Source organism: Cupressus sempervirens, chromosome 3 (assembly GCF_028749045.1).
Source record: "Cupressus sempervirens isolate cs-2001-9-10 chromosome 3, ASM2874904v1, whole genome shotgun sequence".
Classification (NCBI taxonomy): Eukaryota; Viridiplantae; Streptophyta; class Pinopsida; order Cupressales; family Cupressaceae; genus Cupressus; species Cupressus sempervirens.
This window is the reverse complement of record NC_143120.1, coordinates 471,537,425-471,609,513: the sequence shown is the minus strand read 5'-3', so window position 1 is coordinate 471,609,513 and position 72,089 is coordinate 471,537,425. Positions and strand designations below refer to the sequence as shown.

General features: G+C 33.5%; 1 protein-coding gene and 1 pseudogene across 2 annotated transcripts; one reads left to right on the top strand and one right to left on the bottom strand.

Annotated features, from left to right (window-relative positions):
• Positions 1-20,506: 20,506 nt before the first annotated feature.
• Positions 20,507-42,552, top strand: LOC149567184 (uncharacterized). 2 transcript variants are annotated; one of them, XM_089820366.1, is made up of 3 exons: positions 20,507-20,681; positions 21,012-21,392; positions 42,022-42,552. In XM_089820366.1, the coding sequence occupies exons 2-3, from the start codon at positions 21,028-21,030 to the stop codon at positions 42,254-42,256; spliced, it is 600 nt and encodes a 199-aa protein (XP_089676492.1). In that variant the 5' UTR covers positions 20,507-20,681; positions 21,012-21,027; the 3' UTR covers positions 42,257-42,552. The 2 variants fall into 2 exon arrangements, with proteins under 2 accessions (XP_089676492.1, XP_089676491.1); XM_089820365.1 differs by having other exon boundaries at positions 21,001-21,392.
• Positions 42,553-44,659: 2,107 nt separating this feature from the next.
• LOC149567183 (disease resistance protein UNI-like) lies at positions 44,660-48,277 on the bottom strand (annotated as a pseudogene).
• Between the last annotated feature and the right edge of the window lie 23,812 nt (positions 48,278-72,089).

Here is a 72,089-nt window from a genome sequence, read left to right as displayed (position 1 = left end):
TGTAGTAAGGCAGGAAACTAAAGTTTTCATATGTCTTCCTTTCAATTAGTTTCCCTTGAAAACAATGTAAGAAAATTTTTAAGCTATGGTTTTTCTCATTTTATTTAATTAGTTGATTTTTCATTCTGTTATTTCTACTTCTCATTGATTAGAACTATTTTTTCTAGTGGTATTTTATTTTTATCAATAAACAAATTTAATGAAAATTATATGAATAACATGTGGCATTCAGAAAATTGTTTGTGTGCATTGTCTATGCTTCCACGTTTAACATACATGCAAGGGCAGTATAATTGTACATTGTTTATGCTTCCATGTTTAGCCTACGTGTAAGGACACAATGTTTACAATAGTAAGTGCATTATGGTTTTCTTCCATGAAAAATACTTTTATTCATAGTTCATAAGACTCATTTGTTCTGTATTGATTTATAGTTTGAGAAGAAGTGAGTGGATGCAGAGTTAAAACTAGTTGGAGAGTATAGGCAAGAGAGAGTTGTAGTACATTTAATTTATATTCAGTTGTAATGTCCCTTTCAGAAATATATCTTTTTTTTCACTTTTCTATTTGAATACTTCATATTCATAAATTGATCATGGAATTCCTTGATGTGTTTCAATTGAATTTAAATTTGTTTAACTCTTTGAAGAACTTTGATTTTGTGGAATGCTTTGTAGATCCATTCCAATTTAATTTAAGTTTAAATTTGTTTTATTATTTGATTCAGCACTAAGTTTAGCTACTTAGAAAAAATGCATTTCAAATAAATTTGATTCTTTGCTTGATAAATTTAAATTCTTTTGATTCTTTGCTCGGTTGAGCTGTCAGAAGTATTAACTTGATTATTACTGCAAGTGTAACTCTATAGAGTCTCTAGTTGTGTTGATTAGATAGTTGTACCCTCCCTCTTTTATTAGTATCGATTCAATTAGAAAAATCTACATCATTCCTCACCAACATCAACTAGACGGACTCACTTTAGCCTGATAATAAAAGCTCTTTCTACTTTCAATAGCAATATAGGACCCTATTCAAAACATCAGATCAATAGTTTTATCTCCTGATGATACCCAAATTCATAATTTTCATAGAATGTGTATCATGTTTCTTATTTCTATGGGTGGAAAAACTAACTCTCTCTTGACCACTAGAGAAGTGTCTTGCTTATTAGTAAAGTGAAATGGATAGCCTTGAATTCTTTATATTACATATGGGTGTTCTTCTTGAGGAAATCTATGTTGATATAATATCCGAAGTGAAACACAAGTGAAGGGTTTAAAGGCATAACTAGAGATGTGTCAAGTATTTGATATGGCCTATAATTTCATTAAGTACATCCTTTTTGTACTGAAACATATGTTAATGTTGAGACATCTTTCTTCTTTGGTCACATATTTTATTCTTATTTCCTGAGGACTTTGGAACATATTTGAGAGAGTTATACATGGAAAGTATATATAAAAAACCACATCACACCAAGAGGTAATGAAAGCAATGATATCCCCTAGAACAATCTTGTAATAGCCCCAAATTTGTAGATATTATTGGGTTTTTGATTTAGAATAGTAGACAAGACTAGCGAATGGATTATTTTCTAGATAAATTTTTAGCATGATGCTTAATGTATGCTTCTCCATATGTGATCTTTGTCTCTCCATCTTTTTATTCTGTAACATATGATTTTTATTCTCCATATCATTAATTACATCCTTTTTGTACTGAAACATATGTTAATGTTGAGACATCTTTCTTCTTTGGTCACATATTTTATTCTTATTTCCTGAGGACTTTGGAACATATTTGAGAGAGTTATACATGGAAAGTATATATAAAAAACCACATCACACCAAGAGGTAATGAAAGCAATGATATCCCCTAGAACAATCTTGTAATAGCCCCAAATTTGTAGATATTATTGGGTTTTTGATTTAGAATAGTAGACAAGACTAGCGAATGGATTATTTTCTAGATAAATTTTTAGCATGATGCTTAATGTATGCTTCTCCATATGTGATCCTGATGATACCCAAATTCATAATTTTCATAGAATGTGTATCATGTTTCTTATTTCTATGGGTGGAAAAACTAACTCTCTCTTGACCACTAGAGAAGTGTCTTGCTTATTAGTAAAGTGAAATGGGTAGCCTTGAATTCTTTATATTACATATGGGTGTTCTTCTTGAGGAAATCTATGTTGATATAATATCCGAAGTGAAACACAAGTGAAGGGTTTAAAGGCATAACTAGAGATGTGTCAAGTATTTGATATGGCCTATAATTTCATTAAGTACATCCTTTTTGTACTGAAACATATGTTAATGTTGAGACATCTTTCTTCTTTGGTCACATATTTTATTCTTATTTCCTGAGGACTTTGGAACATATTTGAGAGAGTTATACATGGAAAGTATATATAAAAAACCACATCACACCAAGAGGTAATGAAAGCAATGATATCCCCTAGAAAAATCTTGTAATAGCCCCAAATTTGTAGATATTATTGGGTTTTTGATTTAGAATAGTAGACAAGACTAGCGAATGGATTATTTTCTAGATAAATTTTTAGCATGATGCTTAATGTATGCTTCTCCATATGTGATCCTGATGATACCCAAATTCATAATTTTCATAGAATGTGTATCATGTTTCTTATTTCTATGGGTGGAAAAACTAACTCTCTCTTGACCACTAGAGAAGTGTCTTGCTTATTAGTAAAGTGAAATGGGTAGCCTTGAATTCTTTATATTACATATGGGTGTTCTTCTTGAGGAAATCTATGTTGATATAATATCCGAAGTGAAACACAAGTGAAGGGTTTAAAGGCATAACTAGAGATGTGTCAAGTATTTGATATGGCCTATAATTTCATTAAGTACATCCTTTTTGTACTGAAACATATGTTAATGTTGAGACATCTTTCTTCTTTGGTCACATATTTTATTCTTATTTCCTGAGGACTTTGGAACATATTTGAGAGAGTTATACATGGAAAGTATATATAAAAAACCACATCACACCAAGAGGTAATGAAAGCAATGATATCCCCTAGAACAATCTTGTAATAGCCCCAAATTTGTAGATATTATTGGGTTTTTGATTTAGAATAGTAGACAAGACTAGCGAATGGATTATTTTCTAGATAAATTTTTAGCATGATGCTTAATGTATGCTTCTCCATATGTGATCCTGATGATACCCAAATTCATAATTTTCATAGAATGTGTATCATGTTTCTTATTTCTATGGGTGGAAAAACTAACTCTCTCTTGACCACTAGAGAAGTGTCTTGCTTATTAGTAAAGTGAAATGGGTAGCCTTGAATTCTTTATATTACATATGGGTGTTCTTCTTGAGGAAATCTATGTTGATATAATATCCGAAGTGAAACACAAGTGAAGGGTTTAAAGGCATAACTAGAGATGTGTCAAGTATTTGATATGGCCTATAATTTCATTAAGTACATCCTTTTTGTACTGAAACATATGTTAATGTTGAGACATCTTTCTTCTTTGGTCACATATTTTATTCTTATTTCCTGAGGACTTTGGAACATATTTGAGAGAGTTATACATGGAAAGTATATATAAAAAACCACATCACACCAAGAGGTAATGAAAGCAATGATATCCCCTAGAACAATCTTGTAATAGCCCCAAATTTGTAGATATTATTGGGTTTTTGATTTAGAATAGTAGACAAGACTAGCGAATGGATTATTTTCTAGATAAATTTTTAGCATGATGCTTAATGTATGCTTCTCCATATGTGATCTTTGTCCCTCCATCTTTTTATTCTGTAACATATGATTTTTATTCTCCATATCATTAAGTACATCCTTTTTGTACTGAAACATATGTTAATGTTGAGACATCTTTCTTCTTTGGTCACATATTTTATTCTTATTTCCTGAGGACTTTGGAACATATTTGAGAGAGTTATACATGGAAAGTATATATAAAAAACCACATCACACCAAGAGGTAATGAAAGCAATGATATCCCCTAGAAAAATCTTGTAATAGCCCCAAATTTGTAGATATTATTGGGTTTTTGATTTAGAATAGTAGACAAGACTAGTGAATGGATTATTTTCTAGATAAATTTTTAGCATGATGCTTAATGTATGCTTCTCCATATGTGATCCTGATGATACCCAAATTCATAATTTTCATAGAATGTGTATCATGTTTCTTATTTCTATGGGTGGAAAAACTAACTCTCTCTTGACCACTAGAGAAGTGTCTTGCTTATTAGTAAAGTGAAATGGGTAGCCTTGAATTCTTTATATTACATATGGGTGTTCTTCTTGAGGAAATCTATGTTGATATAATATCCGAAGTGAAACACAAGTGAAGGGTTTAAAGGCATAACTAGAGATGTGTCAAGTATTTGATATGGCCTATAATTTCATTAAGTACATCCTTTTTGTACTGAAACATATGTTAATGTTGAGACATCTTTCTTCTTTGGTCACATATTTTATTCTTATTTCCTGAGGACTTTGGAACATATTTGAGAGAGTTATACATGGAAAGTATATATAAAAAACCACATCACACCAAGAGGTAATGAAAGCAATGATATCCCCTAGAATAATCTTGTAATAGCCCCAAATTTGTAGATATTATTGGGTTTTTGATTTAGAATAGTAGACAAGACTAGCGAATGGATTATTTTCTAGATAAATTTTTAGCATGATGCTTAATGTATGCTTCTCCATATGTGATCTTTGTCCCTCCATCTTGATTTTGAAAATTTTCTTATCAAAATCCCTGAAGAAGTAATGGGTGATTTTTTCCTCCATGCCTTAGGAGTAATGAATTCTCATGAAATTGCTTATTGTTTGCATTGATAGTAGAATGCCAATGACATGATATTTATATCGCAAATAAAGTAAGTTAATTCTATTTTTATTCTACTCCTTCAATGTAATTCCTAGTGCAAACCCTCTTATTCCCTTTGTATGTTGAATGGTGGCTATGTATACCAAGGCATCAGATGGAGACCATTGCTTTGTCTTGAAATGGGATAAATATGTTTGATCATTCATCTTTTCTTCCTTGGCACTAGTTTATCTCATTTTTAGACTTGGATACATGGGTGGGAAATATACCCCACAACGATCACTACAAATGATTTTAGTATACTTCTCCCTCACTGTCTGTGTTGGCCCATATATCCTTATATGTTGCTTGTATTTTCCTTTCTTGTTGGCATCCATTGTTGTGGCTCAAATTTGTGTGACTTTACTAGATAGAATCACATTCAAAATGCTTATTATTATTATTCTTCCAATTCATCCTTTTAGTTTGTTGATTCACCTTCTAATGGATCAATGTGTTGCTTCATATTTTTAGCTTGTTGATTCACCTTCATATGTGTCAATGTGTTGCTTCATATTTTTAGTTTATGCAATCAAATTCCTAGGTCAAAATTTTTATCATTCCTTCCATGGTCTTTTTGAAACTAGCATTTCACAAGCAAGTTTTTTTTAATATTCTTTCTTCTATCTTGATTTTCCATCTTTCATTGTCTTTGAGGCGTACTAGTACGAGGTAGGGACTCAGGCTCTCTTAGAGCTCTTGTTTTTAGAACATTTATGTTTTCTTGTCAATATTTTGCATGAAATCTAAATATCTTATGTGTCCTTATCAAAACATAATCAAGATTCAAAGTGTCACGATTTCTAACATTGGCGAAACATACAATTTAGGCTTCAAATGCTATTAAAAATTTAAAGTGGGGTCCTCATTACATCTTTGGGATAAAATAAGCTATATATTTTAGAAATATATGCCTATTAATGTCAAATGTGGTATCCAACAAGTTGTATATTTTATTAAGTATTCATGCCTCAATGATTATATTTTCCTTAATTTATTGTATACATTCCTTCACAATTTCTCCTTGTCAATTGAAATGTATTACATTAGTACAAATTGCTAGATAAATTGCTAAAAATATTTGAGTGGCTTTAATGAAGTAAATGCAATAGATTCAAATATAAGAATGGGTTATTGAGATGTTTGTAATTAGTGTTTCTTCAAATTTTTAGGATTGGAAAACAACTTTGAATATACAGAATATATTACGAAAATTATGAAATAAAAGATTATGAAAATTATTTGAACAAATTAAAAAAGATGAAATTTTAAAAAGTGAATATAGTATGCTTACAATTACAATGCCACATTTATCATTTTAAAGTTTGTATTAATCTTTATATATATTAATATTCCAACAAGTGCCATGTAAAATGCAAATTAATAGAAATAGTTATTGAATAGTATAATAGTTAATAGATATAGTAAATGAAAGATTAAAACATTGACTTATAATAAATTTATTATTTTGTTAATTATGTATTATAAAATATCTTATAAAATAACATGGTAATTTTTTTTGATATTTTAGTATAAGTGAAATCTATATTTTCATTTCATTTTTAAAATGAAAGTTGTATTTTATGAAATGAATTTTTTGAACATGTATTGAAAGTTTAAAAAATCAGATTTGAAATAGCAATGTACATTGAAAAAAGTAGAAGTATAAATTAACTGTATAGTAATAATTTATAAATAATTTCACTTAAGGATAGAAATATTAAATAGTAATAAGACATATTAACTATCCAAAAATACTTCACATATTTATAAGTGAAATTGGGCCTCACTCACATTTCATCTTAGCTTGTGAATTGATTTCACCTGAGAGATAGGTAGCAGTAGTAGTCTAGTCTAGGTTATGGAATCGGCTCCTTCGGCCCATAGATGATATGAGTCATGTTGTAGTTAGTCGGGCTTTAGGAGAGGGTACTTTTAGTTATGAATACTCATGGAGGACCAACAACGACATTGTAGGGCTTTGGGTAGGTTGTTTGGCTAGGTTGGAGTAGAAAAATGGGATATCATCAGGCTTACCCATAACATTTTCGACCCATGTTGGTTAGTTGGGCTGGAAATTGCAATTGCAAATATTGATGCTAGGCTTTGTATCCCTCTCCCAGAGGCTTACATGGAATTTGAAGTGGATAGCCCTGAGATTGGCAAAGTCTAAGGCGCCATGCCTGGTAATTAGGGACAATGTTTAGTTCTTCAGTGAATGGTTGCAAATGGAGTTGAGTATCAACTTTCTATTAAGATGGAGGGGAATCGTTGAAGACCCAGGCAGGGACTGGTTTACCAACTACCTGAGGGCATATGATGCTTACATTCATCTGGATGTAGACCTTAACAACCTGGAGGACGTAGAATTTTGCTTGCCGAATTATGACAAGACCAGTAGGGGAAGATTGACATTCGAGTTTTCCTAGGATCTAAGGCCACCTCTCTACATGAAGCTATGAAATTCATTATGGTTTTTAAGAAAACATGATAAATATATGTAAGTTGGGTCATTTTGTATGAAACAACGACCCAAAATTTTGGCTATTAGCGCTATGTCATAAGTATGGGTACCCTTGTAGATAGCCTTTTCACCTTTACTTTCGGTCATAATTAGTATACAAGACACATTTTAAGATAGTGTCCCTTTCAATATTAATTAGTGATACTGTATATATCAATCTATATATTAATGAAAATCATTTTATAGCTATAATTTAGCCACATTATCTGGTTTTGGTTTCAGTTTTGGATCTTGATATCACTTCGGCTCTACTGGTTAAGCTCCTAGATTAATTATGGTTTATCCCAATTCTTTATATTTTATGGGTTTTGTATATTCATGCACTAAATTTTGAGCATTTACTTAAATCAGTGAATAGAGTATGAGTATCAATTTTGTCCCACCCTCCATTTTGGCTCTCTTATCACTCTTGCATTACGGCTTGGGTACTCTTATTTAACTTTTGCCCCTGATCTTGGTTTGCTCCCCATGGATTCAGTTTTAAAATTATTTATTTTCACACTAATAACTATAATCTTTAAAGTTATCACCAATATTATACATGTTAAGCTATAAGGATTCCTAAACCCAAACTCTTAGTTTAATCATTAATTTTCACAATCTGTAATTATAATTTATCTAATTTCAACGTGATCAATAATTATAATGAAATTTGGTAATTAATTAATTATTCAATTCCTTAAAATTTCCTATTTTTAGACATTATATGGAACGGGCTCCTCTCGGTCTCGTGTAGAGGTTTTGAGGATTTTGTTTATCTTTAACCCCTAACATGTTGTTGGATGTGGTGGCTTGTACATAGAAATTTGATAGTCATTCTCTCCAATTTTTTGGAGCTTCTCCGGAAAGATAAAGATATCGTCCTTTGACACCATAATGATGTAATAACTGGGGTATGCCCCTTTTACTGATGTATAATATAGGACTTCGGTCCCAGGCAAGACTGGAGCTTTTCTTTCCCCGTTCTTTCCTACCAGTGCCTGTTAGAATGGGGGACTACTTGTATTTCTAGTTTTAATTTAATAAAATTAATCATGGCTATGACCGTTTATCGATAAAAAAAAAGGCGAAAAATATAGTGAAAAAAAATCAATACGGAGAAGCATCCTAAAAAAGGGGTCCTATAAGACCAAATTAAATAAAACAATCATGTTGAGAGAAATAGTTATAATAATAAATTATATTAATGAATTCATATATAAACTTAAAAAATATATCATTAATAAAAAAATAGTTTATTATGATTGGTTGATAGATTATAAACTAATTTAGTAAAAGTGTACTAGCCTAGGACAAGTACAATAATGGAAACAAATTCTATAAAAGTAGAAAATCTAATAAAAGGGAAACTTCAAATTTTGAAAAAAATAATAATGATATAATATTTTAAATATTTTAGTATTTCAATAATAGAACAAAATCTATACAAATAGAAAATCTAACAAAAAGAAAACTTCAAATTTTGAAAGATTTTTAATAGAGATATTTTTTTAAAATAGAGTATATATCTTTTCTAAATTTTATTTTTTTGCTTGATAAACGACCAAAGTCTTTATACTATATTAGATGCTTTAAAAAGAGTTTCAATGTTCTTCATTCTAACAGGCACTGGTAGGAAAGAACAGAGTGAGAAAACTTCCAATCTTTCCTGAGACTGAGGTCCTATATTATACATTTTTAAAAGGGTCATTCCCCAATATCTTATTATATAATGATATCTTAAAGTGTCCAATAATTACAATAAATATTGCTAGAATTAATCTCCTTGCAAAATTTTGTTTGTCTTCTACATTCAAACTTAGATGCTAACAACAACTTCTTATAGCTTTAGCTATTTTCCTTTTACTTGCTTGCAAATCAAAAAAACATTTCTTTCCACAAGTATTAGTAATGTTATACCAACCAAAGTATATGAAACAATTAACAGGATTTGAAGATACCTTTTCTAAAACATATTTATCATTTCCCTTTCCTTGTCTATATGTAGTTTATTATGCATTAGGTTTTGATTATCAATTTTTTAATATTCAAGTCCTTTTACTCTTTATACATGCTTATGAGATTCAAATTTGTAAGATAGATTTATCCAAACATATTAACCTGTCCTTTATTGAGATGGATTAGAAGTGGTATACCTTAGCCTTTAAATTTTTTGTTGCCTTTTCATGTTTCTTACTATAATTGATAGATTTGTTCCTTTATTTGTTTCTTTCACATTTTTATCTTATCGATTTGCAATGAATGATGTGAAATTTTTTAGAAAAAAACTGAGATTAGTATTGATATTTTGATATAATTGGTACATTAAACTACATCTCATATACATAGCCTAAGAAGACGTTGCATATATTGCAAAACTGCTCCAAAATTATTACTATCAGCTATAATTATATTCTTAAAGTAGATAATCTTAGGTTACATCCATAATAATCGCCCAGGGCACACTTAAACCTAAAATACTAATAGATCAGCAAGAAGAAGAAAAAGAGGCACCAATAGATAACCAAAACCCTCAGCTTAACCAAGGAGGAGACACAAAACCCTAAACTGGAGGTATCAAAAATACATATATGCAGAGTATAAGGCATAAGAAACATGAAGATAAAACCTTTATCTAATAGTTGATATCATAACATTTGACAACCAAAACAAAACCAATATGCAGGGATCACTAATAAACAACAAACCCTATTTCCAGTATACCATGATTATTTTCGCAATGTCCTTAGGGTTCTCGATTTGAAAGTTTGGTGGGAATTCAAAAGTACTTTTCTTCCTACTAGACTTCTCCATATTCGGGATATAGAAGTCCAATGCTTCTAGATTCTTGAACTCCACTCTCGGTTGTATATACGAGTTGAAAATGCAGAGATAATTCTTAATCCAAACCTTGTTATGATCTTCTAATATCCCTCTCCACCTAAGCAGAAAATGAATACTTGCTTCTATTTTCGGCCAAACTTGAATAAATAAAAAATTCTCTCTGATAACTAGAGAGGGGTGCCTAGGGACAATGGCCAACTCAAATCTCCTAGGCGGATGCGCCATGTAAAGCTCTGGGAGAGGGATCCTAAGTTTCTCATCTATACTCATAATAGCTTCTTCAAGACCTATACACCAAACTGGATTGAAAATATTGTAATATATTCTGATCATTGCCAACTTCTCTATTTTGGCTCTAGCCAGACAACCTATGAATGAACCTACAATCTCATTGTTGGCCCTCCATGGGGAAATCATAATTAAAGATGCCTTCACCTAAAACATGACTCACGACAATCCTCGTCATGTCATCAATCAGATTTATCAGTCTATTTCATCTTTCTGGTTTTACATTTCCTCTAAATGCCATGGTCCTCACCTCCAAGGCATAAAATAAACTAACATTGGTATCCATCCTAAACTTGGAGTTAAATCAAGCTGAAATAGCATGGGGGTAAAAATCATCCAATACCAAGAAGATTATAAGAGACCTAACAATCTCAGACGAAGGGTCTGGAAGAACCTTGAATACCTATCATCATATGTTGATGCCACCTTCATGCAATTGAATTATATTGGTATATGATGTTGCCTAGTATCATGAAATGATGGAAAAAATAGGGAGCAATTATGAAGATACATAATTAAAAAATAAAAATTATGCACAATCAACCTAGATATCTATCAGATCTAGGACTAAAGACCCTAATATTATGCTTAAATGCATTCCCATATGTTGGGTGAGAACCTTTCATATTAAAAGTCCTTTTTTCTTAATTTTCTTGATTTAAGTTAAATCCCCTCTTTTTAAAAATTATTATTTTAAGATTATATTTTTAAGCCTGATGATGTTTTGAAAAGACCTTTTGACTTTATCTACCACTTCCCCTTTGGTTGCTAAGAGGATTCGATGCTCTATTTATATATGTTGGTATACATGAATATCTATATTTTAAGTATTTATATGCTTAGATATGAATGTATGCATCTATATTTACTAGTTACATTACTATATTGTTTTGGCTAATACGAATTGCAATTACATTATCTAGTTTTGTTTAAAACTACTATTTATTTCCAATTAGATTACTTACAGTTAAATATTAAGAAATTTTTACCATCAGCTCCCTTATTTGCTAATTAATCTGCTTCTTTATTTCCTGCTCAAAAAATATGCATAATTTGATCATCTTCAAGATGGTCCATGAGATTTAACACTTCTTCTAATTTGGAATTTAGCACCCAATTAGGTGTATCCCTTTTTCTGATAGCATTTGGAACAATCTACGAATCTCCTTCAATAATAAGTTTTGAAATACTTAGATCTAGGTAGATTTGGATACCTTCTTGAAGGGCTTCTAATTTTGCAAGGTTATTAGTGGTTGCTTCTATAGATTTAGCCCTTTTAGCTATCCATGTGCCAGAGTCATTTTTAATGATGCACCCAATCCTAGCTCTATCGGGATTGCCTCTCGATGCTCCATCAAAATTTAATTTGGTCCATCCTATCGGGGGTGGAATCCATCTACATTTTCTCCTTGCCTCTTTGTTCATTTTTTATACATAAGTAGAGGATTAATTAGGTTTTTCCAACTTTTTTTTCATAAGACCATCCCATTCTGAAAATGCTCCTTCCTCTTTTGAAATTTTTCTGAGGTAAGAGTTTAATGTTTCAACTATACATGCTTCGATTTTATTAGTAATCTCACTAGTTGTTATCTCTTGATCATGAAATATTCTTCTATTCCTTTCTTTCCATACTTCCTAGACAAGGATAGATGGACAAATATTCCATAGATTACCATAGATACAACTACTACTATTGGTGAGCTAACCCTTAAGTACATTGGTTAGAGTTTCAAGCAATGGTGCAGTCCAACCCATTATATGTCGAAGCCGTTCCCAACATTTTTGTGTATATGAACACTTATATAATAGATGATCAATGTCTTCATTGTCATTCTTACATATCACACATCTAGAAGGTCCCTCAATGCTTAATTTTCTTAGTTTGTCAGTAGTTAGAATCTTGTCTTGAAAGGCAATCCACAAAAAGAGACCTGCCTTTGGTAGATAGGAAGAATCCCAACATAGTTTAAGGGGAGTATACACTTCTTCCCATCTTTGAGACTAAGTAATTGCTTTATATCCATTTTTCAGATTATACCTTCCATTTTTTGATGCTACCCATATGAGTTTGTCATTTCTCCTTAATTGTTTTATTTTCCTCTTATTAATGATGTTTTCATAAACCTTTTTAAGTGTTAGTTCTAAGTCAATTTTATCTAAATTTTCCATTCACAGCTTATACTCCCATTCATATCTTTTTTGATTTTATAATTGTTGACTTTACATCCCCAAACTTTAACAAATTGTTCTTTAAGACCAGCTTGAATACTCATTTTGTCTATCGAGGGATGCCCATCCCAAGAGTCTTCCCAGGAGAGAGCTTCCTCCCCATTACCAACATCCCACGTGAGATATTTACTAATCAGAGATCTACTTTTTACTATAAAATTCCAGCTCTCAGATCCTTTAGGAAGGCTCCTCATTCTAAACAAGGAGTAAGGATCAACTGCATTTAGGTATTTATTATACAGAATTTTTGCCCATTTTTTATTTCTTTCTGTGAATAATCTCCATGTCAATTTGGCTCCTAATGCTTCATTTTGCTAGCTTAAATTTTTGAGACCAATACCTCTTAGTTCCTTTGGTTTACATAATTTCTCCCATTTTATGAGTGCCAATTTTTTATGCTCTTCAGTGTCATTCCAGAAGAAGTTTCTGAGTTTTTCCTCAATCTTCTTATTCAAACTTTTAGACAAAGGTAAGCAAGAAAGATGGTAGGTTGGAAGGGCCACTAAAACTACTTTGATCTTTATAATTTTACCCATTTTTGTGAGCCATTTATCTTTCCACCCTCCTATCTTCTTATCCATTCTATCCAGTATATTATACCATCCCTTATTTATTTTGCTACCTTCTTCTAACTCTATTCCCAAGTATTTGCATGGGAAGGTTCCTTTCTTATATCCCAAAATATTACAAATCTAGATTTCTATTTTGTGTTTGGTATTTATGAAAAAAAATTCTAATTTTTCTGCATTCACTTTTTGCCTTGAGCTTCCATATACTGTTGAATGATAAATTTGAAGTTTCGGGCCTCTTTTATTGTACTTTCTCCTAGTAGAATGGTATCATTTGCATATTGTTGATGGATTATATTAGGTACATTTTTAGTTACCGAAATACCACTAATTTTACCGTCTGATTGAGCTTTGGTAATTGCTCTACCAAAGGTTTCTACCATGATGATGTAAAGGAATGGGGATAGGGTATCTCCTTGTCTAATACCTCTTGAGGTATCAAAGAAGCCTTCAGGAGTTCCATTAATAAGCACTCAAATTTTACTTGTTGAAATGCATTGGTATATGAGGTTAATCCATTGGTGAGAGAATCCAAAGGCTTCTAGTGTTTTGCATAGGAATCTCCAATCAACCATGTCATATGCTTTCTGAATATCAAATTTCATAAATATGCTTGCCATTTTATTCTTATTGGATGTGTGTAGTACTTCTTGAATAATGAGTATCCCATCTAGAATTGATCGTCCTAGTACATAACTTGTTTGTTCTTCTGATATTATCTTATGTAGGATTGGTTTCATTCTATTTGCTAGAATTTTGGATATGATTTTGTACGTGGTGTTGCAAAGGGTTATAGGTCTAAAATCCCCCAAAGTTTCAGGATCATCTTTTTTGGGTATTAAGGTGAGAAAGGTGTTATTAATTCTGGATAGTAATGAACCACCATTTCTCGATGCTTCAATAGCTTTCCATAAATCAATTCCAATAATATCCCAACATATTTGGTAGAAGAAAACCTGAAATCTGTCTAGACTTGGAGAACTATCAGGATTCATGTTGAATATTATCTTTTGGAGAGACCACTTTGGTATGTTTTCAAGTATTTTTGCTTGAGCTAGCTTGTTCAAACTATCAAAATTATTTAGTAGCTTATAGAAATGTTCTACAAATGTCTTTGCTAAATTCTTTAGATTTTCAATGATGGAGCTTGACTCTTCTTTAATTTTAATAATTTTGCTTTTAGCTCTGTTGTACATAGTGCTGTTATGGAAATGTTTTGTATTCTGGTCCCCTTCTTCTAGCCATCTTTCCCTAGATTTTTTCCTCCAGAATACTTCTTCCTTTTCAAGAATGTTTTTCTGCTTCACTAGTAGTTCTTTTTCTAAAACAAATGTCTTGTTATTCGTACCTTTTTTAGTTACTTTTGTGATTAATTGTTTTATTCTTTCTTCTATGTTTGTTTTTTCTTTAAATATATTGTTAAATTGTTCTTTATTCCACTGAAGTATATTTTCTTTATGTTGGTCTCAGATTGGTTTTGATATTTGAGTGACAACACACTTAACCAAATTCTCAAGTTAATGCCACGTATAATACAGAAGCTGAGCTACAGTGTATGCCAAGCTAGAGAATTCAAGAGGTGCCAAGTGAACTTTAGGTGCCGAGCAATCTTTAGGTGTTGAGTAAAGTTCAAGTGCTGAGCAAATTATAGGTGCCGAGTCACTATAGATGTAAAGTGAAACAAAATTACTATAGGAGCCAAGTGAGCCAATTTTTTCTATATGTGCTGAGCATCAGCACCTAGTATGTGTCGAGTAACATAGGAATCAGTATATGAGTCTGTACCTTCACAAACTCATATGTAAACCATCTCTGGAGCTGACATAGGATGAATCTTGAAGGATCTTGAAGATAAGAATGAATCTTTCACATTACCTATGCAATCAACATGTGACCAATAAGAAAAATGGAGAAGGTATGCAACCAATAAGAAAAGTGCAAGGAATGAGCAAGAAATGAAGATTTAATATTGATCGTAGATTCAAACCTAATCCTAAGTCTTCAAAATCTTTAAAAGGAGGACAAAAACCCCATTGAATGTGTGGATGAGAGAAGTGTATGGGTGAACTATAGTGAAATTCAGAGGGGAGTTTAAAAGAATTAGTATAGAACAAAGCAGCATTGCAGAATTTAGTTATTGAAGAACAAAGTATCAGAACCACACAGAGTGACATATCAGACCAAGCAAGGATCAGATCAGCAAGAGTGAAACAAGGATCTGGAATCAACAATTGAAGATTGCAAAGCTAACAGGTCAAAGGCTTTCTAATACTCTCTAGAAATTGTATTAGATATGGAAATCCTATGGACTTGGGTTGGCCTAGTAGCCATTTGTAAATCCTTTAACAAGGTGGCATTCCAAGTGAATGTACAAAAGTCCTTTAACTAGGCCTACTTTTAGCAGGGTAGTGAAATCCTTTAACCAAGTCACTTTTGACAGAGTGTAAAGTTTTTAACAAGACATGCCTTTCACAGGGTAGACAATTGGAGTGGTCAAACATTGTAACCTTGAACAGCTACACATTGTTGCAGTAATATTTTGTGGGTGTCATCCCCACCCCAATTTTATCTTCTCATTTTGGAGGGTTTCTAGGTTACCAAATTTGTGTGTTGTCTATTTTCATGCATGTCTTTACTTTCATGTTTATTAAATAAATTAAATGCATATGAATGGTTTTAGTTAAAGAAATTTGTGAAGGTTAAAGTTAGTTACTTTTGATTCACCCCCCCACCCCCCCCTTTAGAAGTAAATCATCCCATTTGTTAATTCCAACATTTTAATCATTTTCATTTTAGATACACATATATACATTTTGGAGCCTTTAAAATTGCCTTGATTCCACCATTTTCTTATGAGTTCCATAAATTCTTTATCTACAAACCATATTTTTTTTGCATTTAAAAGAATTTCTGACAAGTTTAGTAGGTTCACTAAATTCAATTCTAATAGGAAAGTGATAAGATCCTGCTATAGGAAGTATTGATGCTTGTAATTCTAAATCTAATTCACTTAATTCGCCTTTAAAAAAGAATCTATCCAATTTCTCAGCTATAAATGCAAAGTCTTTCCTTCTATTATTCCATGCGAATTTACCATTGTTAATAGGAATATCAATAAGGTTATTAATAGCTATCCATTTTAAAAATTCCAGTGATGCTTGAGAACTATGCTGAATGCCTCCAAATTTGTCATCTAGATTTATGATAGCATTAAAATCTCCACCTATAAGAATGTGTTCGTTCCTATGGTTTTTTTATAAATACACTTATTTCTTCCCATAGTAATTTTTTTATCTATGTTCTATATTGGACCATATATGTTTATTAATATTAGCTGTAAGTTAGTCTTAATGCTTTTAATTCGGCTACTCATCCAAGAGGTATTAGATTGAATTAAATTTAGACTTACCTTCTTGGGGTTCCAAATCATTCCAAATCACCTTGAAGCTCCTCTCGATTCGTGCAAGTTAATGTTCCAATTACCTAGTTTCTTTTCTAATTTAAGTCCTTCTTCCTTATTCAGTTTTGTTTCTTGTATCATTATAATTTCATAATCAAATTGTTTTATGTTTTAGTAATTGTTTCTTGCTAGGTGCATTTAAGTCCCTAGCATTCTAGGTAGTGATCTTCATACTGCCTTGGGAAGGATCTTTCCCTTCCATGTGTTAAGTAACTAATTAATTTTTTGTAGTTCTTTTGCCTACCCATCTGCTTCTCTGAGTTCTTTAAGTGACTTCCTCCCTCTTTTTGCTTTTACTCTGCCATAATTGGGGGAATTTATCCCTTCTTGATTCATCCAGATACCTAGTTGCTCCATATTCTTCTGTGCATTTAAAGCACTTTCAGATTGCTTGCTCTCTTTCTTTCATTTTTCTTCATTTTCTAATTCTTTCTTTATTAATTCTGCAAATTTTATTTGATTATCTTTGTGTATATTATCTACTAAAGTTGGACTGTCCCATGTACTATCCAACTCCATACCATCTCCTTGATCTATTATTGTTTCAGTTTCAACTTTTTGTAAATCTTTATGACTCTTATCTTCATCTTCAATGAGTAGCATATCTCTTCTCAAATCTTCAAATGTGTAATTATTTTCGCCTATTTTTAATACTTGTTGTATTAAATCCTCTTTTTGTGATTCATTGTTGTTATCAATATTGTTAAAATTAAAAACTTGGATCAATTCATCAATTAATTGTTCAAGCTTCTCTTTCTCTGTCTCATCTAAAAATATCATTTACATCTCTTCATTCTTTTTCATATCATTATTCAGGAAGTCTTGTAAGTCTTGTATTATAGTTCCTTTTGTCTTACTTTGATCCTTTTCCTTTGTATTGTGTTCACTCATCTTATAGAACGGTGATTCCTGAATTGTGCTTGGTGTTTGCCAAAATTTGGTGCAAAGTTTTATTGTCTCTTTTTTATTGTCTATGTTCTCTTTGACCTACTCTACCGCTTTTTGCTAAGGAGTTTCGACTATTTCTTTTAGGCACTTAGCATTTTTTTCTTTCTGGAGACTTTTTAGAGAAAATAAGTTTGTTTTATGTTTCTTCAAGAATCTTATTATTATTTTCCAAGATCTTTTCTTCCTTGAACCTCAATTCCTTTCTTGATATTTTCCTTTTCCAACTTGTATGCCTAATTATCTTCACTTTTTTATTTTTCCTCTTTTCCTTGCTTAATTTTTTGCTCCTGTTGGTTGTCCTTAACTTTTTTATTCTAGATATATAATCTTTTGTTATTTTTACTTTACTCTTGTTTATTTCTTTATGGTTTTGATCTTCATATAAAGGATCAACATTCATTTGCAGACTAGTGCTTTTACACTCTTCCATGTCTATCAATTGAATGCTTTCTTTATTTTTTGCTAGAGTTAAAATCTTTTCCTTTCTAAGCTTTGAGCATCTTCTCCTTTTGACTCTTGTGGTATTTCCAATTCTTTCTTCTAATCTTCCTTGTGACTTGGTATGCAACTATTTTCTTTCCCTGTCGTTGCAGTTGTAGTAATTGTAATTTCTAATCTGATTTTACCATCTTCTATTTCTGTGTCTCCTTTCCTTGTTGTAATCTCACTAGGATCCAAACATGGAATCTCATTTGTGATCTTCTCCCATTTTTCTTTTTTATTTATAATGTTCATCATAGGGAAAATATCTATAAGATCCTATGTAGGTTGAAAAGTTTTAAATGATATCTTTTTCTCATTATCTAATTTGATTATTTCTAATATTTTACCTTCAAATCTATAATATTTTAATTTGTATATAGAGTTATCTGAGATTAACTTAATCACATTGTGTTCTAGATTTTTATTCTTATCATTAACCGAAAATTTAATTGAATTGCAATATTTGTAAGAAGCCTCTATTCCTATCAAATTACCAATTGATTGTCCAATTTTCCTAAGAATCTCTAAATGCATTAGTTCAGGAGGTAATGATTGAATGGACATCTAGGTTGGAATGGAGAAGTTTAACTGATCTTCCTTACAATTTGGCATCCATTCAATAAATTTAACAACATAACCTTTATAAAAGCAATCAAAGACAAAGAGGAAATCTTTTTTCACATATTCATTACTACAATGTGTATATATCAATCTATCGGAATAGTGAGATATACTTACCTGATTTTTGGAGAATTCCTTTAACTAGCTAATGAGATTGGTCATTTCTTGTTTTGACCCATTCTAGTACGCAAATACACCAACATTCTAGCATTCCTGCCATCGTTCTTCGCTGACCTAATTGCTAATAATCAAGATCTATTTTTTAGATTTATCGTTATGTGTTTGCGAATTCATGAGGGTTTGAACGGGGTAGCGACAAGGAGATTTGGGGGATCCATTCCTGCGATGTGGTGTAATATATGTAGGATTGAGAGATGGTTCGGGTTTAGGATGATCTATCTTCCGAAGATTGGCTCCGTGGATCCTAACATTAGGGTTAGTAAGAAATCCTTTCTATTGTGAATACATAAACAAACTATTGTGCGCTACACATTTGGTATGACTAAAAAAGAAAATTGTTTGTCTAAGCTAACAGTGGCGATAATGACATTAGGGCACCAACCTTTCGAAGTCACTTTGTTGCCTAATTTGGAGAAATCTCCTATACTTATTTGCGGGGTTACCAGCATTTGATTTGCCTTATAATGCTTCGATGATTAGTTTGTAATGGCCTGATTCTCTTCCAATTTGGTACCATCTCTATTGACTTTTGCTACTGGCCGAAACCCTAATTTATCTAGAGATTTTGTTATTAACTTTTGAGTGGATGCGCTTATATTTTTATTACTGATATGATGTTTGTGCTTTGCCTGTTGATTAGTATTTTGCTTGAAATCATCATACCCATTAAGGGCCGCAAATGAATTCGACATTTTAACCTAAAATTGAAGCTTTACCGGAGGAGAAGCATTCAAATGAGAAGGGTCGATGTCTTGGATCCCAAACTTATCTGCTTCTTTGCTAATTCTTCGTATTGATGTTCTTGGCTGCTGCCCGGGTAGGTGATTAAATGCCTGATGTATCTGTATTGGTATGGACACTATAAGTGTTGATCGCTGAGAGTGATTGCTCCTCTGTTTATTTTTATTCGCGCATTTAGCATATTTTGTGAGCTCTGCCTTGCCTTCCATTTTTTTCGGAAGGGATTAAGAAATTGCTTTCGGCTATAACTATCAATTTTTTTTTGACATATCTTTTTATAAAATTGTTTACTAGAATATAAGTATTTTTATAGAATCTATTTTCAGATATTCAAAATAGAAAAATTAGGAAAAATAGAAAATTAGTTTTCTATAGATTTATGTTATTTTTTAATAAATTATAAATTTATGTTATAGAAAATATTTTTATATTAAAAATATATCCTCACATAGAAATCTGAAGTCTTTTTATTAAAATATCTAGTGGCTAAGAGCTTTTAAGGTTTATGCTCTCATATGGACAAGTAACCACAACTAAAACCTGGATTATAAAGTGAAGATTTTGAAAAACCAAAAAAAATCACTAATATCTTATGACTCACTTTTATTTAAGCGCTTAACTAAGTTCTTAGTTGATTATGGTAAAATGATTTTCTGGATGAAAAATCCTTTGGAAAAATAAAAACGATCACAATCCTATGGAAGTCGGTCTGGACATATCAAAGTAAATATATGTGTCGAATTAGGATGAGGCCGTGTATGACAATGATAAACGAGGAGGAACGCAAGTTTAATTTGGTCTGATACATTGCTAAAGATATATATAATCATTTGCCTCCACCTGTATTGGGTTTGTGCTACATTTTATTTTCCTCCGCTCCACTTCATCAAATTCACACAGCTAGGGGCAGTTTTTTTAATCAGAGCAGTTCAGGTGAGTTATGTATGGTTTTCTGTGTTGCACGGCTACGAAATTGAAGTTGGAATTTTTTGAGGCTAAATCGAAGTTCTCGTTGAAAAACGACAATTTCTGTAAACATTGATCCCCACACTAGGATCTTATGTCTGGATTGTACGATTTCCCCTCTTGAAAACCGAAGGATTCAAATTTCTGATCCCTGTGTTGAATGACCAATTTCTTATGGTACTTTGAATTATGTCAACATTTGAAGATTTGGGGGCATTAGCTGCAGTTGAATTGTGCAGGTATTCGATTTGTGATTCTACAATACCTAATTGGTGTGGTGTGTTAGGGTTTTTGTAGGGACAAGAGGAGAGAAATGGCATTAGTTCGGAGAGGCGCGGGGTTATCAATGATTGCAGGTTCTAGACTACTACACACGGGGAGAACCGCAGGTATGGCAGAAGCACAGAGCTCTTCTTCTTTGTCGGCGGTTACACAGAAGCCGGCAGCCGCAGAATACGTAATATCGAAGATTGATGCGTTGGTGAACTGGGCTCGGAAGGGATCGCTGTGGCCTATGACGTTCGGCCTTGCGTGCTGTGCAGTGGAGATGATGCACACGGGTGCTGCACGCTATGATTTGGACAGGTTCGGTATCATTTTCAGGCCCAGTCCTAGACAGTCCGACTGTATGATTGTTGCTGGCACCCTCACTAACAAGATGGCTCCTGCCCTTCGCAAGTATGCTCTCACCCCATACTTTCATGTTAAGATACATTCTTATTTGTACTAAATAGTGTTTATATTATGATAAAACAAACTTTGCCCCAAAACTTGTCAGATCAAATTTTAACTCTCAGAGTCAGCGACTAGGCTAAAATAAGGCAGAACTCAGGAAATTGCAAAATTACTTAAATTCATGAACCCGGTAAAGAGTTTACAATCTTTGATTCACATTAACCAGAAGAATAGGTGGGCAAAATAGAATCACTCATAATACCTAGGAAAAGCAAAGAATCAAGCAACCTATAAGAAACAGTGGTCCATACCTCACACTCTACAGTTGCAACAATTCCTTTATTTCTCGATCTGCAAAAGCTTCTTTAGGCATGATAAGTTTTGCCCACCTTCATTAAGTGATTGAGTGTAGATTAGAATGCATGATTATAAATGTGTCATTTTCATTCAGAACTGTTCTTAAGGCATTCCTTTCTGTCATGCCCCACCAAAGATAGGAGGTTGCCACTTAATTCACAACTTTGGCAATTAAAATAGAGACGCGGCTATCCTCTCTACAAATTGCACCATTGACTAAATTTCAAAAAAATGAAAACACAATGATTTTTTTTTGAAATTTTCAGCATTCAATCTTCATGATCTGTATATTTTGTGATTGAAAACAACAAAATTTTTGAGAAGATTTCGCTGTGTTTTTGTGAATCTGAAAAAGAATCATGTTTGACTTTTTTTTGTCTTTGGTGCATTTTGTCTGGACATTAGCCAGCACCTTAAAATAGCACCCATGTAATAAATGGATAAAAGGAGCGGTATTAGAGAATTAAAGTTATCAAGGGGTAGCATTTGAATAAGAAGGTTTATGTCTCCCTCAAATATGGGAAGTTCTCTCCCAAAAATAAGATATAAAAGGGGGATCGTTTCTTTGAGGAGAGGACATCAATTAATTATTCAATTTTGGGGATAAATATTATGACTTCTTATCAATGAACCACAGTCAAAGAGGGTGAAAAGCTTCGAAGGTAAATTAATAATTTTAAGCAGAAAACCCCTTAAATTCTCTTAAATTCAAGGATGAAAACCCTTAATCGCCCTTGCTCACTTAGGGATGAAAACTACTGGTTCAGTTCATACAGACCTGAAAGTACTTGCAAAGTAGGGTACAAGAGGAGATCATTGCAGTTTGAAGGAGAGGTATAACTGAAAACCATGATATGATCTGTTTTCAGAATTATGTCATAAATTATTAATTTGTATAGTATAATAGATTCATAATTTTAGACAATTGAGTAAGGTTTATTGTTTTAGGGCAAAAATTAGAAATTTCCTAGAAAGGGAATATTCAATTGATATCAAAGCAGCAGTCCTGCCAGCCTGTCAATCTAAAAAGATATTTAATGTAGTTGAGCCAAAGAGATCAGCAGGTCTTGGAAAGAGAAAGGAAAAAAGTAGAGGCAACATTACAGGAAACTAGCAACCAAATTAAAGCTAGAGGAAAGAATAAAATCGGTGATTGGTTGGTATATAAATAGAATGGAGTTAAGGCTTATATATGGCGACAAGAACAGACGACACTAATGCTTCTCCAAACACTTGAAAATATGAGTAATACAATCAGTTATCTTAGGGCTGCAAACCCATGGAAGAGTTGTTAATCTGAACCATTTTATAAATAGCAATAAAACTCCATTTGGATCACCACCTAAAATAACACAGCCCACCTTCCTGCCTAGAGATGAGCAATAGCGAGGAGGACGAGAAACAGGGCATTAGAACCAAGGAGTTAGTGTAGATGAAGAGAAAATCAAAGCAATAGTAGATTGGCCTCAACTGAAGACTGTAAGAGCTGCAAATTGAAGGAAATGGAAAAAATATTTATTCTATTTATGAACAATTGCTAGAAGAAGAAGAACCAGGGCATAAGAACCAAGGAGTTAGTGTAGATGAAAAGGAAATCAAAGCAATAGTAGATTGGCCTCAACTGAAGGTAAGAGCTGCAAGTTGAAGTAAGTGGAAAACATTGATTCTATTTATGATAGAGATGCTAGCTATTTTGCATGCACTAGCCAAGGCTAGAGAATTCTGAATTCCTAGTTTGTTGACAGTTTATTGTTAAGACTGTAACAGTATGAGTTTCTTCTTGAAAACAAGAGGTATTTAAAATGAGAGACAACAAGAGTGGGTTAGCAAGTTCCAAGACTATGATTTTAACATTGGGTAGATGAAAGCAAAGAATAAAATGGTGCCGTTGCTTTCTCACAAAAACCTCACTTTTGCTTTATGATGAGTATTTTTGCTGATTGACAAAATTTTGTACTTGCTAAATATGCCAAGGTTGCATTCAGTAATGATATATTGAAAAGCAAACTACGTGTTAATTATAAGGTTGTGTGTGGAGAAGCTCATTCTTTACAAAGATTGAATATATCTCATTCTTGGATCCAAAATAATGAAAGATTTTTAAGTGCATGCTCCGTTGGCGAGTCATCAAGTATATTATATAGCATACAAAAAATTGAGGGATAGGTTCTCTTCAAAAGGCCTGAAAGGAGATGTTTTCCAGCATATTGGGGAATGTAGGAGTTGTTAAAGAAACAAGACAGAGAAACATTTCTAAGCGGGTGCTTTATAACCCTTACTAATATCGCATAAGGAATGGGAGAATCACATAATGAATGAGAGCGTATTTTAGTGGACTTCATGGTGGTGCTTTCAAAAGCACAAGGAAAAAACTCTATATTTATCCTAGTAGATAGTCTAAGTAAAGCTCATTTTGATGTCTCAAGCAACTGATCTTTTCTTTGGAGAAATCTTTAAACTACATTGACTACCTAGAAAAATTATAATTGACAAAGTAAGCCCCTTAGTATATTTTGCTAAACTCTTTTAGTGGTATGGAACAAATTTAAACCCAAACACTAGCTACCACGCACAAATGGTTGGGCAAATTGAAAATGTAAATAAATAGCTTGAAGGGTATTTGTGGAACCATGTCACAGGGCAACAAACAACATGGGTGAAATGGTCACATCTTGGAGAATATTGTTACAATCCTATGCAACGCATGTCAATAGGAATGACTCCTTTCATGGCACTATATGTAAAATCAAGGTTACCCCAACACTGGGACGAGGACAATAGGGAATTGGGGGACAAGTTTTTTGGACAACAATTACTATGCCAAATTTGGAGATGGCTAGTGGAAGACAAAGGGGATGACTATCTAAAAATAGAAATAAATAAAATATATAGGGAATTTTAAAATATTCATATGAAAACAAGGGTGTACATGTACTTATACATTATACAACCTTAAAATATAAGAACTACCATAATTCTTATGACAAATGGGGATGGCTATATATATATATATAGGGAAATTTTAAAATATACACTTAAGTTTGCAAATATACATGTCATTCATATGAAACTAAGCACAAAGCATGTCATTTGAACAACATAGAACCTTAACATACAACATTTGAATGCCATCTAGGAAATAATAACCGATTTCAGTACTCAATTGTCAATATACATATCAATATGTGAACAAAAATATTTATATATAAATTTAGCAGTGAACAATATCATAAAAAACTGAAAATCTAAATATGCCCAAATGCTATAACGCTGCCATAAAGTATCAATGTATCATCATCATGTTCAAGTTCAACATAGAACTAAGAAAACAAAACATAGAAAAATGAAGCAGACTGCTGATCCTATTCTGCCTTTGTCGCCATGGCATCAAAATTAGAGTCCTCCTCACTATTATCCTCCCCAAGAAGCATGGTCGCATCTAATGGAACCCCAACGAATCTTGGTGCCATGCCATCCTCATCTATTTGGGCCACATCCTCAGGCTCAACATCTCACTGCAAAGCTGGTGTCTACCTATACTTTGGAGTCTACCGATCTGCAAGTTGAAGAGCATGATGCACTCTCACTAGCTTCTTTGCTCTTTTAGAGTTAAGTTTATTCCTCTTGATAGAGTCAATAAATGAATATGTGGATCAATTCCTCTTTGTAGCTGAGGAACTAGCAACTTGTGCAAGGAGGTGAGTGACAAGTGTTTTTAACTTAGGTGTATCTCTCCCATGCCATGTCCACCATCCAATAAGATCTCTCTGTACCAAAACCACTCTATCCAACCTTGCTTGTGGCTTACCCAAGTTTGGGCCACGAAGGTCCCTTCCACATGGGAGGTCCCTTCCACCCAACTGTGCATACCATTTGAGATTTAGAGCAAAGGCTGCCATACGAAGCAGGGTATTCATCATGTTCCACTTCCGCATAACAATAGGCCTAATATGCTCCTCATAAAACCCCAATGTAGGATCCTTTGCTGCAACAATTCTCTTCATCTTCCTCAACATGCTATCAAGTCTCATATACCTCTCCCAAACTAGGAGCATTAGTATCAGCATATCTAATGACATCTACAATGGGTGCTATGACAAAGCAAATATATCTGCAAGATACAAACAAAAATTAAAATTAGAATTAGAATTTTAAATTTTTTAAGACTTCAATATGAAAATTAGCAAGCAAAAGACTAACATTAAATTTAAAAATCAGCAACTTACCTCATTGTGGAACACCAACTCTCATCAAGGATCCTTTGCTTCATCGCTTTTCCTTTAGAGGACTTAGAATTGGACCATCGTCCCCACTCTAGATTTGTCACATCAATTGAAGGGCCTCATATAGTGTTGTCCTCAATTTTGACATCACAAAATTGAGGCAACCCTACGCAATTTTCTCATGGATTCATAGGTGCATACTCTTTGTTCTAATGCATTGATGAGACTTCATGAAAATGATTCATTATCCCCGAGTTGTTCTTTGTGTAGTTTTAGTTTTGTCTTCTTTTGAAAGTTTTCCGTCGAGATTATCCCCAATTGTTCGTTAGTAAGAGTTTTTCTTTTTTGACTGCAAACACTCGATGTTTGGCAAACTTTTGTGTTTTTTCTTTTATTTTCATTGTTTTGTTTTTTTTGCCTTAGGTGAATAGCCCTTGGAATTCTGCTTGATTTGAGTTAACTTAGGTCAAAATTGAAGTTGTCTAGCTCAAGTTATAAGGGAAAAGTGAGGTTTTTCAAGTCAATTGCATAGTTTTATTAAAAACCCCATAAAGGTGGACTTTTTATTGGCAATTGCACGATATAAAGTTATATTTGATATTTATATTTTGTGGTCCATTTAATTTTTTTAGCTCATTCTAAGTTGATTTGACCATTTTTTTAATTTTTTGGATAGGTAATGGGCTGAAGCCTTAATTATTGTGTTAAACTCGGGTGGATTTGAACCCAACACCTCTTTGTTGAGAGGCTCACAAATTACGATTGTGTTATAGGCTCTTGCACGATTTGACCATAGTTTTTAATAATTAATGAAAATAGCATTTTTTAAGACTATTTTTCATGTTACTTTATCAAAAACTATAGTTAACTATTAAATATAATTACATGAGATCACTTAAGTGCATAAGTGGACTTTTTATTTCATTTTGCATATATCCACATGCAAATTACTTCATGAAAATCCATTTACCATAAAATCTAAGTCCCCACATCATTAAAAGTGTGCTTTTTAAATGTCATTACATATGTGATTGTATTTAAAGACCATTTTAAAAATAATTAAATGCATGTGTTTTAAATCACCATTCAAAGTGGGTTTTAGTCATCACTTAGCTCTAAGCACACATTTTAGATAAGCAAATACATGTTGGATAAGCAACAAAGTAAGAAATCAACAAGAAGTTCTCATAGAGTTTGCAGAAGGCATTAGTCTACAATTTGAGTTGGATGACTTCAACATCCATGTGTTTGACACATTTGCAAATTGGAAGTTTTCATTGAAGAATCTGCATAATCAAGTGGAGGATACAACAAGCACACTCAGTAAAGTTATCACAATTTTACAACACACTGGAGAACGAAATGCTCTGGTTGTATGAGAGTCCCTACGAAAGTTTGGAGAGTTGCATGAGAGTCCCTAAGAAAGTTTGGAGAGTTGGTTGATTCCATGTGAAAACTCCAAATCATATTTTGCATGCTTTAAGTAGATTAGTGATAGGAAGTCTACATGTAAAGAGCATCATTGTTATAAGTATAGGATAACATGTACTTGTGCAATCAGCTCATGTTGCAATTACATTAGGTATGTAACTTTGAATGAAGTCAAAATAATTAGTTAGGATAAGTATTAGTGGTTGAGGTTGTTCCACTTTTTCCTCCACCTTTCTCTCTTCGTTTTTCCCATATAAAGAAAAGAGTTCATTATAAATGATCATCTTTTGCTTCATTGGAGAAGGTTGGGCTTGTAATTGGAAGGCTTTGTATTTCTTGTTGCAAACCTCTGAAGTAAATAAAGAAGCAAGTTTTTCTCAAACTTTGTGTTGAGATAATTGGAATTGATCATCGTTTCTTATGTTACTTTGATTCATTTGTCTTTATTACTGCTCTCTTTAAAGGCATTTGAATGTATGATGTTGTTTTTGAAAGACTTTGAGCTTACAAGATTAATCTAGTTTGTTAGTGGCAACAAGTACTAAGATTTGAAGACTTCGAGCTTGATTCCTTAGTATATTATTTCATATTTGGATTGTTGGACAAAGACTTTGAGCTTTGTTAGCTATTTGCCCTTTTTCAAGAAGGTTGCTTGTAGGAGACTTTGGGTTATTGCTATCAACCACACAAGTATAATTGTTGTGTAAAGGTCGTTCTTACGTTGATACTTAAGCCATCAGTATTACTGTAGCAATAGATTCATTTTGTTTAATTACTAGTAGTAGGTGGTAATAGAAAATCATTTCTGAAAAAAGAGAAATTGATTTAGTGAACCATCCCTTTGTCCATTCCAGTTACGCTTTTGTTCTACCATCTACGGTAAGAAGGGAGCCTCCCCTATTGCTGAGAGGAGAGATTTATCTCACTACGCTGTTGCCTAAAAGTTCTCATTTTGTAAGTTGTGGTCACAGTGGCTTACAAAATTTTTAGCCAACATACACCTCAATCATCCTCTCCATCAAGATGAAATATGTGCAATACCTATAAAGACAATTATAAATTAAAATAAAGTTAAACATTAATGATTAAAAACATCACATGTAAGTTTGTAACAATTATAAATAAAAATAAACTTAAAACAAACTAAAAGTAAACTATAATTAAAATTGACATACCTTGTCTCATTTGGTTTGAGGAACTCATTCTTAGAGAAGGACCTAAATAGAGAAAGTGAAGTGTGGTGGTTGTATATAAACATTTGCACTTCTCTAGCTTCTAACACTGCTTGTTTCACCCATTCGATCTTCCCTATGTTCTTCAATGCATTGTTCAAGGCATGAGCACAACAAGGGGTCCAAAAAATGTGCCTATAAGCACCCTCTATCATCAAGCCATTTGATTTGCACATAGGTGCATACTCTGTAATAACCTATACTACACTAGCCGACCCAACCTCCTCTATAGCATCTCTCAAGGTGAACTGGAAATCTGCATCCTTATTCTTTCCTGAGCAATCTATGGCTTTCAAAAAATAAGAGCCAACAAGGGATGTGATGATATTGATGAGTGGCCGATGTCTAACATCGGTCCACCCATCCATCACAATAGCGTAGCCCATCCTAACCCAAGTGCGTTTTATATCCTCAAACAACAAAGCAACTCTTGAGTACTCTTCATCGAGGATAGTGGTTTGGAGCTTATGCTCACTAAGGGGTACAAATAAGGGATTCATATTTAATATATCCTTCACCATTTGTTTAAAATAAGTGGAACGAGCTGCAAGATATGGGATACCATTAGCAACAGAGAATCTACCAATGGATGCCTCACACTTTTCCTTTGCTTGTGCATTAAATATACTTTCCACCGAGTCCTTCTCACCACACTCATCTTTCTCTTCCTTCTAGACTTAGGAGGGCTTTCACTAGTACCAATGGTGGATGGCACATGCCCAGATGATTGCGTTGGAATAGATGGTGATGTCACTATCAAATTTTGCCCCTCCATTTCAGCCTCTAATTGCAATCTTTGGCATTCTAAGCTCTGTTCATGAGTCGAGTTAGGACAAACTTTGACTCCATGGTATGCAACACCTAGAAAGTGTAACTTCAGCCTTGTATAGCTGCCCCTAAAATCATCAAGACAAACATGGCAATCCCACACCCTAGTCCCTCCAAAATTCTTTTGATCTTTTGGCCTAGATGTGACATATTGGAGAAGAGGTTTCAAGAAGGGCATTAAAACAAATCAAATTTAGGACTAGCTCTTTTCCTAGTCCCACTACTAGCAACGTCACCCCCAACCACATTTTCTTTCTTGTCTACACTACTTCTAGTACTCTCACTGCTGCTCATTGTGCTTTGTTCTGATATTTAAATATGCAATGGAAATATGAGCTGAAACAATAATTTTTTAAAAAGAAAATAAGACTTTTTAAGTTGCAAATCTATTTAGAAAATGGAAAAATGGAAGCATAAAGAGTTTCATACTTGGTGCACAAAATGGAAGGAGCTTGGAAGCAAAAAAAAATCACCTCCTTTTCTTGCAAAATGAAAACCCCAGCCAACTACAACACACTACAACTTCACTAGAAAAACCAAGGAAATGACAAAATAATCAAAATGTGGGTCTCTCTTAACCTTCTAGGGCATTTGGAGGGGTGAGGCCCAACTGGGCGACCAAATAGGAGACATTATTTTTATGTTTTTTTGTTGACTTATTTATTTTTTTGCATGAAACAAATAGGGGACGGCTCATTGTCCTTGGTACGGTCGGGGGACGTCTAGACATCCCCTTTCCGTACTTGGGATGGCTAGCCGCCCCCCTATTTTTTCTTGGGAGTCCTCGTGTACTGGAAACATCCCTTGGTTTTCATGGATATTTGGGGACGGTGGGGGGATGTCCCATACTCATCCCTTTGTCCTAGGGACATCATCGTCTCTGAAACCCAAGGTTTTTTGCCGGGGACGCATCTTCGAGGTATGTAGTGAAATAGTGATTGAATTAATTTACAAGGAAATGAAAACTTTTCAAATAGGTCAAAGTCCCTCCTTTCAGGTGAAGCTAGTGGAAGCCTATCACCCAAACTTTAGCTTGCTGAGGTTGATCTTCAGGACCCTTGATGGGAGAAGAGAGCTAAAAGGACCCAACATCTCTATTGAATGGGAGACAATCATTGTCCACATCAATTAGTCGATAAGCTTTATGATCACCATTGTAGATTGTAAGCATCAACTTGTGGGTTTTGAAATGTAGTTTGGTCCTTTTTTGCATTGACATAAAACATATGTTATCAAACTCTAAACCTTGAGATGGTGATCTTTGGTTTCCTCCCATACCAAGCCTCGAGCTCCCTCTGGGGTCATCTTCTTGATGACTTGTATTGGAGATCGTTTAAAGCAAGTGCACTATAGTGTACCTACCTTGGCCCAAAATTCCTTTGGAACATTTGTGTTTTCCAGCTTATGAAAGGACATTTATGTAATAGTATAGCTCCTCCACTCAACAACACCATTCTGTTAAGGGTGTAGAGTGTGGTTAGTCGATGCTTGATATTGTGTTCAGCATATAAGTTGATGAATTGGACATTCTGACTCTTTTTCAAGTAATGTTTTAAACTTCTGGAATTTATTAAACACATTTTATTCTGCCTTTAGGAAATAACACCCACATTTTCCTATGAAATCATCAACAAACAGAAGAAATTACTTGGCACGAGAGACTGATGTAGTGTTTGTTCATTGATCCACAAACATCTGCACGAACTAGTTGAAAGACCTTGGTTGCTCTCCAAACAATGCTGTTTCCTTGTTTGGCCAGCTCCACACACACCGTGTATCCATTACTAAATCTCAGTTAAGCCTTCAACCAAATTCTCCCAAGCCAATTGAGAGTGATTGGTTGAGAGATTCCTATATTACTGATGCTAAAGAGCATTGATGGATGGGTTGTTTGTAGCCATTGCATGCTTATGAAACTCTCCAGTATCAACCAGCATATACATTTTAAAATCTTTGAGCCCAACTGCAATTGTCTTCTAGACTCTTAGTCTCCTTGTCAAAATAAACTCGGTGCGGGTAACGTATCATACATTGCTGACATCTATATACTCTTCATGAACACCAAAGATCACTGATTTTGAGCAAGCTCTGTACTTTGTGAACCAATCTCTCATGTATGATCTGCTGATCTTTTGGCCATAAATGCATAAAAGTTGGACATCTTTTGTTTAGTATGCTCTACAATTTGGGCCTTTTTTTGAGAACCTCCCTGGTTGGACTTCTAATCACTTCTTGCAGTGCTTTTTTATGTGACCAAACTTACCACTATAATGACATGATATTCTTCTTGGAGTTCTCAGATTTGCCTTGTCCTTTCTGCTTAGAGGACTTGCCTTTGCTGTTGTCTTTGGTGGTAAATGCCTCTTTCAAGCTAGCTGTCTCATTGCTGCTCCAAAACTGCTTCTTCAACTTGTCTTAGTGCAAACGTATGTTATATAGTCATCAAACTTCAGGTCAACGTTGGTGGATGTAATGTTGAGAGTTTTGACGAAGTGCTCATAAGATAGTGGTAAGCTTTTAACATGATAACCACCACATCCTCTTCTTTCATCTTTTGACAGATGGTCTCCAGTTGATCACAAATGCCTAAAGTAAATCAAACTTGTGATCAGACTGTTATGATAATGGCTATTTGCAGATTTGAGGAATACTAATTTATATTTATTTGCTTGTAGGTGATAATTAAATCAGGCTGGATCTGAATTACAATTATATTGAAACTGAATATCAAATCTTATTACATATGTTTTATCTCTCATCTGAAATCGCCCATCTGAAGAGAGAATGCATTTATCAATTATCGATACATGTCTCTTGCTTTCGGTTTATATTTATGTTGTTTCTAATGGACACATCATGAGCGGGCATGTCCACTTGCGTCTTCTCATTAGGAGACATGAAGGCACTTAGTTAATTCTCTAACCCACCCGATACTAATCGGGGGTGATTAAGTAATAAACAAAATCCATATAGAAGTCCTTCAATCGGCATATATTATGGAGGATCATTTGCTCGATCCAACGTATAATATATATTGATAATATATCTGATCAACACTTGATTGATATAGTGCAATAGACCATTTGCACTTGATCACCAAGAGATGCAATAATCTGGAAGACAGATATCAGTATAATTAACTTATATATGTGGTTTTGATTAAGTGCAGGTATACTCCCAAGGTATATGAAAATTCTGATTTAGCACAGAAATTATGTCAAAGTGTATGTATGCATGTATGTCAGTTCACACAGTGAACTGACATACATGCGTACATGCACTGTGATCTGTTATCCTTGTATCTGACTGAAGCTATATATATCAAAATCTTCAATCCTGCTAAGATATCTTGTTGTCCATCATAATTGAGAACGTCATATTCTTAAGGAAGAATGTTCTGCCCTTGTCTGACGTTTCGTGCAGTTTCTTTAGGTGTGTCCAGACTTTTACAGCAGTCTTGTTAGATGGTACTTCTGGGAGCATCTCATTGGTAACATATAATTTGAGCAACGTAATTACTTCATGATTGTGCTCATCAAACTTGTTAGGCCTTTACTGGTAGTTGTGGGACAAATAGATTTACCAAGAGGAAGCTGATCTAGGTGCCTATACTAAAAAATAGTGAACATCCATTGTGTCCAAGCATTATAATTCTTGCTGTTAAAATATCTGACACCCTTCCAACATGATGTTGGTCAAAGATGCCATCCCTTCCATTTTCCGAAGGCATGAAAAATGGAGACAAAGTTAAGCAATGAGCTTCAATTTTTAATTGAATAAATTGGCAAGAAGTCTGAGTTTTCTATCAAAAAGTATTCAAACCCTAGGCAATCAGCTGGCATAAATCCCTAGATGTAAATCAAAACATGAGAACTCTTGATTTCTCAAAAGTCATAACATTTTGATGAAAATTGCAATAAACCCCTTCATGCAGGACTTGTAAATCCTCACACATAGTAAAAGAATCCCTAGGAAAATTTGTACTGATAACACGTGTCCACAACATCTTGACATAGAAGTGCAGGCCAGAAAACCCTTGACACAGAGAACCAGAGGCCAAAAAATCCTAGGCACATAGAAATGGAGTCCAAAAAACTAGAAGACAACCTCCAGTGACAACTTTTATCAAAAAATCAATCGAAAACTGAGGTCAGACAAAAGAACGAGTGTGTGGGTGGATGGACATTTAGGAGAAAAAATTGCTGTGCAATTTTGTAGAAGAAATGCAGAAAATGACCTTGGACTGGTCACAACCCAATTCTACAGAGAAATCTGAGTGCCATAGCACATGATTTTGAAGATGATGTTGTGATTTTTCTTAAAAAGTGCAGAGCTCAAACAGCAGATCACGATTTATTCCCATGATGATGCTTGGAGCCCTTCAATAGAGCCCTTTACTTTATGCAGAAAAATCGATCAAAAAAATTCTTCAGAAACCAACGCCCTTGATTTTAAAAAAAAAATCCCAAAATTTTGTTTCAAAAAATTGATCAAAAACTTCTAAAAATTTCTACAAAGTTTTAGGTAAATGTTCAACAAATTTTATTTTCAAAATAATTTGCCAAAAAATTAACCTATGTGCTGATATCATGAAATGGGAATTGAATTAATTTACAAGGAGATGAAATCTCCTTAAAAAGAGAGAATTACAAAATCTTTTCATAATGGAGATGATCAAGAACTCAAACAAAGAAAGGAAACTTACTAAGAAGAAGCTAAACACCTAATATGACTATTTCAAGCCAAATATAACATTACTACTTTAATAATATGGTTATGAAACTATATTATTTGGAGATTGGTTTCTCTTACGGATAGCATAGTCTGTTGAGCACGAGATTTGGTGTAGCAAAGTGTGGATATTATAAATACTCCTACAGAAAACTTACAAGATGCACAATATCAGTAAACTATGTATGTTGATCTTTTATAAATCTGAAAGAAATTTGAAGTTGGGGACTTGGTTTTTCTATAGTTACAACCTTATAAACAATCCTCCAAGGGAAGTGGTGTAGAGAAATTCAAGTCATGATTCTATAGAACTTATAAGATTAAAAGAAGGATCACTGAAGTTACTTATGAATTGGAGTTACCAACAATCAGTTGAATTCATAATATCTTTCATGTATCTCACATCATGAAGGTGCTAGGAGTAGGCCAACATATTCCATCATATCCAGAGTTACCCCCACTCGATGATGAGGGAAAATAAATTTTGGAACCTGAAGCCATCGTTGCATGAGAGAAAAGAAGTTAAGAAATAATGTATTTTGGAATATTTGTTTAACTGAATTTTTTTGTCTATGGAAGATTCCACTTGGGAAGGAGCAGATTTTTTTTATCATCCCATTGTAAAGTTGCTCGAGTATGAGCAATCTTGGGAAGGGTATTTGTCATGCCCCACCAAAGATAGCAGGTTGCTGCCTAAAATATAGTCTAGGCGATTAAATTAGTGTGCATGTTATAAATTAAAAATTGAGTGCTAGCATGCAAATAAAATAAAAAAGTTACTAAAGGCCAGTTTTTGAATAGTAGGAGGGCTGTGACTTCTTCAAATATGAAAAGACGTGACTTTCCCAATAATAAGATATAGAAGGGTGATAATTTCTTTGACAAGAGGACATCAATCAATCAACCAAATTTTGTCATAATAAATATTATGACTTTTTACCAGTGAATTACAGCCAAAGAGGATGAAAACTCTCGAAGGTGAATTAAGAGATTTAAGGATGAAACTTCTTAAATTCTCTTAGCAAGTTAAGGACAAAAGCCTTCAATTGCCATTGCTAAGTTAGGGATGAAAACTCCCGATTCAGGGAGTTCTGAAGCACTTTCAAAGTAAACATACAAGAGGAAATTATCAATAGCTTGAAGGAGAATTCTAATAGAAAATCACAATAGGATTTATTTTCAGAATAATATCATAAATTAATAACTGAATATTACAATAAATTCATAATTTTAGACAGCCAATATCATTTTGAGTATTTTGAGTAAGGATTGTTGTTTCAGGGCAATAATTAGAAATGTTCTATAAAGGGAGGTTACACTTTCAAAGAACATCGAGCTGGTTTCTATACTGCAATCTGATAAACTTTCAGACTTTGCATTCCCAGAGGCATAAAACCTGTAAAGCACTTTTCAAAATGGCCTTGAATGAGAAACCTTAATCATTTTTTATATTACTTTTCAAAGTAGCATACGATAAGGGCAATCAAACTCCAACAGATGCACAACATGAAATGACATCTGCATGGTTCTCAAAATGCCAAATGCGACAATCTTACTTTTGCAGGAATACAAATTGCATATAGAATTTTAGAATAAAATTGGTTATTAGCTTTAGCTCAAGGGAAGTTTGCTTGTTTAATAATTATTCATCAATTCCAGGTGGTGCAATTGGGTCCAGGTCCAGGTGGTGTGATTGGGTCCGGGTTCTCTCTAGCTGCAAACTTCGTTTCCAAAATTTAATAAATCATTTCTCTTATGCATTGTATTTATTTTCATTCAATGAGAAAGTATTTGCAGTTTTATGCTTTGGAATTTAGTTTCAGATCTACTTTTTTTTTTTTATGGGTAATGGGCTGAAGCCAAGATTAATTATTATTATTTGTTCAGATTAGTTATTGATATTTATTAAGTTCAAATAGTCTCAAACCCAAGACCTCCCAAATAAGAGGCTCACAACTTGCTGTTGTGCCATAGGCTGTTGCCTTTCAAATTTACTTTCTTGCAAGCATAGTGTTTTGTCAATTATTTCAAAAAACCAAAAAAAGCATATATTTATAAAATCAAAAAAACTTTTAAAATAAAAAAACCAAGTCAATTGCCAGGTTGAGGTTGAACCAGCGGGGTCATCACACAACCTCATACCATCTTGGAAGCTTTAGAACAATTTTGTTTGATATCAAGAAAACAATGCATCAAGCTTGTTATACATATGGAGAAATTTGTGTTGCTTGTGGTTTCCTTCTGACACACTTGAGTTAGCATAGTGGTGTAAAACTGGTTAAATCATATTAAACTAGCTTGTGGTATTTTTGGAAAACCTGGTCAAACCCAGAAAAAGTGTAATAACTTACAAGTTAAGATGTGTGAGATAGGTTTTTAAATAACTTGTAGATTATTCCCATTTTTCTGCAAATCCTATCTTCGTACTTATAAATCCTCGATCTTAGATTTTGTGTAATGTCCCGTTCTAAAATATTTCTTATTTTTGGCTTCTAAACAATAAGTCACATTCAATGATAATTTCATTATGTTCATAAATATTAATTTGTCTGAAATTGTAGTATTTATTATATTATTCCAATATGAAATATTTTGAAAAATACAACTTATCCTTTTTTTTGCTGTGATTGTTTCTTCAATTTGCAACTTTTTTCGTTTTATGGGTGCTTCTATTTCCTGGTTGAGTTATATGTTTTTGTCCTTTAACTTGATTGGAGAAGCTAGGGGTTTTATTCCTTAAAATTTCTATATGAACCTTGGAGGGGCTTTGTCCTCCTTGGCTGTATGATTCATTTGGAATATGCCATAGCATTTCTTCACTATTGATACCATTCCTTCTAGATCTACCTTCTTTATATACCTTGTCTTGCTCAAGGGATGCAACTTTACATAGATTAGTTGACCATCCAAAAGTAATTTACTAAAGTTTGTTTTTCCTTAATAATTGCTTTGGAGTACTTCCTAAATATTATTTTTCAAGCAATTTCTTCTTATCACTTTTCTTTTTTCCTTCTTGATCAACTCTTGGCTTTATCATTTTCCTTTCTTACTTGTGATAGTTTAATTTATGTTTTTTCCGGTTTCTGTGATTCTTTCAGTTCTACATGATCCCTGTTAGCAGCTCTGCATTTCAAACTCATGGTTCTAGATGCAATCTTAACTTTGCATTAGTTCTTGTTATTGAGGAAGTTATATTAGATTTTGAATGCGATTTATGTGCATCCCAGGCCACCTTTTCTGCTTGTTTCTTTGACCTCAGGCATTATAGGTTGTGAACTTGTGAGGCATCTGTCACAGGAGTGAGTTCAGGTGTGAGGCACTGGTTCTTGTCATTGAGGAAGTTTCATAATCATGATTCTAATTCCCTAGTTTCTATGATTGTATTTCCAAACTTTGGTGGATGAACACGAGACACTACATATATACGTCAGTTAAGAGTGTTTAGCATTTTTTAATTTGGGAGACATTTTATTTTATTCTTAATTTTTAAGCTATATAGTTAATAATTTACACATCTAATTTGCTATGTCTGAGCAAATCAATGTTGGTAATACACCAGGAGCCTTCCACCACATTTAAACAATGAAAAATTGATCAACAACTACAACAATACAAATGCCTTAAATGAACTAAGGTATGTGAGCACATTTTTGGGTAAAGCATCAGACTGACTTGGAGCTATGAACAACGAGATCTAGTGCCTACTACAAGCACTAATAAATCAAGGAAAGATCAAGCCAAACTCTCTCTCTATGTGGTAGTGCAGAAGTCCTTGCATTAAAAAAAAACATTTAATGGTATTTGTGCATGGACTATTGTGCACTCACGCAGATAACAATGGAGAATTGATATCCCTTGTGGTGTTTTGACCACCATGGGGGTGAACTTTGAGTTGTGCATTAATTTAATAAGATTGATATGAAATTTGACTATCATCATGCTTTTGAGAGTCTTGAAGGTGGGGGGAAGATAACTTTCAAGACAGAAGGGGGATTAGATTAAGGGTTGGTTATGCATTTTGGTTTGAACAATTTATGGACTACATATACGCTTAGTGAATGACATTTTCAAATCATTCATTATAGAGTTGTCAACTTTGATCATATTTTCATTTTCAAGAAGACAATGTTGCACTCCTAAACACCTTGCATCAATCTACATTGCAAGCCAATTTAAACAATTGTATATTTAGATTGCATATATACAACTCTTGGACTATGATTGAGTGCTTAGACATATACATAGATCTGGGGAAGTTTAAAGTTATTAAGTCTGATCAACTTTCCACAGTTTCATTTCCTCATTAGTTTTATTGGACTTTCAAATATCAGCAAAAACATTTGTCCTTGATTTCTCACACATTCTAGACATTGAATTAAATCACATGTTTGAAGCTTAGTTACCAATTCGTGAACTAAATCCAATTCGGGCACGTGAATTGGATCCTATATATAATATATATATATAACTAAAAAGGAGAGTAATATACATCATTCTAAAACTAAATCATTTCAAAACACGAATCTATGATTCTAAATCATTTCATGGTATGAATTTATGGATCAAAGCCATTATGATTATAAGACAATAATAGGAAAAAAAATTCAACAAAAAAATCTGGACAAATCTGGGCACAAATCCGGTAACTAAGGTTTGAAGAGTATTTTTGGTGGACGCTTGCCCAACAACAAGCCTCTAAGGAGCTAAAGCCACTTCTTTGTGCAGTGGCAGTATTGGACATGCACAGTTGGCTGCACTTTTGAGTTTGAGATTAGTGCATATATAATGCACTTGGTGTACATGGAAAAGTGGCTGCATAACTCTCTTGAACATATAGTGATACAGTTCAACGCTACTTTGCCTAAGGAAAAAAATGTATTTTCCCATAGAAGTTAAACAATCATAACTCTAACCAAATTCCAGAGAATGAGTATCATTCACTGTGATATGTTGCACTCCATTTTTTTATATAAAAAAGCAAATTGGAGAATCCAAGTCTATAAAGTGGATGACATACTTGGCAACAATTGAAAATCATTGTTGAACACAAAGATGGACAAGTTGCTGTCTAGTCTTAATTGCTTTCTTGTTTAGATGTACATTTGACATGAGATATGACAGCTTCTCCTAGTTGGATTCGTAACTACTTAGTTGACCAAGATTGCATACAAGCCTTTACTACTTCCCATAGGGTCAATAGGTTATTGAACATGAATGAGCAATGCGAATAAAAGCTAAGGTGTTTTTGCACCACAGGGGTATTTGGCTAATGGTACATTTGGGACGTGCACTATTCCAAGACAAAATTTCATTTGGATTTATGTGCAATAATACCGAATGTGATCTCAAATTATATATTCCCTATTTCATTGCTAACCTAGCTAACAAGAAGCTTATGTTTATTTTTTATTTTCCAATTCCAACTCGGCAAATGGAAAATAAAAAATAAACATAAGCTTCTTGTTAGCTAGGTTAGCAACGAAATAGTATCTACCATCGAGGATAGAATTTTAAAGATGGCTAGCATAGTTGCGTGTAAGAAAGGCATTAGGCCACCAAGAAACTTATGTTTATATTCCCTATTTCATTGCTAACCTAGCCAACAAGAAGCTTATGTTTATTATAGTTTTTAATTCCAACTAGGTAATTGTAGTCTACCAACACCAATTTTTCAATCCATTTTGGTAATGACAAAGCACTAAAATAAGTGTCTATCATTAAGGATAGAATTTCAAAGATGGTTGCATGTAAGAAAAGAAAAGCATTATCATGCCAAATGTATTGCACCTCTTTTTTAATTGCATGTGCATGCACAATGGGTTTCTTTCATGTATTATGTCTAAACATGAGCCAAGGATTGTTAGCCATTTTGGTAAGTCTTGTGGGATTAGATACACAGTTGAATTGATATAAATTAGAAATTTACCAAGATAAAACTCTTCAATTGTACACTCCCCCATTTGTTGCACATGCACATTAGTGCACACCCACACTCTTGAGATGACAATTCACCATTCATGCAACACGCCTAGCATAGATTTTGTATGGTTTTATGTGGCATATTAGACATGGTTAAGGTTCTAGCTATCTACACCCCTCAACATTTCCTAGCACATTCCATTTGGTACAACGGCACGTAGAAAACTTTAATTCCTTTGCACTCCTTAACCTTTTGCTCCATTGTCAATGTTGTAGTGAAGTCTTATTGCCCTTGTTTCTAGTTATTACCAAGTTACTTTGTCATTATTGCTTTTTACCAAAGGTTTAACTCATTTAGAGTTGTCAAAGAGCTAACCACAAATGTTTTATCTTTTAAGGCTTCATACATGAAATGTAGATAAAATCATGGTAACGAGACTCGTCGCGAGTCGGGCGAGTTGTCCGAGTCAGCAAGTCAAGTTACTTGAGCCGGGTCAAAGTGACCCATGACCCTGGCTTGACGGGTCAACCGAGCTAACTCACCTGACTCGGCTGACTAGGCCGACTTGCCTAGGTGACTCGGCTGATTTTTAATTTTTTTGCCTTTGTAGTTACGTAATCGATGTATTTTATGATGTTATTGTGTCTTTAATCTTTATTCAATAATGGGTGCATGGAATTAATTTAAATCCAAAAAAATCTCTAAATTTCTAGTGTTTTATCACTTTGCCGAGTCACTGCCGAGTCATAGGCGAGTTCAAGCAGGGTCATGAGTCGAGTTACCCTTGCCGTGTCCGAGCTAGGTCCGAGTCTTGTTACTTTGGATAAATTAGAAAGAGAGTTAATGAGTCAAATTTTGGAATTCTTAGATGATTTTGTTTGGCTGCTTGTTTATATGTCATGGATTTTTATTTTAGAAACATTTGTTTCATCTTTGGAGAAAATGTTATTGGGTCTGATAATTTTTTCTCTCACTTGAAAAATGTTTCTAGATCTATTATATCTCTTATCATGAGGCCAAATTTATTGATGCCTAAGATGCCACCTGAAGTGTCAATCATGCTTTATCTCTATCATTGCTTGTTGAAGTTGAGGGATTTTTTTCAAAAAAAGGTAGGTTGCTTGAAAGGAGCCAAAATCAGTTAAATGCATTTTATTTTAGAAACATTTCTTTCATCTTTGGAGAATATGTTATTGTGTCTAAGAATTTCTTCTTTCACTTGATAAGTGTTTCTAGATCTACTTCATCTCTTATCGTAAGGCCAAATTTATTGATGCCTTAGATGCCACCTTTGTTGAATAACTTGGATCTTTTTTGCAAATGCACTAACGTGGCCAATGTGATTGATGTTTTTCAAATGCAGATTTGGATCTCATATAAATATGAGAAGAGGAGACATGTCTCTATAATTCATCATCTTTAGTTAACTATATGTATAACTCACCTTTAAGCATATATGTAATATTAATATATTAACCATATATATATATATATATTATTCTTATCAATAATATAAGACATAGAACAATGTTCATATAAATCATGATTACAAATACTCAATGTAATGAGTATATCACTTCGACTGATGCTATACTTCAACAACCTTAAGTGTCAATCACATTTTATCTGTCATTGCCTGTCGAAGTTGAGGGAATTTATATAAAAAAAAAGGTAGCTTGCTTGAAAGGAGCCAAAATCAGTTCAACGTATTTGCTCATGTTGATGCTCATTTGAGAAGAATGTTTGTAAATGGTTAGAATTACTAAAAAACAAATCGATATGTTAGAAAATATATATAGATCTTGCACACGACTGACAAACAGGTATACAATTGACCAACTTCATGACCTACAGAGCTCTTAATATCTTGTATCCGATTAGCTTTGCTGACTTTTTTTTTTCTGTTACAGGGTGTATGATCAAATGCCAGAACCACGCTGGGTTATTTCTATGGGTAGCTGTGCAAATGGCGGAGGTTATTATCACTATTCATATTCTGTTGTGCGTGGCTGTGATCGAATTGTTCCTATTGATATATATGTTCCAGGCTGCCCTCCTACTGCAGAGGCTTTGCTTTATGGTCTGCTTCAGTTGCAGAAGAAAATCCATCGGCGCAAGGATGTCCTTACGTGGTGGAATAAGTAAGATTCTGTTGAAGGGCAAATGGCACTGCTTCATTCCATAAAGACCATGCATAGATAAATGTTCACTGAGATATGTTGTAATAAGCATAAGATATGCTGACTGCTTAAGAAACTTCATTGATCTGTAGTCTAGGATATCTCAATTTTTCTTGTGATTGTGTTATGATTTGGTAGCTATAATTTTGTAACAATAAAGCTATATAGCATGAAGAGTTCTAAATTCTGGTTACTGCATGTCGATATTGATATTGTGAATTATTCATGCATATTCAAAAAATGTCGGTTTGCCTTTAATAACTCTGCATTATAAAGAAATCATCACTTATCTTAGACTTTACTCTTTAAGTTGTGAGGTCATAATGAGCTATATCTTATTTAAATAGAATGTTTACTTTTACCTTTGTATTTCTTGTCTGAATAGGTAGCAATTGGTGGCTTTGAATATCCTCTTCTAAAGTTATTGTTCTTTCAAAAAAAAATATCCCACCCTGTTGGTCACTCTGCAGTTATCAATTGTCCATTAGATTCAGTGTGAAATGAGGATACCATCATTGAGCTCTTGCATCTAAAATGGGCTTTAGTATCTTTCGAGCTATATTTAAATTTGTATCATTAATTTACAACAAACCACCTTGTTTGTCACTTAGCAATCATCAGTCCTCTTATCAGATTCAATGTGAAATTAGAATTCTTTATCGAGTCCTTGCATCTAAAATGGACCAGTATGTATTGAAATATTTTACATTGGTTTTCTGCTCCATTTTTGTTGGTGTGGTATACTGTAGAGAATTATGGCACGGACAATTTTAGACCTATATGAAATCAGCTACATCCTTCTAATCAGTGGGCAACGAGCGGTTCCTCCTCGCTTTTGAACTGGAGACAACTAACATGAGCATATGTCCTTTAGAAGCTGGTAAAATATTGCCCCGGAAAAGGGTATTCAGGATGATTTTTGTAAATTTGCAAGTTCAATTTAGAACTAATCTGAGCTTGTCATTTAGAAGTTAGCAGTTTACACTATTATTTTTGCCCCTGGTTACTGAACAGTGAATGACATGCATTGTGTCTTCAAATAAATCCCCGGAGCAGGTATGCCGACAATTTTGGATTCGTTCGATATTATACCATATTGTTTAGTTTTTATTGTATTATACTATTGTACCAAACTTTCCGATGAGGCTTGTGCCATCGTTGTGTTTTGATTATGTATTCTGGATGTTTAATATGACTATCAAGGTAATACCAATGAGGTTTCATATTGGAATCAGTTTGTCGACTATGCACTACGGGGTATATGTTTCATGTTTAAGTTGGATCTTTTATTAGTGTTTTAGCATTGTGCATTATTGTTGGTGATGCATCTTGAGCTTGGGTCATGTTAGTCATTGACAATTTACAAGTAGATGGTATACTTTGATATCATGTATTGATTATATGACTGTCAAGGTAATACTAATGAGGCTTCATATTTATCAGTTTCTTGCTATGCATCGTGGGGTGCATGTAATGTGTTCGTGAAAGTAAGATCATTTTAGTGTTTTAGGATTGTGTCTTATTTTGTTGATGATTGGATCAGGTTAGTCAGTGATGATTTACAATTAGATGAGATTATTTGATATCACGTGTCGATTGTGTTTTGCAAATGGATGATGTAATTAAATTATAATTTTATGTGCATGATTATTATAAGTTTTTGACCAATGCTTGGTGCGTGGAGAATATTGATATGGATAATTACTAGTCGTCTCGTCTTATTAATTTTGGAGCTCATGGAATTTTTATTTTGGATCCGATGGATTTTATAGACGAATTGATATTATTTATAAATTTGTTTGATGTTAATAATTTATTTAAAATATAGGAAAAATATTGTGAATTATAATGGGAGAGAAAATGAATTCACTGAATGAAATCTAAAGGTAGGTAACCTTTTTATAAGATGTGGCTCAAAATATTACAATGAAAGTGATCAACAATCATATAACAATATAATTTCTATAAAACTTTTATCTTACAATATTTTTTTTTGGCAAAACATTATATTTATATTACTAATAACTGGTTCAAAATAGTTCCTGGAGAAAAGAACCAGAAAAGAAAAATTCTGGTCATTGCCTGATACAAAAAAGATGCAGAAGAAGTACTGCATCCATAGAGAGTATCTAGCAACACTAATGAATCTTGTCCTAGAGATTCCCAAATCGAGAACATAGTGATTACAAAAGTCCAAAACTCATATGAATTACAACTTATATTACATAATATATAAATTTCTCTTGTGAAGTATATCATTATTTTTGAAGGATTTTTTTTATGCACAAAATCGTTTTAGCTACCAAAAACTGAAACATCTTGTTACAACATTCTCTGTAATAAAACTAAACTGTCTCTCTAAATAATATAATTCAAAACAATCGAAATAGATAAATATCATCCAAAAACTGTAACATCTCGTTACACCAATATTCACCAAAATAAAAATGTTTGTGCTTCAGAAAAATGTCCTTGTAGCGCTTTTCTAATACTTCTGTTTCTGTGGTAGATATTGATATTGTATCCACCTTGCTCTCTCTTTGCCTCGATAAAGTCTTTCTTATCTGCCATGACAAGTTGAACTTTTGAACAATCATAAACTCTCATCTTTTCTGCACTCTCTAAGTTCCAATAACACTGTGGTAACCTCTGCAATGCCTCACACTTCATTATCGTCAATATTTTAAGTGAAGGTAGTGCTCCTTCCAAGATTGGCAGCTGCTCTATTTTCTCCACCCCCACTATTGAAAGCACTTCTAGCTTAGGAAATCCTCCCACCTCGCCAATTTTCTCAGGGAACCTCTCTATGTTGGAGCACTCAACAATCTGTAGGTGCTTTAGATTCCCTAGTTTGTGCAGAGCAGGTAGTTGTTTTAACTTTTTACATTGGAACAACCTACTGAAGCACAAATTTTGAAATTTAAAAAATGAATCCTCTATATCGAGTAACTGAGGACATTCCAACCAGATTTTTCTTAATTTCGACACAGCAATCATGTCACGGGGTGGTGTTTTCATACCTTTAAGATACAGATATAGATACTCTATCTCCTTCATGCTTCCAAACATTCCTTCTCCAATTATTTCACCATTATTTTGAAGCCCCAACCTTTGGAGTTTGTTTAAGGTGCCCAATTTATGAATCGGAAGTCGATTTCTTCTGCAATTACTCCACCTTATATTTGAACAACCAGTTGCATTCAGGAACTCCAGAGATGTAAGGTGCAAGATCCCATTCAGGTTCTGTAAATGCTCACAGGAATCAAGGTTCAAATGTTTTAGGGAAGTCAACTTAGAAATACCGGAGGGGAGTTCTGTTATATGGGATCCTCCAAGATCTAATATTTGAAGGTTTTTGAGAGCAAAGATAGACTTGGGCAGTCTCTTGATTGGCACAGACCATAAACTGAGGCATACTAAATTTTTCATATGCCCCATGCTTTCAGGCAATGATTGTATAGCAGTCACTGACAAATCGAGGACCCTGAGAGCGGTCATACTCCCCATCACCTCTTTTGGAATTTTTGTTAGAAAAAGATTCTCAAGTAGTAAAAGGGAGCGGATGCTGGGCCCTCTCAAAGCCTTGGGAACACTCGTCAAACTGTTGTCCATCAATGAAATTCTGATGCGTCCAGAGCAGTGGGCTAATGGAAACTCTTCTAAACCTCCCCCTGCCCGAAAGAAGCATTTTTCTTCCTTCTCAGCGATTTGGTGTGCTAAATTGTGCAAAACAGCGTGCACCCTGAAAATGATCACTTTTCCATCATAATCCTTCTGGACTGGTTCAATAAGGCATCGGTCTGCTAACAAATTTACATACATCTCTCCAATTTTGGCAATCAGAGGAATGGGACTTGGCATTCCATTCCTCTTCTATTGCTGCAATCTGCAACAATAAATCATCAGAGTTCTTATTCTCTGACATGCCAAAGGCTTCTGGATCATGCGCAGCCTTGAGCTCCTGGTTCTCACTAGCCTACTTTAGCTCTATAATTCCCACGCTCCTGAGATCTTCAGTTGCAAGGCATTCAGAATCTTCTTGTGATTGGTTTTCACCAAGAGGAAACTAAACTTCCAACGAGTCATACATTTTTGCAAGAAAAAGGTTCTCTGAATAGCTCTTCTTAGTATTCTCTTCTAGAAACAAAATTTCTTCAAAAAAGTCCCACTCTTCTTCAAAATTATCTTTTTCAATATCCATTATGCAACACAAAACCTCCAACTTATAGCAATAGTTGGTCTGTGAGGAGGAAATTCTCTTCCGTCAACCTCATAAATCTTCCTTCTTGATACTCCTCAGTCATATAAACACCCGCTTCATAAAGTTCATCCTCGCTTTTTTCAGCATCCTCCTCTTCAGCCTCAACTTCATCCTCGCTTCAACATCCTCCTCTTCAACAGAATCTAAATTTTCAAGAAATTCTTCAATGATAAAATCAGCACCATCTTCTTCTTATATCTTTGCTCAAGCCAAAATGGCTCTAATACCAAATGTTAATATATAAACTAGCAAAGAAATAGAATCAAACATAAACAAAGAAGATGAATACACAAGACAATATTTATCGTGGTTCGGCAAAACTTGCCTACATGGAAATCTTTATTATGGAAACATCCGATACAATCTAGTGCAAGACAGCATATGTATATTTATACATTAACATAAGCCTTCAATCGAAAAGCCATGAGAAGATGAACAGACAGTGTGACGGTTGGACTTCATATCCCAACAGATTGAACCATACCTGCCATTGCATGCCCAATCAATTTGAGGGCTAAGGGAAGCCCCCCGCATTCCCTACACATCTGCCTCGCTATTTCTTGGTCAATGCTTACGGGCGGAACTCCTCGGCTATGTGGAAAAGCATGGAAGGAAAACAAACTCCAACTCTCATCCTCACTCAAATCTTGCATCTGGATGAGTGATGAAGTTGCAACACCCAACTGTAAGAGCACACTGGTACTTCTTGAAGTGGCAACGATGATGTTGGGATTGTGGTGTGGAAAGAGAGGCACACACAGCTCCTCTAACAAGGAGTTCGCACTCGCACTTGTTTCCCAAACATCATCTAAAAACAGGGCAAAATTGTGTTTCACCATGCATTCATTTAACCAAGTTTTCACATCGTTTTCGTCTCTACTCTGCAATCTTTCATCTACTTGAAGAGATATTTGTCTCACAAGGTCGCTTCTCATTGCAGTGAAAGATGGATTTTGTGAAATAGTAAGCCAAAGCCTCAAGCCACTGGAAAAGAGACTCCGTACCTTGTTATTGTTGAAAACTCTTTTGAGTAGCAGAGTCTTGCCTGCTCCTCCCTTCCCAACTATACCAAAACGACTCAAATTTTTGTTCTGCTCTGAATCAATAAGCTCTTCAAGTCTCTTGAATGGAGGATCTTGCCCAACAATGAGTGCTTCCCCAATATACTCATTAGAATCTTGCCGTTGGATTACATTATCCTGGTGAAGCTGGTGGAGGAAGGCAATGGGGGCTACGTCCTCAATCAAATGTTTTTCCAAATTTACAGTGGTTTTCACAATCTTTTTGCTAATTTTATACCGAATAAAGAAATGAAAGAATGAGGGTACAGTGCAGTCCTGGGCCAAATCAGATGCTTCCTCAAGGAGACCATTCAATTTATTCAACCAGGAGTTGATCGCTGAGGGCAAAACATGGTGAGGGGATGTTCTCACTTCTCCAGAGTTCAATAAGTTCTGATACTCTTGCAATTCTTGATTCATTGCTACAATTCTTGGAAGAACATCTTTGAGGGCTTCCAGCTCTTTTCTGCATCGGAAGGCAAGGTTTATGTGATGAATTATAATATCTCCAGCCAATTGAATGCCATAACCAATAACTGCAGGGTTGAAACCAGGATCACCCATTGGAGAGCACTTCGAAAGAACTAAGTGGAAGTGATTTCCTCAGAGAAGCAGGGTAAATATAAACAAATAGCAACTTAACCTGTTGTCACTGAAGGCGACTAATCCTATGAGAAGTTATTAATAAACTTATTTTCGACAAGAATCTTAGGACCATATTGATAGGAAATCCTATCTAGTGGGAGTTTGGATCTATTTTTAATTTTGTTCTTTTATCATTGGATGATGATTTGACATGTACATTTGTGGCTATAATTTTCTTATACATATAGCGTGGATAACAGGTTTTGGCTAATCTTATGTAATGAGAGTTTGGATCTATGTTTAATTTTATTTTTTCTATCATTGGACCACGACTAGACGTGCACATTTGTGGTTATAATTGGCTAATCCTATGTAATGGGAGTTTGGATCTATATTTAATTTTATTTTTTATCATTAGACCACTACTTGACGTGCACATTTGTGGTTATAATCATATACACATAGCGTGGGTAACAAGTTTTGGCTATTCCTATGTAATGGGAGTTCGGATCTATGTTTAATTTTTTTTTTAAATCATTGGACCACAACTTGGCATGCACATTTGTGGTTATAATTTTCATATACATATAGCGTGGGTAACAAGTTTAGGCTAATCCTATGTAATGGGAGTTTGGATCTATGTTTAGTTATTGGACCACGACTTGACGTAAACATTTGTGATTATGATTTTCATATACATATTTCTTTCATTTGATGCCGAAATGAATGCGAAAGATGATTTGGACATAGACATATGGTTTTTCAATTATTATATCCTATTTAATTGTAAATAACGAGGTGGTTTTCAGGTGAACAATTTCTTTTTTGCATAATCTAAGTTACATTGATACTATGTGACTATTTTATAGTTAATAGATTCCTTTTATTTGGAAAATGGTTCATTTTCATTAATGCCTTAACAAAAATAATAAATAGCACTTGCACCAAATAGTGCAAGGTTTTAGCTCATTTTCGATTATGAGTTTGTATGTCCCAATTCAAAAGTGAGTTTCAGTCCTCTTAAGTGAAAATTCCACAATGTCAAAATAATAAGGTGTTGGATATCTTGAAAGTAAATGCCCTAAAATAAATTATCATTTGTTTATTTTAATTAAAAGCATGTTAAATTTGCACCATCATCCATAGCTATATGGAAGAAAAATATTGTATTCAGCTACCAAATAAAAAAATAAATTTAGCATTTATCCTATTTTTTGTTGCAACTGCATAACCTTCGATCATCCTTTTTTTATTAGTTCCTACCTTTGGCAAGAAAGTATTGGAATCATTCAATTTATTTTTTCAATTCAATTGACCAATCAATCATAGGATTTAAAAGATTAAAAGAAACTTCAAATGTTTATATCTTTTTCTAATTTATTATTATTTTATTAATCACAATTTTTATTTATTCTATTGGACCATACTATTTTTGGTAGGGAGAAAATTCAATTTTCTCTATCAAAAATAAAAATATTTTTTAACAAGTCTATCATGCATTAATGAAAGCATTAGTTACAACTTTATTTTTTCCACATTTGTGACAAGTGGATTAACTTTTCAAGTTTTACATTGATGTTTATTTTTGTCATTTGTAGGAAAATACAAATATATTTGACAAGTCTATCATGCATTAATTACAATTGTACCTTTTCCACATTTGTGACAAGTGGACTCACTTTTTAAAAAAATAATCATTTTTATCTTCCACCTCACAAATGAATGTCTAATCAATATTAATTATCACTATCTATTTTTCTAAATATAGAGTTAAATATTTTATATTTCTTATTTTAAATATATTGATTAGTTTTACATTGATGTTTATTTTTGTCATTTGTAAAATGTTATTTTTTTAAGTTTATACTATATTTTATTGACCATTTTTTACAATTTTATTCTAATTTTTTTAATACCTTTTTATAAATTGCAAAACTAATACTACCCACATTCATCTAATATAATTTCTATTGTTATTTATATATTTTTGAAAATAATATAATTATAAATATTTTTAAAATTCCCTTAAACTCTCTCTATCATTCTACCTTTAATTGTCCATATAATAACATATTATTCTCTTTATTAGCTCTCTCTTCATATCCTTCCTTTCTACCTATAAATCTCCATTTTCCTTCTTTTTCCAATTATTGGCAGGAACTTTGACACATTGCGAGTTTCTAATGTATTTCCTTTCTCATTTATTACTTTATATTTATATTTATACCGAAGGTGTACCCTTTCTCAACAGTCTTGATTCATTTTTTGCATCTACAGTTGTAGATGCTCCATTTCTATGAAAGACGATGGTTGACATCCTCATTGTCCATCTCTACAAGTAGCATGTTTTGCATCCTTAGTTTAGATTTCATAAGAGAGAGTGGAAGACATTTGAACATTATTGATCGTCTGATTGGGAAAATTCCCCACACCCACAGTGCAGGTTGCGAAGACTTTGTGTTTGTCATTCTGCTGAGTAGACACTGTACTGCTTGCAGCTGTTGAATTAGATTGCAGCAGAGACATGCCCCTTTCTAAGACACGAAGATGCTTATGGATGTTGTGGTGAAGTGATCAGGTATGGTATAATGTATAAGGTTATTGTAATATCAAGAGGGTTTTAGGGTGGTTGTTCATAGTTCCGTTTTACTTAACATATTAAATATCCTTGCATAAATGTTTCTTCTTTAACATGGAATCTGTAATGAATCAAAAACTTATTGTGTTTGTGTTTCAAGATCTATGTTCTTCGTGCATTTTTTTAACTCTCTTCTTTGCTCTATTTTCAAAACTGCATCTATGCATTATAACACATATATAATTATATTTATTTATTTTTTAAAAAAAAAGACAAGTACTACAAGAAATAATATTAATAAATATTATTGTAGTTATTTACATTTTTTAACAACTTGTTAAAAAATAAAGAGCTATGGTTTAAATTTGAAGAAAACATTTATAATAATGTAAGACATTATATGTTACAAAAATGTTTTGGCAACAAGAGGTAAGAACAATCACCCATATTTAGAAAAAAACTGATTTTTTATTTTGGGGTTGTATTAATTTCCTTTGAGAAGCATTTGTTACTGTTGTCCAAATCATAACCCAACTATTTATATTTGATCTTTGCATATTCTTGTTTTCCCTCTTATCTTCTTTCTCTTATATGTTTTTCCTCTTATCTGCTCAAATGTAATAATTGCACACTATCTCAGTTATAGTCTTTTATTTCGCTTGTCCATCAAACTAAACATCACTTACAAAAAATATTTTGTTTATTACGTCGAGAGGTGTTCTATACAATCACAACACAAATCCCCAACACAAGAATATGCCAAAATAGATTCTCCATCAATAAAAAAGAAATGGGAGCAGTTACACACTAATTTAATTAAAAATGATTTTATAAATGCATTTTATCTCGCCATGGCCATGTGGCACCTTAGAAAATAATAAAACAAAAATTTATTCTTGAAATAATAGGGTGACATATGGCCATCCCAAAATAATAGTGTGACACATAGTCATCCCGAAATAACCAAAATAAAAAATAAAAAAATATTTTATAAATCTATAAGAAAAAAGAAGTAAGTTTAACCTATATTCATTTAATCTTTTATAAATAAATTAATTTAAACTTTTATTATGTCAAGAGGCAATATTAACTTATACTCATTTAAACTATATAAATAAATTAATTTAAAGTAGATTATTACTTCATTTTAACTTTTATAAATTAATTAATTAAAAAATAAAAAATAAAAAATAAAACAAAATAAAAAATAAAAATAAAAATAAAAATAAATAAATAACAATATACAATATAAACAAAATACAATATAAAAAAATAAAATAAAACCAAACCAAACCAAACCGCGGGGGTTTACCCTCCATGCGGTAGGCGACAACAGACTGTCGCTGCTGATAGCAATAGTAACGCCGACATGACTATGCACCCAGAGGTCATTGGTGGGTGGTGTTTCATTTTTTAATGTGTTTTTGCATTTTGAACACGTTTTTTTGTTATTCGCCATGCAAACATGCGATTTTTTTAACTCATTTTTTGTTTCGAACGTTTCCTTTTTTTTTTTTTCCTCTTTCTTTTAGTTGTTTCAAGATGATTGAATCAAACAATTCGAATATAACTTATGTAACGGGAGGAAGCCGTAAGGACAATTCTAAATTCTTAAATATGTTGCCCTTGTCGTATTCTGTCCTACTGATATCTGTCTCTGTTCTATTTTGCAAAACTCTCTTACCTTGCTCCGTTACGGTGCCTTTAGCATCTGAACCCTTATGTTTTTGTAATACCTTTGTCAACTATTTCTAAGGAGATCTGAAGGAGGCATTTAAGCCAGGATAAAGTGATTATCGACTGTAGAAACCGTGAGTCAAGTAAGGTGGCGATTTAAATTTCTTCATCCATATTTCATTCGTAAATACTGGTCTTTTAGAGTCAGCTTTTACTAAATCTTTTCCATGTTATGTTAGAGCAAGTGTGATATGCCAGTTAGTATATTAAAATCTCTTTCTTTTTCTTTTTTATATCTTTAGAATAAAGGAATAAATCATATGGAATTTTTTGTTTCTTGATATTAAGAACAATTAATATTTGAAATAATTTTATGTTTCTTGATCGTATGGAATGAACAAGAATATACAAAGAGGTATTGAATTTAATATACATGAATTAAGCTTTCTAAGAATTCAAAACTAAGCGACAAGTGCTGACAGGTTTGAGCTCAATTCTGAGAACATTTGATCACTGCATATCACACTATCCTTAATGCCATGCATTTTTTTTTAATGTTCTGTCCTCATCCTACTTTTGTCTATATTCTTCTTTAATGTTTTTTCTCCTTTCCCAAAGATATTAGCCTACATTAAACTTTGCAATGGAGTTTGTGAGCAAGATCATGAATAGTGTATCTTAACAGTGTAATGAATTCCATCATAATCAATTTTTCACTTTTGGTAGAGCCAGATGACTCTCATTCTTAAAAAGCTTGATTACTGCCAAAAATGCCACATTTTTTTGGATTGTGTCTCTTCAATATTCCTTTGGTCTACAAATGTTCTCTATGTAGAATAAATCATACACACTACTAAAAAAACAAATTATTGAGAAGAAGTCCTCATATAGGTGCTAAATTTGGCTAATAGATTCCCCAATTCCCCATTTTAAAGATTAATATATAGAACATTGTCCTCATTTTTAAAGCTTATTTTATATATGTAAATTAATTTCTATATTTAAAATTTCACAATTAAAAAGATATTGTATACATGTAGCATCACTACCACATAGTGGCTTAATACTTGCCTTAATTACATATAATTATAATTTTATATGTAAATTCAATTGTAATTTTATTATAAATATTAAATACATTATTTTCTAATAGTTATTCTTATTTTATAATAATATATATCTTATTGTTGTTTATAATAAAAAATTAAATGAGTGAGTTAGTTATAATAAAAAAATTATTCATTTATAATAGTCTTTTAGTTTAGAGTGCTATTTAGATTTTCAATAATATTTAGATTTACAATACTATTTAGATTTAGATTACTGTTTACATATTAATTCTATTTAACTCTTACGCAATTATGTTTCAAAACTAGAAGGCAATGCCACCATTTTTCTTATATTATATTGCTAACTCTTTTATTCAAATATATTTTATGCATACATTAGTTTAATGCTTGAAATGTGGAAGGCAATGCCGCCATTTTCAAACATTAGAATGTAATTTTTTTTAGAATATTAGAATGTAATTTTTTGGTAGAATATTAGAATGTAATTTTTATCCATAAATAATGTTTCAAAAGTGGAAGGCAATGCCGCCATTTTTCTTATATTATATTGCTAACTCTTTTATTCAAATATATTTTATGCATAAATTAGTTTAATGTTTGAAATGTGGAAGGTGATGCCGCCATTTTCAAACATTACAATGTAAATTTTTCATAGAATATTAGAATGTAATTTTTTCGTAGAATATTAAAATATAATTTTTATCCATAAATAAATTTAATGTTTGAAATGTGGAAGGCAATGCCACCATTTTCCAACATTACAATGTAATTTTTATGCATAGATAAATTTTAGAATGTAATTTTTTCTAACACATATTTCAATACTAACTATTCCTTTATACTCTTATTTTGAACTAAGTACGTGTAATTGAAAAGATTTTATGTACTCTTTTTATGTTAAAGGTGCACATCATGAATTTTAACTATGGAATGAAAGTCAAAGTGTCTTGTGACGATGATGGCTTCCAGGGAGCATGGTTCCCTAGCACCGTAATTGGTCGAGTGCAAAATGCTCAAAGGCCAACCTTTGTTATTGAATATGATTACTTTATTATAGATGAGCTGGCTTGAGAACCTCTTATTGAGGAGATTGTTGCTGATCATATTAGACCTACACCACCGATTGTTCCACTACTAGGATACATTCCATTAGATTTGCCTGTAGATGTCTTTGAGAATGATTGTTGGTGGTCTGGCATGGTTGTCGACAAGTTTCAGTCCTCGCTAAGTCAACAACAGTTTTTTGAAATCTACTTTCCACATACCCAAACTCTTGAACCCTATTCTCGAGCTTGCTTGCGTCGATCTCAGGATTGGGTTAACAAAAGGTGGATATTAAGGTAGTGGTGGTGAATATGCTCTTGGTTCTTTTTTGTGTGGAGACCCACATGTTTTGGCAACTATTCTACTCTATTAGAAAGCGAACGTTCACTATCTTCTAAAGTGGACTTCCTATTATTTTTGGTATTGGTATTTTGTATTGTAAAATACAACATCATGTGCTTATCTATTTTGTAATAACATGATGTAATAAATAAGATTATTGATTTCCATGATGTAATAATCTTTTCTAACTATTTATCTTGATGTTCTATATTTCATATTAATAAAAGTATACAGCTTCATAAATCTTTTAATTTAATTTTGAATTTTTTTTTCTTCATGCTCTTTTTTTTTTCCCCCTTTATTAATATATATTTAAACAATATAATAAACTATCTCCAATGTTTCTCTCCATTTATGGATACTCTATGCATACATTTTGATGCTTATATCATGTCATCGATCTACTTGCACAATAACTTTCTCCAATTTCTTTCTACATTGTAATAGTAAGGTTCATTGGTTGTGTATTTCTCATTTATATACAAACATATGTTACTTTTCTAAGGTTATTTATCTTCATTTAGGCATACATTATTTGCAAAATTTAATTCACATTTAATAATATTTATTGGTGAAATATTTGTCATCAATATATAAATAAATGTTACTTCATTAATGTTTTTTTCATACTAGCTATGGTGAGACCTAAGTTGAATTTTGAGACAGAGGAGGGAAGGAGAGAATACCAAAGACAATATCAAAGAGAGTATCATAGAGAATATTGTAGACGTCAACAACAACAATAGATAGAACTTGAAAGAGAACAACAAAGAGTAACATAAAATCAAGGGTGCAGGCAAAGATATCCTAGAAGAAGTGCAGAAATAATGGTTGAACAACTGGAAATCAAAAATTGAGATCTGCAAAATGCAGAGAGAAACCATTGTTGATGTACTTCTAAGAGGGTGTTTACTGAAAATTCTCAAAGTTGCCAAGTTCAACATCCTCAAGCCAAACCAAGCCCCATATATGACCATCCTCCAAATACAAATAATCAACTAAATATTGAGAATGTACACTCACCATCCATAGAACATGTACTAGAAACACCACAACATGGAAGTGACATACATGTTGATTTAGAATTGCAAAATGATAGAGAAAACATAACAAGCCCAAATGGTATGCTTCAAAATGATACAGAAAACATGCCTAACCCAAATGGTATGCTTCAATTTGAATTTAGAAGATTCCAAATGCAGTTTAGATATCAGATAGATAGTTTGAAAACACCAAATATGTGTTATGTTTGTTAGGAGTCATATGCAGGAATGAAAGTATATCGCACCATTGAGGGTCCAATATGCAATAGGTGTCGTCAAGAGATAGGAATTCATAGGTTTTCATCTGCAAATAATATGGATCCGGGATGTCAACCACCAAAACTTGCAAATTTAACTCAGGTTGAAGAGATGCTGATTGCACGTGTAAACCCTATATTGAAGGTTACACATGCAACTGACGGTCAGTATAAGTATAAAGGACATACCATTATTTTTCCCCAACATGTTGAACAGCTATCAAAAGTCTTGCCACACACAATTGATCATTTACCAATCATTATTGTTCGAAGAAGGGATCAACGTGGTACACGATATAACTTTACTATGAATAGGGATCATGTTTATAGAGCATTGAAATACAAAGTTGAAAATGATAAATTCTATGCAGATGTCAGGATAGATGAAAGTACTCTTAATGACCTGCCTACAAATATGGATGAGAATATTTTTCATAAATTAAAGACGGTGCACATGGAGTTTGATTCTGATGCAAATGAAGTTGTATTCCTAGGTCCTCTCATGGAGACAGATGAAGGTAATGTAATTGAGCACACAAACTCTATGGCTTCAAGGCCACCTAATGCTCAAAGGGAAATGGAATTAATTCATGCTTGGGTTAATAATCTTGATGCGGTTCTGTCTTCTTTAATTGAGTGGCCATCTATAGGTGCATCACCTATCAATGAGTATGTCACATCTAGGTTGTTGGATATGGCTTTCCCAAAATTATTTCTAGATGGAAGTTGTGATTGGTTAGAGTCTAGAATGAAACAAGTATACTTGCATGAATTTATAAAGCATTTGATCAAATACAGGGATCACCACTTTGTAAAACATCCACAGTTTAGGTATTTTGTGCAAAACATGGTAATGAGACATCGTGCACAAAGTTCAACATCTATTTTTGAAAAAGGAGCTTTCATGAAATGTCAATTACTATTAATGAATTGTGTGAACATATGGAAAATATGCCACGTAATAATCTCGTAGATAGGCTAATGTGTTAGAATTCTTTAGAATAACTGAGAGGGGGGGGGGGTGTGAATCAGTTATTCAAGGTCCAAATGCCCTATTAATACCCTTTTCATATGTTCAAACTTAAATCAGTCATATAAGCAAATTACTGTAAATCAACATGCAAAGATAAAACATTCAAGATCAACACATGACACAATGATTTACGTGGAAACCCAATTTGGGAAAAACCACTAGTAACATGCTACTTGATTCTCACTCTTCTGAAGTGATGCCCTATTAAAAGCCTGCCCTGTTAAAAGCTTACAACACATTGTTAAATGTGACTTTGTTAGAGGATTTCACCAAACTGTTAGGAATGGGCCTGATTAAAGGTCTTTAGAACATCCACTTGGAATGGTACCCTGTTAAAGGATTTATCTAATGGTTGTTAAACCAACCTAAGTCCATAGGATTTATCATACTGTTACAATTGCTAGAAAGTAACGACAATGGTCTTTTGATCTTACATAACTTAAAACATACTTTGCAGATTTCAGATCACTCTTTCTGTTCAATCCTTATGCTTGGCTTTAATCACTTCAGCTCTGACTGCTTGTCTCCCTCTCAAGCTTCGTCTCTTTGAGTCTTCCTACTCATTTTGCCAATGCATTCATCCTTGTGGTTGTCTATCTAAACAGAGTTCCTGTGTTATCTTCTCCTTAGCTCATTCTTCAGCATTTCCTGCTTTTATGCTTGACCACGACTCTCTCTCTCACTATCCCCTCTCTTCCACACTTTTTCTTTATTAACTTATGTCTTTATATACAAGTCTAATTTGCCTTTGCTGCTCAATTCTCCCTCTCTAATTTTAGGGTTTCAAAATGGATTAGGTAGGATACAATGTATCTACCCCATATCTTGTTTTCTTCTTGAAACTTCGCCAATTGTATCTTAAAAACGTTCTACATGGTGTTTTGTGCCACCAACTCATCATTTTTATCTTCCTTTTAATTCACAGATTTCTAGATAACAACTTTGTCGGCTTAGATCTGACGAATCTTCAATTTTCTAAATAATGCAGCAACTTGACATTATTGAGTTACTAGTGCTCGACACCTCTGTGTTACTTGGCACCTATACCAGCTCGGCACTTGGTTCTGCTCGACACTTGATTCTGCTCGACACTTGAACTTGCTCGGCACTTGAACTTGCTCGACACTTGCTAGCTTGCTCGGCACCTTCTCTCTAATAAACTTAGTTTGAGCTTTACAAAAGACTTAGCTAAAACCTTAGATCTTTACCTTAGATCTTTGATATGTTTCAGTGTGCTCATTCTTTGTATCTTTTAGTATGTCATCCAATACACTGTTTCGTTAATGGATTGACTGATCCTTGTACTTCATCACAACATCATAACTTCAACCTTTCTCTAGGTGTTCTAGTTACATCTTATTGATTGCCTCCACCTTGACAATCAACTAATTGATAGTATTTGGATCACTAAAGAAATTGTCATCCCTGCAAGTAGCAAGTTTGACATCAATGACAAAACAATGATTGAGGACATTCTTTACCAGTTCCATATATTATTCCATCAATTGATATGTTTCATTTCAATCATTTCCAACAATCTCCCTCTTTGGCATTGATGGCAAACCAAACTGATCAAGTAATCAATTCAATTACCACCAAGATTGTATTGATTTGCTGCATTTTCACTACTGATCACATATATCTCCCTCTTTCATATATATCTCCCTCTTTCTTTGCATTGATCAGTTTTCAACATATTTCTCCCTCTTTGACATAAATGCCAAAGATGCGGCATCTTTATCATGCAAAATATAAGCTTTGGCTTCTTGTTGTCTTTCTCCCTCTGTCACCATGCTTGTGACTGATTTGGTGTTTCTATTCCTGCTGTCATCCTTTGCATCAACCTGTTAATATTTCAATGATTTATTCCTGTTGATGCAAGGCAGCTTCTTTGTCGCTTTAAACTGCTTGACTTAGGGGTATAACCCCCAGCTTGCCTCTAAGATATTCATAGGCATCCTTGGGCAATGGTTTGGTGAAGATATCTGCAGTTTGTTCCTTTGTGTGAATGTATTCCAACTTCACTTGTTTGTCTTCTACCAATTCTCTGACATAATGATACTTGATTGCAATATGCTTGGTTTTTGCACGCATCACTGGATTTTTGGATATGTTTACAGCACTTGTATTATCACAATACAATATCACCAGTTTTGTTACTTCTTCTTTCATTCCATTCAATAGATGTGTGAGCCATACAATGTTTGTACAATTGACTGCAGCTGCCACATATTCTAATTCTGCAGTGGACTGGGATATACATGTTTGTTTCTTGCTAGTCCAGGTAACCAGCCTTTTGCCTAGAAATAATGCACCTCTACTTGTGCTTTTTCTGTCATCAATGTTTCCTCCCCAATTTGCATCTATATATGCATTGAATTCAAATTTTCCATTCTTTTTGTAGTATAGACCAAAATCATCAGTCCCTTTGAGATATCTCATTATTCTTTTTACTGCTATGAGATGATTTTCTTTAGGATTGGCAGAGAACCTGGCCACTATTCCAACTGCTAATGCTATGTCTGGTCTACTATGTACAACATATTGTAGTTTTCCAATCATGGATCTGTACATTGTTTGATTGACTTCAGCTGACTCATCATTTTTGGATAGCTTGTTTCCTATGGCCATTGGTGTGCTAACTGGTTTGGATTCCTCCAATCCAAATGTTTTAAGAATTTCTTTGATGTATTTTGATTGTGTAATAAATATTCCATGTTTGAGTTGATGAACTTGCAACCCAAAAAAAAATTTGATTTCTCCAAACATAGACATTTCAAATTCATGCTTCATTTTGTCAGCAAAGCCTTTGCAAAGTACTTCTTTACCACCAAATACTATGTCATCCACAAAAATTTCAGATACAATAATGTCTTTACCTTCTTCAGTTTTGATGTACATGTTGCTATTATCATCAGTTCTTTCAAATCCAATTTTCACTAGATACTTGTGAAGTCTCTCATACCATGCTCTAGGTGCTTGTTTCAAACCATAGAGTGCTTTATGTAACTTACACACCATATCCCTATTTTTTTCATCAACAAATCCTTCTGGTTGTTCAATGTAGATTTCTTCTTCTAGTATACCATTTAAGAAGGCGGATTTTACATCCATCTGATAGACTTTGAAATATTTGTAGGCAGCATATGCAAGTAAAGTTCTTACTCCTTCCATTCTAGCAACAGGAGCAAATGTTTCTCCATAATCTATTCCTTCTTCTTGAGCATAACCCTTGCATACTAATCTGGCTTTATTTCTAGTAATCTCACCATTCTCATCTAGTTTATTTCTGAATACCCATTTGGTGCCAATCACATTCTTGTTAGTTGGTTTGGGAACCAAACTCCAAGTTTTATTTTTTCTTATTTGATCAATTTCTTCTTCCATAGCTTTATACCAGTCGCCATCTTGTAATGCACCGTATACTGTCTTGGGTTCAGATTTGCTGATCAGACATGATTCATGTCTTAGTATGTTCCTTGTCATTGGTCTTGCATCTTTGTCACCAATTATTTGTTTAGCAGGGTGATGTCTTTTTACATATTTGGATAATCTTGGCTTTGTCCTTGTTTCCATGTTTGATCTTTCAGATTCAGGATCACTATGCTCTTCATTGTCAGGTTGTTCTTCATCATGTATGCTGTCTTCAAAATTGGATTTTACATTTTCTTCATTTTGTAACTCGGCTTCTGAATGCAACTCGGCATTCACTGGTTGTGAATCGGCTGAAATTGACACTTGTTGTTGACTTTCAATTTGATTGGCATCATCCTCATCAGCAGTCATTCCTTCATAAGAATATACAAAGGTTCTGTATTCTTCCATTTTCTTTGGTTCTTCAGCTTGGACTTCTGTGTGCTCATCAAAATTTACATTTGCACTTTCCACAATTTTGTTAGTGTTAATATTCAAACACTTATATGCCTTACTTCTTGTGGAGTAACCAAGAAATATACCTTCATCACTTTTTGCATCAAATTTTCCATTTCTAACATCTTTAAGGATAAAACATTTGCAACCAAACACTTTGAAATGTTTTACATTTGGTGAGTAACCATACCATAATTCAAAAGGTGTTATATTTGTACCTTTCTTGACTTGTACTCGGTTCAATGTATGAACAACTACACTTATAGCTTCTCTCCAGTATTTTAGAGCAACTTTCTTTTCCATCATTAATGTTCTGGCACAGTCAATTACAGATCCATTTCTTCTTTCAGCAATTCCATTCTGTGGGGGAGTTCTAGGAGCTAATGTCTGTCTTTTGATTCCATTTTCATTACAGAATATCTCGAATTCATTTGATGTGAATTCACCACCTCTATCTGATCTTAGAAATTTCAAGCTTTTTCCAGTTTCCTTTTCAACTCTGGTCACATACCACTTAAACATTTGAAAAGCATCAAATTTTTGTTTTAAGAACATAACAGTCATCATCCTGGAATAGTCATCAACAAATAACATTATGTATTTATCTCCTCTATAGCTTTGTATTTCCATTGGACCACATAAGTCAGTGTGAACTAACTCAAGTATCTCTTTAGATGTATAGTTTTTGCTTTTGAAACTTGACTTTGTCATCTTTCCTAGCTGACATTGTTTACACATGATATTATCAGGCTTCTTCAATTTTGGTAGACCTCTGACTTTCTTCATTTTACTGATTTTGACTAGATTGTCAAAGTTGACATGACATAATCTTCTATGCCATAACCATTCATCATCAAATTTTGCAAATAGACAAGAAGCATCATCCATATCAAGGTAAAACAAATTACTCTTTGTTTGATCTCCTTTTCCTATTAGTTTACCATCATCGTCATAGATTTTTGCAGTTTTGTTTTCAAATTCCACTTTGCAACCTATATTGCCTAATTGTGAGACACTCAGTAAATTGTAATTTAATCCTTCAACATAGTATGCATTGTCACATGAAATTTGGTTTGTGAGCTTAATGGAACCTTTTCCTCTGATTTGACATGGAGCATCATTACCAAATCTAACACTATTTCCATCATACTGAGTAAAGTTAACAAACTTACTTTTGTCTCCTATCATGTGATGTGAGCATCCACTGTCTATGATCCATCTATCGTTCTTGTTAATACATGTCACCATTGCTGTGGCTTCTTCTTCATTAGATTGGTCCTTCATGGCTACATATACAACTTCATCATCATTGTCATCAGAATTTTCTTCAACAATATAACACTTCTTACCTTTTTCTTTGTAGTCTCTCTTGTCATCATCTCTTCTGTTCTTGTATTTGTTGCCTTCCTTGGAATCCTTTTTCTGTGGACATCTTGCAGCAATATGACCTACTTCATTGCAATTGAAACAAATGATAGGCATCTTACCTTTAAATTTTCCTTTGCCCCTGTGAAATCTTCTAGCGAGCAATGCTTCCAATTGTTCCACATCTTCCTCATCAGTGCTACTGTCACTAGATACATACTTCATTTTTCTTCCTTTCCTTGATTTCACCTGTTCGACATCTTTTAGTGATAACTTGGCCTTAAAAGAAGATTCAACATTTTCAGGTTTGTAGTTGTCAAAGTTAGATAACTCAAATGCAGTGAGTCTACCTATTATACCTTCAAAGCTTAGGTTGTTTATTGGTATACATCTTAGCTCTTGTATTGTTGATACTCTAATAGCATAGATAGGAAGCAAGGTTCTTAAGAACTTACTATTAACAGTATCTTCATCCAGTTGACCATTCAAGCATCTTATTGCACTTACCACCTCCTTTATTCTTGCACCATACTGAGTAGCATTCTCATTTTCTTCCATTTTCATGTCATCAAATTTTCCTTTGAGACTCTCTTTTTGCTCTTTGTACATTCTGATCTCCTCCATAGATTTATGATAGGGCTTTCCACATTTTGAATGTAGTGTCACATCCTTTGATATCATCAAATTCAGCATAGCTAAGTGCAAAGACAATTTCTAGCATTGTTTGTTTGTGTTCTTGTTTGTTTTTCATGTCTTCGGCAGTAGGAGCACTTGTTGGATCTACATGTTCAGTGACAATTGAATTTTGGGCATAATCTCCTATGGATCCAAGATGTAGCTTCATCAAACTTTGCCATGCAACAAAGTTGTCTTTGTTGAGCTTGGGAACTTCTCTCTTTGGCATTTTGATCTTTTCTGCTAGTAGTCCCTTTAACTGAATCAGTAGTCAGGCTTTGATACCAATTGTTAGAATTCTTTAGAATAACTGAGAGGGGGGGGGGGGGGGGGGGGGGCGGTGAATCAGTTATTCAAGGTCCAAATGCCCTATTAATACCCTTTTCATATGTTCAAACTTAAATCAGTCATATAAGCAAATTATTGTAAATCAACATGCAAAGATAAAACATTCAAGATCAACACATGACATAATGATTTACATGGAAATCCAATTTGGGAAAAACCACTAGTAACATGCTACTTGATTCTCATTCTTTTGAATGATGCCCTGTTAAAGGCTTACAACACACTGTTAAATGTGACCTTGTTAGAGGATTTCACCAAACTGTTAGGAATGGGCCTGGTTAAAGGTCTTTAAAACATCCACTTGGAATGTCACCCTGTTAAAGGATTTATCTAATAGCTGTTAAACCAACCTAAGTCCATAGGATTTATCATATTGTTACAATTGCTAGAAAGTAACGATAATGATCTTTTGATCTGACATAACTTACAACATACTTTGTAGATTTCAGATCACTCTTTCTGTTCAATCCTTATGCTTGGCTTTAATCACTTCAGCTCTGACTGCTTGTCTCCCTCTCAAGCTTCGTCTCTTTGAATCTTCCTACTCATTCTGCCAATGCATTCATCCTTGTGGTCATCTATCTAAACAGAGTTCCTGTGTTATCTTCTCCTTAGCTCATTCTTCAGCATTTCCTGCTTTTATGCTTGACCACAACTCTCTCTCTCACTATCCCCTCTCTTCCACACTTTTTCTTTATTAACTTATGTCTTTGTATACAAGTTTGATTTTCCTTTGCCGCTCAATTATCCCTCTCTAATTTTAGGGTTTCAAAATGGATTAGGTAGGATACAATGTATCTACACCATATCTTTTTTTCTTCTTGAAACTTCGCCAGTTGTATCTTAAAAACGTTCTACATGGTGTTCTGTGCCACCAACTCATCATTCTTATCTTCCTTTTAATTCACAGATTTCTAGATAACAACTTTGTCGGATTAGATCTGACGAATCTTCGATTTTCTAAATAATGCAGCAACTTGGCATTATTGAGCTACTGGTGCTCAGCACCTCTATGTTACTTGGCACCTATACCAGCTCGACACTTGGTTCTGCTCGGCACTTGATTCTGCTTGGCACTTGAACTTGCTCGACACTTGAACTTGCTCGGCACTTTCTAGCTTGCTCGGCACCTTCTCTCTAATAAACTTAGTTTGAGCTTTACAAAAGACTTAGCTAAAACCTTAGATCTTTACCTTAGATCTTTGATATGTTTCAGTGTGCTCATTCTTTGTATCTTTTAGTATGTCATCCAATACACTATTTCGTTAATGGCTTGACTGATCCTTGTACTTCATTACAACATCATAACTTCAACCTTTCTCTAGGTGTTCTAGTTACATCTTATTGATTGTCTCCACCTTGACAATCAACTAATTGATAGTATTTGGATCACTAAAGAAATTGTCATCCCTGCAAGTAGCAAGTTTGACATCAATGACAAAATAATGATTGAGGGCATTCTTTACTAGTTCCATATATTATTCCATCAATTGATATGTTTCATTTCAATCATTTCCAACATAATGCGGTTCGGAACAAGTCTAAGAGGAACAAGATCATATTGGGCAAAAAATAAAGCAGAATTAACTGACTTGCTTGACCAGCTTGGCACACCTACAATTTTCTTCACATTAAGTGTAGCTGATATGCAATGGCTTGATTTACATGCACTAATGCCTCGTACACCACCTACTGATCCACGAGAGGCTCAAAAAGGGAGAAGGAAGAATATCATCAACTATCCACATATAGTCACTTATTACATGCACTTTAAGGAATACAATGTTCAGGAAAGAAATACTTGAAAAATATATGAAAGTAAAGGACTTTTGGTGTAGATATGAGTGACAACATCGTGGTTCACCTCATGTTCATGGCTTCTTATGGCTTGAAGGGGCACCAAATATGGACACTATTAATTGGTCAAATGAGGATGAACCAAAAAGTGCAGAGATATTTTGACTCCATTATTCATGCATGGAATCTTAGACATGATCCGCATCAAAGAAATATACATGTAAGTTTCATATTATAAATGAGTTAAATATTAATATATGTTTCTCACCTCAATCTAATAGAATAATATATAAATTATCATTTTTAGGTCTTCCACAATTTTGGTCAGCACCCATGCCTCAAGAATACAACACAACTTGCTGAGATGGATATAGATCAAGATTATGAACAGATACTCAATTGTGTTGAAAAACACACAGTTTGTAAGGAGGAAGAACGCCTTCATAAAAAAAGAGGACGCATGGATTGTAGGTTAATCAAATTCAGAAAAAACTTATATCTAAATTATCGATTTCATCTTTTTCAACAAGTTGGATTGACAAGATATGTAGTCACCAATGTTTTAGGTATAATGCTCCTTAGAAATTAAATTTGGACGGGTCAAAGTTATACACAGATGCAGATTTAGGTGAGAGAAAATTTGAACCAGCAAGAAATGATGATAGAGTTAATACACACAATCAATACATACTGCAATTGTGGAGGGCTAATGTTGATTGGCAACCTATCCTTTCAAGACATGTAGTTATCAAATGTATTGCAAAGTATGCAGCAAAAGCAAAGAAAAGCTTTGAAACATATCAACAAATGTTGATGCATCTTTCAAATCTTGATGATTTAGTATCATGGGCATATAGAATTTTTTTAACTAAGATAGTTATAGAAAGAGATATTAGAGCTCAAGAAACATGTCATATGTTATTACAACTTCCATTGGTGGAGTGTAGCAAAATTTTTGTTAATTTAAACGTCTCATGTGAAGTTTTCAAACCCGTGGTAATCAATGATGATAGAAATGAGGAAGAACTCACAAAATCTTTTGTTGATGGTTATAAAATAAGACTATTTTGTATGGAAGGTATCAATTTGATTGATGCAGCAAGGTCCTGGATATATAATCCCAAAAGAAGAGGAGATAATAAATGGAGCCCAAGAAAGAAAACAACTATTGTTAGAGTTTTTCCTAGGTATTTTACTATTCCCCCGTGAGATTCTGATAAATGGGTGGACTTTTGTTTGTCTGAGTTGATACTATACAAACCTTATCAGAATGTTGAGAGAGACATTGGTCATGATGATGATACTATAGTAGCAAATTGGGACCCATTCAACTAAAATCCTTGGCATGTCCAAAGGCAAGAACATGCACAAAATGATGATCCTTCAAGTCATTTAGAGATGGAAGATAACAGAGCCATTCAGGAAAATACTACAGAACATGAGTGGGAAATTATATCTGGGTTACACCGTGGTCAACATATGCCAGTTTCTAAAATTGACATGTTGGGAAGGAGAGATATTGATAGAAATACAAATTGGTGTAGTGAATATCAAACTAAAGAGGAGACAATTCGAGCAATGAAATTCATACCTGAAATGAAAAAACATGGATGTCTTATGTATGATGACATTCCACAATGCATCAACTTTACAACTCTAAGTCACAAGCAACAAAAGGCAGTTGACATTATTTTGACACACTACCATATCAATCAAGTGAAAAATCCTTTATTTATGATAATTCAAGGAACAAAAGGAATGGAAAAGTCTTATCTATTGGTGCCATCAATCAATCTCTTCAGATGGCATCGATGACAAATGCTTCTCCACTTCTATTACTTGCACCAACTGGAGTTGCAACTTTAAATGCAGGAGCATCTACTGTTCATTCAAAGTTGCGGATTCCAATACAGATTTTGCCCAATTACAAGGGACAAGACTTACAAGATTTCAACAAGAGATGCAAAATATCAAATATATTTTGATTGATGAAATGAGCTTCATTGGCTAGAATATGTTGGAAAATATAGATAGTCGTCTTAGACAAGCCTTTCCGCATAAAGCAGACATAAGCTTTGGAGGTATCCCTTTCCTTACAACATGTGGTGTTATTAATGTCTCTTAATTCTTATTAATATTGGTCATATACAATGAATATATTTTAATTTTACTTTATGTACATAACTTAACATTTTGCAACTATCTTTCAGGTGTATCTATTATTTTAGTTGGTGATTTGGGGCAATTACCTCCCATTAATGATAGACCAACATATGATAGCAACAGGTGAGAAAAGTTATTATGGTAGGAATTCAAGACAATGGTTACACTAGATAAAGTATTTAGGCAAGATGGAGAAAATATCCAACAACAAAGATTTTGTCAGCTTCTCACAAATGTCAGAGATGTGAATCCACAAATAGATGACTGGAACTTGCTCATGACAAGAACACCTATAAGATTAGATGTTGCAAGTAATGATGAATTTGATAAGACAGTGCATTTATTCTCTACAAATGACATGTTCATAACCATAACATGAGGATGTTGTATTCTTTAAGACATCCAGTTTCATGTAGCCTTGCAACCAAGTCAAGGAATGGTAATGGAAATGAAGATTTATCAAGTGAGGAACTTGATACAAATTTATTGGTCAATAATAATAATTATTATTATGTTGACTACAAACCTATGGATAGAAGCTGGTCTTGTGAATAGACCATATGGATATATCAAAAATATTGTCTACAAACCAGGAACTGCTCCACCTGAGCCACTAGCATATGTTACAGTTGAATTTGATAATTATTCTAGAGTACCATTTGATGATCATCATCCAAACATAACACCAATAGCTCCACTACAGAGGGGTAGGACCTTCCAACTACCATTAAGGTTAGCATGGACATTGACTATTCACAAATCTCAAGGGCTAACTCTTTCAAAAACCACAATTGACATAGGTCCAAAAGAAAGAGCAAGATTGACATTTGTGACCATATCTCGTGTTAAGTCACTAGAAGCTTTGAGGATAATGCCACCATTTACATATGACCACTATGAGAAAATGAAAAGTGGGAAACAACTTTCAAAGAGAAAAGTACAAGAATGTAGATTGAGAAGTCTTGAAAATCATTGATGTTTTCAAACATACTATTTAATAATAAAGATTTATTTGTTCTACTACATTATGTTATCATCATCATGAACTATTATGTTGTTATTCTTATTATTACATTGATAGTTTATATTCCACAGTTAATGACAACTATAATTAGATATCCTCAATGCAATATTATAACCTTATTATTTGCACTTTTTAATGGTTGCAAGTATGATTAGGCTGAAATTTAATTTTACTAATTCTCCAATTTGTAATTTTAAATATGATCATCAATTGGGTCCTCAAATAAAGGTAGCTATAACATTAATTCAAATTATAAAGACCTTCTTCCATTGAAATAAATCAAAATGATTATGCTTCATGACTTTCAACCAATACATTGCTACTCAATATTTGAAAAGTATGTTTTTATATTCTTCACTATCCTCCAAAGGTCATAATATTACCATGTTTCCATACCCAATATTTCATTACCAATTCTAATACAATTAGGTTTTTATATTCATTTTCTCCATAGTTGATTACACTAAGTGACCTATTATGTTTTTTCAAAACCATTATTGATTTAAAATTTATGTGCATTTATTCTTCTTTTTTATTGGTGCTAATGCTTTCTAAATTGTTTTCCATGATTTGTTTCAGGCATGGCAGCCTTTGATAGACAGTCAAACATTGTTGACATGAGTTAACTTCTTCTATAGGATCAAGTCATTTTTTTGAGATAGAGTTTCATAAGTGTGCACGAATAATTCAACAATGTTGTGCAACTATGGTAAAAGCACTTGAGAATGCAACTTTATCAATTGATCATGTACAAGAGATAGAGATAATGGAGATGGAAGATGTTGCCAAATACATACTCAACACTTCTTCAAAAGTAGGTGCATTTCCAACCATGATGAAAGAGGTCTATGATGATCATATTATGAACAAAGGTCATAATACGATTTTAATCTCTAAAGAATATGTGATGTACTTCCATCATTATGGAGAACTCCACACGTGGTCCATATGACAATTTCTCATCTTTCATTTTTTTAGTTATTACTTCATCTAAATAATTGTACTAGGAGATATAGTTCTCCTTTCATCTATGTATCAGAATAATAAATAAACGATTTAACTTTTTAGCTCAAATTGTTCTTGACTATACTTGCAAATATTTCAAACATTTTTTCCTTGACCTTTGTGTTTGTAGCTACAATATTCATTCTAAGCATAATTAACATTAACCAATGGTCTATTTATAAATGTAACTAATAAAATTATAAAACTACTTAAGGAACATTGTAATCCTTATATTTCTCTTTAATTCTAAGAGGCATGTCTAACGATAATAAGCTACGCTCCTAGATATAACTATAAAAACAACATTAAATGTTACTTTATCCAGGGTCCTACTTTATCCCCTAACTCTAACCCTAACCATAATTATAATGCTTTGTCTACCCCTAGCTCAAACTATAACCCTAATTGTAACTTAAATTCTAACCTAACTTATATTCTAACACTAAACCTAACCCTTACCCTTACCCTAACCCTAACCCTAACCCTAACCCTAATCCTAACTCTTTATTTACCCCTATCTCTAACCCTAACCTTAAGCCTAACCCTAACTCTAACTCTAACCTAACAATAACTCTAATCCTAACACTAACCCTAACCTTAACCCTACCCCTACCCCTAACTCTAACCCTAAATATAACTCTAACTCTAAAACAAAATATTCATTTTATACTCATTTAAAGTGTAATCATTACCTCAATAACATTTACTAGCCCTTCATTGTACACTATTCACACAAAGCATAATTAACATTAACCAATGGTCTATTTATAAACCTAACTGATGAAATTATAAAACTACTTAAGGAACATTATAATCCTTATATTGCTCCATTAAGCTTAGAGACCTATCTAATGAGAACACGATTCTTTCCTAAATGTAACTCTACATGCAAAACTAATAGTAACTCTAACCACAGTCCTACTTTATCCCCTAACCCTAACCCTAACCATAATTCTAATGCTTTGTCTACTACTAACTCAAACTATAACCCTAATTATAACTTAGACTCTAACCTTAACTTATATTCTAATACTAAACCTAACCCTGATCCTGACCCTAACCCTTTCTCTACCCCTATCTCTAACCGTAACTGTGATCCTAATCTTAACCCTAACCCCAACCCTAACCCTAACCCTAACCCTCATCCTAACCATTTCTTTACCCCTATCTCTAACCCTTACCCTAACCCTAACATTAACCCTACCCCTACCCCTAACTCTAACTCTAAATCTAACTCTACCATAATTGGACTCTAACCCTGGCCCTAACTGACATCCTAACCTTAACCCTAACCCTAACCCTAACCCTAATCCTAACCATTTCTTTACCCCTATCTCTGACCCTAAAACTAACCCTAACTCTAATCCTAACCTAATCCTAACTCTAATCCTAACACTAACCCTAACCTTAACCCTACCCCTACCCCTAACTCTAACCCTAAATCTAACTCTAACTCAAAATCTAACTCTACCATAATTAGACTCTAACCCTAGCCCTAACCCTAAATTTAATGTTGAATAAAACCCTAACACTAGCCTTAACTCTAACCTTAACCCTGACTCAAACTCGTACCCTAACCTTAACCTTGATGTAGCTCTATATATAACCCTACCCCTAACTCTAAACGTTAATCTAACTCTACCATAATTGAACTTTAATATTATACCCAACTCTATATATAAACGTAGCTATAACAATAACCTTAAGCTTAACCCTATCTCTAACTCCAACACTAAACATAACTATAATTGCAACCCTACCCCTACCTCTAATTCTAGCCCTAAATCTTACTCTATTGTAATTAGACTTCAACCCTAATTGTAATGGTAACCCTAACTCTAACCTTAACCCTGACTGAAAACTCTAACCCTAACCCTAACTGAAACCTTGACTCAAACTCAAACCCTAAATCTAACCCTAATCCCAACCATAATTCCTATGCTTTGTCTACCCCTAACTCAAACTATAATCCTAACCAGGCTAACTCATATTTTAACCCTAAACCTAACCCTAACCCTAACTCCAATCCTAACCTTAACCATAACTCTAATCCTAACACTAACCCTAATCCTAACCCTAATCCTAACCATAATCCTACCCCTAACTTTAACCCTAAATATAACTCTAACTATAAATCTAACTCTACCATAATTAGACTCTAATCCTAACCCTAATCCTTAGTTTAACCTTCACTAAAACCGTAACCTAACCCTAACTCTAACCTTAACCCTAAGTTAAAACTCTAACCCTAACCTTAACCCTTAATTTAATCTAGATGAAAACCATAGCCCTAACCCTAACCCTGACCTTAACCCTAACTCATACCCTTACCCTAACCTTAATCCTGATGTAACTCTATATATAACCCTAACTCTAAATATAAACCTAACCTTAACCATCACCCTAAAACTAACCCTTTCTCTCCCCCTTTCTCTAACTCCAACCATAAATCTAATTTAAACCCTAATCCTAATCCTAATTTTAACCCTAATTATAACCCTAATTTCAACTCTAACTCTAGCCCTTATTCGAGGTCCAATTCTAACTCTACCTCTAACTCAAACCCTAACTCTAATTCTAATCCTAACCCTAACTATATT

Excerpts from the sequence above, each read along its gene's own strand:
- LOC149567184 (XM_089820366.1), top strand. The coding sequence starts at position 21,028 with ATGGCATTAGTTCGGAGAGGCGCGGGGTTATCAATGATTGCAGGTTCT. Across the intron at positions 21,393-42,021 it reads ATGGCTCCTGCCCTTCGCAA|GGTGTATGATCAAATGCCAG; the intron begins GTATGCTCTCAC and ends TTTCTGTTACAG.